Raw genomic sequence first — 72,089 nt, 5'->3', positions numbered from 1 at the left:
AGTTTACATTTTTTGTATTAGACACAGTAGATTCAGGTATTTTTACTGGAGATTGTAAAACTTTATTGTAATGTAAAGAGAGCAAATGGCAAATTGTATTATGTGCTGATCATTTTCCAGGGCTGAATGAAACTATAAACATTAAGTGCTTTTTACAAATACAAAAATTATAAAGATAGAGCTATATTGCACTTCTTTATATGAGTTTTTTTACATTATACATAAACAATATATATATATTTATTTTATGTATAAATGGTATTTATCACTGTTTTTTTTAGTTAACAGATTTGAATTTAATATCATGTTTTTAGTCTTTCTTTAATATGGTTTGTATAGTTAATTAATCACTTGATTTTTATTGGTTGATGTTGTCATGTGTTTTGTATATAAGGATGGTGGTGTATTAAGATATTTGTTCTGATGAAGTTCATAATTTATTAAAACGAACGATAGCGCTAAACATATCTTATAGACCAGCTCTTCTTTTTATGACTTTGCTGTTTCTTTTATATCGTTCTTTGGGAGAAGTGGTTACAGTGAATTTAATAATAAAACAAACCAAAATAATCAAGCAATTTCTGCTACTTGCACCCAGAAAAAAAATAATGAATCTATTTAAATAAATAAATAGCTCTTCTACTGCAGAACTGCAGACAGAGGGGGAAGAGATTTATATTGGAAGAAGAATGTATCTTTTGAAAGCACAGTACAGTCATGCAATTCTAATGAAATGGATACTTACGCCAATAATTTGTTTAAGATTCATTATTTACTTTTAAAATATAAGACTTTAAACCTAGACAATGCTTATTTAAAAGAATGCTTGAGGCTCCACATTGTACGTAAGGGCTTAAGGGTGTTCAGATACCCAAACAATGTGGAGGAGGGTTCGGATTTTCATAAAGAGCTTTTAGAGATTTTTGATAAATGTGGATTTGAAATAATGCATGCTGTTATTAAGCAAAATGAAAGAGTCATGTCTGTATTACATGAACAAATAGAGAATGTTAACCTGTGTCTGGTCAATGATATGATGTATATGGTAGATCAAGAAAGGAAGACATATATTGATTTAAGGGGACAAGTTCATGAGAAACTGAATATTATTTTTAATAGAAAAAAGAGAAAATTGGATAGGGACATTAAAGAATATGGTGTAGTTATCATGAACCAGGAGAGAAGAGAGGGAGAACATGTTAGGCACAACTATAATAATATTAATAAATTTAATAACAATTTTAATTATTTTAATGATTGTAATGGTTTTGATGAGGGCCACCCATATGAGAGGGAAGATTCACAAAGACCTGGTGCTCTAAATGACCCTTTAGAGTATCCCCCCTCCAGAGGTCAGAGAGGCTGAAGAACAAACAGCTTATACAGTACAATTATGACAACTGGAGGGGGTGGAATAGGATGAGGGTGAGAGAGGGATTTTGAACCACAGGGAGGGTGACCCTTTTGAGACCAACAACATAAATGTCCATGGTTGTAAGTTGAACTATAAGGGTCATACTGTATTTAATTATAGTAATCTGGACTTTAGAGAGACTTATTTTGGTTTGTTTTTAAAATGATTTAAATGTATACCAAGGAAAAATGTGATATAAGTAAGGTTATTATTGATCTAAAAAATGTTTACATGAAAGAAAAATTTAGAATTGATGTTTGAGGGGCATAACAAAGGAAGTGACAGTTTGAAAAGGAGAAGTACTTGGAACCCTCCCCCCCTTACACCCTCAGTTAAAAAACTTTGAACTAATTGTAGAAAGGGAACTTAGAGAAGGAATTTCAAAGAACAAAAGTTTTTTCTAATTTAACCCAGAATGAAAGGGGTTTATTGGACGGTGTTAGATCTAACTGGTTTATTAGAGTAATGAAACTGGGCAAAGGGTAAGGGACAGTGATTATGGATTCTATTACCTATGAAGGTAACATGATGGACAGTTTGCAGGACGAAAATAAGTATGCCAGGGTGTCAAAGAATGAGATAAATATAGCCTACAAAAAATTAATTTGGCATTAAATGACTTATTACTTGAAGGCTTTATTGATGTAGAGACATTTAATTATTTGAACAATAAAGAACCATGAGTGCCTTCAATTTTTGGGATCCCTAAGTTTCACAAAAACTTGAGGATCCACCTTTAAGGTTCATAGTGGCTGCTGAAGGTACTATTACAACTCCTTTGGCAAAACATTTGGATTTTAGTTTAAAAGCACATCCATGGACATGAGTGATGTTTTAAAAAGATTCATGGGATTTTTAAGGAGTATTAAAATGATTTTTGTGTGGATAAAATAATTTTTATTACTATTGATGTGATAGACTTATTCACTTCCATTCCACATGAGCAGGGTTTAACATTTTTTGAAGAAACTTTAAGAGCACAAAAAAAGTTTTCCCAAAAGGATTTACATGTTTTTTCTGGAGTTAATGGATATTGTGTTAAACAATAATTTTATATATTATGAAGGGGCGTCGTTTTTTCATCAAATGAAGGGAGTAGCAATATGTGGCTATGTGTGCACCCACCCTTATGTTGGCATTGGTGTGCACCCACCTATGCCAACATTGTCCTTTCATGTTGGGAAGAGAAATTTATTTTTAATTCTAGATTTCAAAGATGTTGGATGTTGTATAAGCACGTTTTGGATGATATTTGTTTATTTTGGATAGAAACTGAAGAGAAGTTTTTAGAATTTTTTGAATATATCTCGAATTCAACTCGTTTTTTGAAATGTACATATAGTATTGGGTAGGATAGTGTGGACTACTTGGATGTTACTATTTAAAAGAATGGAAGTGGTTTTACATCCAAAGAACATAGAAAAGATACTTATTCAAATTCTTATTTGCATTTTACTAGCATACAAGCAGACTCCCAGAAGAGAAGTATAGCAAAGGGACAATTTGTTAGAGGTAGTAGGATGACCTCAGATGACACCGGCTTTTCCAGTGAATGTAATCTTTTAAAAAGTATATTTTTTGGAAAGGGGATATGACAAAAATTTAATTGATGAGATACAAAATTTGGTGCTAGTAGGTAGAATAGACAGATTTGCATCCATTTTAGGGGTGAATGATCAATTATTAAATAGCACCCATGGGGGATTCATGAAGTGATCAATGCTGAAAGTGATGAGCATGAAAGTGCTTTTATTATAGATTACAATGGTGATGCCCCTGTTATTAAGGATATTTTTGTCAAAGAATGGACTAGATTTGTTAATTTTTCTGACTTGAGATTTATTTTCGACAAGCCAGTAAAGTATATATTTAGATGATGTCAGTGTTTTAATTGTGGCTGTTGGAGTGAAACTTTGTACATTTTATTAAACTTCAGTGTGATAAAGTGGAAACTGCTCATCTGAGTGTTCTTACAGGTTTATAAATCCCAATGGCATGGGAATTCACAGTTACTTCCTTATGTCTGGCATAAGTCATACAAAGCATTATGGGAAAGAGAAAGGGTTGAGGAAGAAGAAGATCATGTTGATACATCAAGCCCCATTGGTAGCCATGTTGTGAAAAATAGGCTAAAATTTCAAATGAATCACTCAGTGGGATTTTGAGGTGTTAAAATAGGTCAGGAAACAAAGATAGAGAGGAAAACAACAGCTTTGTTTAGTTCTAGGGTGGAGTTTTCCTTTAAACTGGGGCCAGATTTGAGGGGTTGGTGTTGCCAATATCCAAAGCCACTTGTGAGCACCTATAGTGCTCAGTACTGCAACAGGCCAAACGCCAATAAAATGATTTGAGAGGACATAAGAATATTTGTAGCGTAATTTAAAAACAATAACATAGAGGGTTATTAATGCAGGCTTAGAAACGTTCTAATCCTCAATGCAGGCATCCTTTGTTCTTTCAACTTGCTTAGAGAGAATGCTCTCACAGTCAGAGACAATGCACATTAGGAGGGAGAGGTGTGGAAGCTTGATAGCTGGGGACTGACACAGATCTTTATAGGGCTTAATGTAGGCTGAGAAACTTTCTAATCCTCAGCACAGGTATCCTTTGTCCTTTTAACTTGCTTAAAGAGACTGCTCTCACAATTGGAGAGATTGCACATTAGGATGTAGAGGTGTGATTGCTTGACAGCTGAAGGCTTACACAGACCTTTATAGGACTATTAATGCAGGCTGAGAAACTTTCTAATCCTCATTTTGTAGAGACTGCCCTCACAGCTGAAGGCAATGCACATTAGGAGAGAGTGGTGTGGTTGCTTGATAGCTGGAGGCTGACACTGACCTTAATTTTTGGTAAGCACACTGGTCTTGGGACATGTCTGGGGAATCACTAAGACTGCTAAGCTTTAAACTATACAAAACTACTTCATAATTTAACATGCAGTTTATATCGTGAAATGTTTTACACAAATACCTATAAAAACAAACATTGTTTTACTTACAGTTAACTAATTTTTCCCTTTAGTGTTCTTCTAAATATCATTAACATAAAGTGGAGTATATGCTTCATAGTCTACCCACAAGTTTAACAAAGTTAACAAAAATTCAGTCTTTCTCAATCACTTTTTCTTGCAAATTCATATTTAACAAAAGTGATTGATGCATTATAGTCTCCCATTTATTCACTAATTTAAGTGCTGTTGATCTTCTTCCTGATCATTATTCATATTATCCAATTGGATCTGCATATTCAGGACTGCCTATCCCAACTTTGTGTCATCTGCAAATTTACTACAATGATTTCTATCCTTTTTAGAGAAATTTGACATAAAAATAATAAACAAGTTTGGACCCAGTACCCTGATCACTGGGGAATACCTACCTCAAGTATTTTAATCTCTGACAGGACATTATGGATTTTGACCATGCAAGTTCTACCCTCTAGCCATTTGACAGTCCATATTATAATATAGTTATTAATCATCCTTTCTCTCATGTTACTTAAAATTTTATCATGAGACACAGTCAAGGGATTTTGCAAAGTCCAAATACACCACATCCACCATTAATCCTTGGTCCATAACTTCCCAGACCAATTCATAAAAACTAATGAGGCCAGTTAAGAATGGATTACCTTCCATAAATCTATTGTGTTGTAAGTTGTAGACTGTAATAACCGCAGTCTCCCAACCATTCACCATTCACCTTAATCTACATGGGTTCACTCAACTAATTCAATCCCCTACCCAAATCAATAAAAACCCTAACAAACATACCTTACTTGACTGGATCCTAGTCAACAAAGCCCCTCACTCTTGCCTAGCAGGCTGCTTACCTGACAGTCTTAGTGACCACTCCCCCACTTTCCTAATTCGGCACCACACAGTCTGAAGCCCATTATCCATAGGCAAATACGGAACAAGTCCAACTTCAACTCAACTCCTTCATCTCCTCCCTGCAAAAAATTAACTGGTCACCACTAAAATACCTCAACCTAGATGAGGCTGTCCACTTCTTCAACAGTACCTTCCTCTCCATCCTAAACACCCATGCTCCTGTAAGAAATGCCAAAGTCAGATTCAGGCATGCCCCATGGTTACAAAAGACCACCAGAACCCTAATGAAATCCAGAGATAAGGCCTGGGAGCACTGGCGACTAACAAAAAATAACTCAGATAGGCAATCATTCCTTGAGCTGTGCAATAAAGCCAAAAAGCATATACAATTAGACAAATCCCTCTACTATAAATCCACCCTAAACTCTGCTAACCACAACCCTAAGCAATTCTGGTCCACTATTAACAATATCCTCCACCCAGGGAAGGTTGATACCCCCAGCCCTCCACCCCCCCTCCAGCAATATTGCTGAATCCTTCAGCAAACACTTCACTAAAACTATAACATCTCTAAACAAACAACACTTCCCTACAACAGCCCCCCAACTCCTAACCCTAAACACCCCCACTCCTCTTTTCTTCTTCACCTCAGTACCTACCTCCAAATTAAAAAGGCTATTGTCAAAACTTAAACCCACCAAACTCGCAGCTGACAACCTCCTCTCTGAATACTTGAAAATTGCATCTGATACACTAGCCTACCCAATTTCAGTTCTAATCAACCATTCCATAACAGAAGGCTATGTTTCCTCGATATGGAAAATATCCCACATCATTCCCCTCCACAAAGGCACCCCCTCCACTGACCTCTCCAATTACTGCCCCATTGCTATCCTCTCCCCTCTCTCCAAAATACTTGAAAAATGTATCAACACCCAGGTCTCCAACTACCTCCTAGCTAATAATCTCCACTCCAAAACCCAACATGGTTTCAGGCCATACCACAACACTACCTCTGCTCTGCTCTCCTTCACCAACACTATACTTCATCACAAAAACAATGGCCTCTTCTCTATTGCCATATTTCTAGATCTCTCAAAGGCCTTTGACATGGAATCTCATGAGCTACTACTCTCTACTCTTCCCAACCTCTCCTTCTCACAACCAGCCTGCAATTGGTTCCACAGCTATCTACACGGACACCAGCAATCAGTAATCTGGGACAATAACACATCACCTCGCCTCTCAGTTACTCTCGGAGTTCCCCAAGGGTCTATCCTTGCCCCTCTGGTATTCTCACTTTTCACTAACAACCTACATACTGACACCACACAAGCATCTTTTATACAGTACGCAGATGACTCTACGCTCATCTGCTCTGCCCCCACTCTACCAGAACTACAACAAATCACACATGAATCATTCTCTTCTGTAGAAAGCTGGCTATACAATGCTCAGCTCCTACTCAACCCAAGTAAGACAAAACTTCTCCTGTTCCAACCTTCCAAAGCCACCCAAAACACCCCCACTTCAACATTCTTGCCAAAGACAATACCATCATCTCTCCATCAGAACACACAAAATTACTTGGTGTGGAAATAGACAACAAACTTAGATTTGACACCCACATATCTCTCACAATAAAAAAAGTTCACAAGAAACTTGGTGCATTACATCGAAGCCGCTAATTCCTAACCAAGGTGGCTAGAATCTCCATAGCCAATTCCCAGCTAATCTCCACCCTACTCAATGCATCCCCCATACTTACCAACCTTAGACAGACAGACATACACAGGCTGGATGCTTGTTACAACAAAATAAATAAATTTGCCACTGGAACCTCCTACCGCAGCCATCATTGTATCTTCCTTAAAGAACTAAACTGTCTAGAACTCCCACAGCCCCTTCACTTTAATCAACTCACCCTCGCTCATAAACTTATTAACCACCCCCTTAGCATCCCTTCCCTTCAAACCCTTCTCCAACCCTATCACCCCACTAGACTCCTAAGATCAAGCAACAAAAATCAACTCACTGTTATCAAACCCAAAAACTCAGCAGGAGAAGCCATATTTTTCATGTATCATATCTAAACTTTGGAACAATCTTCCACCCTCTATAACTACTCTACCTTCCATCAACCTTTTCAAGACTGCACTCAAATTCCACTTAAAATTGCAGTGGCTTTGTCCTTTTTCTAATCCAGACTAACATCCCCCCTTACCCCCCACCTAGACTCTTAACCCAACTATACTACCGTCACTACTAACCACAGTCAGCTAGTTGTCTTTACATACTTTAACATCTTGTCTGACAACTTTGTTACTAATATTATAAATGACAAGAAACTATCTTAACTTGCAATATATTCTGTATATACTGTTGATAATCAATATTTTGTTATTGTATTATAGCCAACAACCTGTAATGTTGTTTACTATTGCTGCAACTTTGTATCTCTATCATATATATGATGTGGAGCTTTTCTCCCCGGGCATTCGCTGAAAAAGGACCTGCGTCCAGTCGGAATTTCCCAGTAAACAAATGTAAATAAATAAATAAGTTAAGTCCTGCAAAGGTATGATCAGGGGGTTACTAATAATACTTTGAAAACATTTCCCTAATATACAGATTAAACCATAGTTTTCAATAAATGTTAAGTCCCCCCTTAAAAATATATCTTACATAATTACTGAGTCTACATTATTGCATTCATTAATGCTAAAGAATGGTAGCCAGTTAAAAAAGGTAGCACTAATGATTCAACTCCGTGCCCAAATGAAATCACTTCTGCACTGTCTGCAAAACATACAACTTAACAATGCTTGCTTTCTGCTCTGCTTAACAGTACAGTGACACATGAATATTGCTCCAGGGTTTGAAAAAAGGCTACAGTTATTTCTACTAATAAAAAAGGAGACCTGCAAGATGTAGAAAAATACAGACCATTTAGATTATCTTAGCTATCTTTAAAGACCACAAAACATGTTCTTGCTTTGTTGTTAATCCCCCTCCTCTTAAAAATATAATACCTTACACAGTTACTGATTCTATAATTGTGTATTCTTTAATGTTAAAGAATGCAAGTCAGTCAAAAATGTACTAAACATTCAGGTCTAGGCTCAAATGACATCCCTTCTATACTCCATCCAGGAAAATGCAGACCATTTAGATTAGATTTGCTTTCTTCAAAGACCATAAAACTTGTTATTCGTTTACTCACTGTGTGACTCGGATCAAGTTACTTAACCAGACAGTGCTCCTGGGTCACACCTGAAAAGGGACACCTCTGTCATGTAGACTTACAAATAAAATAAAAAAAATAAAATACAAGATAATTCATTTCCACACCTCTTTCCAATGGGCCTACCCAATTAACAAATACATTAAAAAAATAAAAATACAAGATCATCTATCTGAATTATTATCTCCTGATTCTACTGATAGATAAAGATATATAATGATTTTATTTTTGAGCAAACATGATCGAATCACAAGTTTGGCATTTTGAAATCAATGAATAGCTACTGGGTAATGGTATTTCAGTAGATGCATTATGTGTTGAGTTGTTTATTAGCACCTCCCTGAGCTCCCACTTTCTGGACATACTAGCCATACCTGAATCCTGGTTCAAAAATAGCCATCACCACATATACCATTTTCCCCCAATTACAATTTTACTTTTGATGCTCATAGAGGCACTAGGTCGTGGGTGGTGCAATACTGCACAGATCCTCTCTCTGCATCTGTGCCACATCCCAAGCCAATGCAATTAATGACTCTGATCCAAACTGGCTCCTCACTAAACTACCCATTAAAAACTCACTACAACTATATCTAACAATTGTTTACCTTTCACCTCCAGCTTCTCTCACTAAATTTAAATCCCTGCTTCTTACCATACTTTCCTATGTAAAGCCAAATAAAGAAATTATCATCCTAGGAGACTTTAATCTTAACCTTCTAGGTCCATTTAATAATGAAATTAATAAATTCCTTGCAGATCTGAAACTTCTTCAAATGGTTACCAGCCCTAATAGACCTAATCTTAAAACAATCCTCCATTCTCTACTTGTCCATATCATTATTTTTCATCCAAACCTCTCCTCTGTCTCCTTCCTAACTCCCACTTTCAGGGACCACTGCCTGTAACATTTACCTTATAAAACCTGAAATTTGGATACCCACCCAAACTAATCTAAACCTCCTGACAGACTCCTTAGTTTGCCCTCCTGCCTTGCCCATATAGGCTGATTCTCTATACTGTTGAAACAAAAAACAACATAGGAAGGCTCCAAACCTTTTGTATAGTCCAGGATATATGAAAAAAAAAAAACGTTAAAATGTCACAGCACAAACAATTCCACAAGAAGTTAAGCGCTTTCACTTAGGTCTATCCCAAGCTTCATCAGAACATGGAATAACATCAATTAGCCACTTTTAAACAAATTCAAAAATTGTCAGCCGATAGTATCATATCATGCATAATTAATTAAATAAATTCATTCCCCTGCATTATTTAAAGTCATAGTAAAATATATGCTGAAGTAAACCTTTGTATTAAAACACCAGCAACCAAAATGAATACACATATTCTAGCTGCCATAATAAAATACATACTGTCATGTATCCTTGCTTAAAACAATAACAAACAAAATAAATGCATATACTATTTCCTTTTCTAAAGTTTAGCTGCCCTTAATTTAAGGACACTGTTAATACTAACATGATTATTCAGTCCCATTTTTTTAGTTGAATCCAGCCTAAGCTGCCAGTAGAATTCTTTGTATTCTAAAAGGGCTTCCCACAGTCCACCCCTTATATCTGGTTTCACTTGTTCAGGTACAGAGAACTTGAAAATACCATTCTTACACTCTTTCTTGTGTCTAAATAAAGCATTTGTATTTTTTTTTCTGGGAGATCTCATGCAAGTGTTCATATATTCTTCTTTTCAATGGTCTCTCTGTCTTGCCTATATAAAAGCTAAGACATGTCTGACAGATGCTGATATACACAACCCCTTTGCTGCTTCAATTAAAATGCTCCTTAAATTTCATTTTAAACTTTCTGGATGGGATACTGATACTTTCCTGCTCTAAAATGTTACTACATTGTTGACAAAAAACACACTTGTATGTTCCCCCTTTCTTGTGGGGTCTAACTGTACTTTTATCACTACCATGGTTTTCCAGCATTTCCTTTAAATTCATATCTCTTTATTTAATGAATGTCGGTACTGATGGAATAATTTTGCTGATTTCGCTATTTATAACCAAAAGTTTCCAGTACTTCCTAATAATGTTCTCAATTTCACTGGAATACGATGTGTGTGTGTGTGTGTGTGTGTGTGTGTTTGTGTGTGTGTGTGCATAAATGCCATTTCATAATTCAGCCCTTTATTTTCCATATTATTACTTTGTGGTAAAGTTTTCCCCAAAATTGGGTCATATTTTCCTTTCCTCCCTTGGTTCACTTCTATCATCAGTTGATTAATCAAGTTCTCAGGGTACCCTCTCTCTGAGAAGAACCCCTTCATCACCTTCATTTCCTCCAAGATCACCCAATCCTCACTGCACATCCTTGATGCCCTAATTAATTGCCCATTAATAATAATACCCTTCTTTTGATTATAGGGGTGCTCACTCTCAAAATGTAAATAGGAGTTAGAGTGCATGGGTTTTCGGAAAATCTTGGAATGGAATTTCTTCTCTTCCCTAACCTTATATACGGTCACATCTAAATAATAGATGAAGTCTTGTGAAGTGTGCCAAGTAAATTTAAAAAAGGAAGTTGTAGTCCCAATATATTCCAAAAATTGATTTAACTGGGTTTACATCCCCTTCCAGAAAAGACAAATATCTTCTAAAAATCTGGTGTATAAGGAAATATAATTGTTCCAAGGGGTTTCAAAAATGAACTTCATCTCCCAATAATATGAAACCAGGTTTGCATATGGGAGGGGGGGTGCATGGGGCCCCCATAGCAACGCCTTTCTCTTGTTTATAATATTCCCCTGCAAAACACATGAAATTATTTTTCAATATTAATTCCATAAATTCAGTTAACACGTTTCTCTGTTCATTAGTCAAATAACTTATTTCAATCAAAAGATCCTGAAACCATTCCATCCCCTCAAAATAAGGGATGCCGGGGAATAGTTCTATCACATCAATAGTCACCATACATACTTCATCTTCATATTTATCATAGGTGACTTTAAAGAAAGAGTAATGCATTTATTTTGTTTATTGTTTTAAACAAAGGATATATGACAGTATGTATTTTATTATGGCAGCTAGAATATGTGTATTCATCATGGTTGCTGCTGTTTTAATACAAGGGTTTACTACAGCATATATTTTACTATGGCTTTAAATAATGCAGGGGGATGAATTTATTTAATTAATTATTCATGAGATGGTACTACTGGCGGACAATTTTTGAATTTGTTTAAAAGTGGCTGATTGATTTTATTCCATGTTCTGATGAAGCTTGGGATAGACCTAAGTGAAAGCGCTTAAATTCTTGTGGAATTGTTTGTGCTGTGGCATTTTAACAGTTTTTTCACATGTCCTGGACTATTAAAAAAGGTTTGGTGCCTGAACCTTTTGTGGAATCGTCTATGCTGTAAAATTTCAACAGCTATTTCATATATCCTGGACTATACAAAAGGTTTGGAGCCTACTACAGTGTTTTTTGTTTCAACAGTTTACCTTTTGGTGCTTTTTTCTGCTTCTTGATTCTTTATACTCACATTTGATTAAGCTAAGTTAGCAGCCAAAACTACTTCCAACCATCAAGACCACCTACTTCCATGTGATTGCCAGATTATTTAAGGGTCCGAAGCCTAACTGGCTCACAAAAGAACTCAAAACTCTTATGAAACTTCATGGTTATGCTTGAAATACTTGGAAACAATACCACCCCCGCAAAAAAAAAACATGAAACACTATACTACACTACACTGCCCTGAGAAACTCCACCAAACAGGCTATCTTTAGGCATAAAGTTAAACTCCTGCAATCAACAAAATTCTCTCACCATCACTCTCCAAAACAGTTTTGGAAGGAGGTCTAATATAACTAGAAGATACCCCCCAAAGAATACATTCAGTCTTGGTTACATTCCTTTCCCCTTCAGGCAAGCTGGCACCCCCTGACTTCCTCAGAGAAGTTTTTTAATCTCCCACCTCCAACACATAGTCACACTTAAAGAAGACTAACAAAATCAAACATACCTGAATTTATACTACCCTTCTACTTCTCCAGAATAACTTCTAAACAAATCCTAACCATTGTTTGAACAAATACTTCTTGACTCCTTAGCTAACATTTACCCCTGGTTCCTCTACTACTGCAAAAACTACATTATCACCACATAAAAACACATCTATAATCTGTGACTTGGCAGCAACATTATGTCTGACAATTGGAAATCTTCCTTTGTCAGACTCATTTCCAAAGAATCCAAGCCCACTTCCTGCAATCACTTCCACCCAATCTCCAGTCATCTGACCCAAGGCAAAATACTAGAGAAACTCATCTACAGTTGTCTTACTTCCTGCTAACAATATCATTTGCTTTCCTCTCAAAAACAGCATGGCTTGTGAGCTGGAAGAAGCACACAGACTGCACTGTGGACCATGACTGATGACATACTAACCAATATGGATAAAGACAATCTAAATGGAAATGTTTTCATTGATTTAACCTGTGTCTTAGATATAGCTGACCACTCAATACTGTTTCTCCCTATCCAAGAGACTGAAATCCGCTGGCACAAGATGTTTCAACAACTTCCTATCCAGTAGAAACTTCAGAATTAAAAAAGGCTTTATTCGCTCTGTCTCCACCTTAACACTGTCAGGTGTTCATTCCACAGGGCTCTATACTTGCTCTAAATCTTTTTTCCATCTTCATCAGTTAACTCCCCCTTGAGCTTCATCATCTTCCTCTGTTTCATTATGCAGATGATATAGTCATCTACAGCTCCAGTTCTTCTCAAAAACTAATTGAAACTCATCTCCAATGAACCAAATGAAACCCAAGTCCGTGTTATTTGTGAACCACCAAAGGCCAAACAAAACACACCAATCACCAATAAATGTAATTGACTGTGGCAATAACACAATGAAGTTACTAAATCCTTTAGATACCTAGGCTACCTTGGGTTCAAGGCACAGAAGCTAATACTGAATGGGTCATTAAGCTATAGCAGCATGCACAAAGACATTCACTGACATATGTTGCTGTGTCTTTCGGCTTTTCCCAGTTAGGGGTCGCCACAGCAGAACTTCGGTCCGCTAATGATTGGCAGTAGATTTTTACATGCCGAGTTGCCAGCTCTGACGCACAACCTTCAATGAAGGTACGCCCATTCACGCATGTCTCCACACAGAAGACGCTCTAGCTGAGAATCGAACAGGACAACGTCTTACTGTGAGGTGACAATGCTACCGCAGCACCACCACCGCAGTAAAGACATTCACTGACATATAGTATGCTTATTTTGGGCAATTTAGGGGATTGACAATTCACTTATGGCATGTCTTTGTGATGTGGGAAGAAACTGAATTACAGCATAAACATATACAGCCACAGTGTAGAATCCACACATAAAGCACTCCAGTTGACAAACTGAGGACCATGCTAACTTATGCATCCTATTGTAACAGATAGATTTTGTGCAATTTTCACAAAAGAAAAGAATAATCAGAGACCCTTATAGATAAATGAGGGAAGACCTTTATGAAACAATATGATCATAGTTGCCACAAATCACTCAGTTCTTCTATGCAAACTCACATTACTTTAATACCTTTATGACTTGCTCAAGCAGTGCAGCCCCATTACATAAGGGGGAAGGGAGACATCAGTCAAAACAAATTTAGCGCATTAGCCTTGCCTGTATTTTTATATAAATAGGGAAGTTCCATAACAAAATTAGTTGCATTGGTCAACTGACTTTTGTGGTCAGATCTGCGTCACTTGAATGTTATTTGTTGGAAGTTTGGATTAGAAGTCATCAGTTTAGTAAATTTAAGTTCATAGTCTGGTTTGCAATGCACCACGGAAACAAGGAGACTCCTGTTTTCTTCAATGTTTTATGGCCTTCATATCAGAATATTCAAGTTCAGAGAGCCTTTAAGGCAAGGCCTTTATATGGCAGATGTGCTGGGGCTTGCTTCCCAACAATAGCATAGGGGGATGACTATCCATGTGCTGTTTGAAGCTATCAAAAATAGTTTTGATTTTGGCACTTTGTCTAAGTCTTCAAAGTCACAAAAGTGACTGTGGATACTGTAAGTGCTTACAGTACTACTGACTTAATTGGAAATTATCCAAAACATTCAAGGTAATCCACTTCTCCTTGATAAAGAATAGTTCTGGCAGTACTGATTTGTCAAAGGGAGCCCATTCCTTTAGAATGTGGTGACATTTTGTAAAGAAATAATAGAAACAACTGAGGACAGACTTACTGTATATGCTGTTTATATTTAGTTACTTACATTTGTTGACTGGGAATGTCCATTTGTGCCTAGCAATCCTATCTAATGGTAAGCACCATGAGAGTTCAACAATGATATAAGACGTATATGGCATGAATGAAATACTTGATTAAGAGCAAGTCTAAAAATGTTATTATATTCCCTGTTCTAGTTTCTTGTAAACTTGAGTCTGCAGGAGCAGAATGTAAAAGTAAAGGAGCTGGTTGTACAGAAGCAGCACATAGCCTGACATTTCATAATAAATAAGCTCTGGCTTGGTACAAGCTTTGAAAACTACAGGATTTTTCAGACTTGATTGTCCATGGTTAGCCCAGAATGTTTACCAGAAGTGCCCACTTGATCTGTTGAGTAGTCAATATAGTTTAGTTTGTTATGAATGGGAGCAATAGAGATAGTATTAGCAGCTCCATTATTCCTAGTGAAGAAAAAACAGCCATTTTGTTTTGCAAGTGCTAATATGAAGGCCCTCATTGAATAAAGATACTTGAAAAGTATAACAAATGTGCTTTAAGAGTGCACTAAAGTGGCAGTATCCACATCAAGCAGGTTAATTGTATCACTGGCATATTGTGCCAATCTAGCATGATTACACTGAAACCATTCTTTAGACAAAAATGTAGAAGATGAAATAGCCAAGAACTAAATCATGTAGTACAACAAGAATCAATGGCAGTGGACAAGGTATCAGAGTTCCATTTGGTAGACTGAGATATGCTGTTCTTTGGCTGGCAAACCATCTACAAGCATTTTAGGAGACTCCATAAAAAGCAAGATGACTACACAGAAGATTATAGTTAAGAATATTAAAAGCTTTGGATAGACAAAAAAATATCCTGTTATGGTCCTAAATGAAAGACCAGCACTAGCAGAGTTTTTAATAGACTCTAGAACAGAAGCTGCCATTAAAAAGGAATAATTAGTAGAGCATATAAAATATTGCACAATAACTATAATAATCAACCAGAGGAGGTTAGAAAGGATTGGGAAGAAAGACTGGATAAGCAATTCACAAAGAAACAATGGGAGGATATATGTATGTCTCCCAAATATGCAACAAAATCTAGAAGATTTAGGATTTTTGCCTGGAAATATTTATGTCATTATTTTTATACATCAAGTAGACTCCAGAGAATTTTTCCACAGGCAGACAGCAAATGTTGGAGGTGTGACAGGGAAGAAAGAGGTAATTGGGAACATATTTTCTGAGAGTGTGGTGAATTGGCGGACTTTAAGGATTCCCTGCAGGATGCACTGTCGGAGGTGCTGGGTGGGTAGATTGGTCTGACAAGGGAAATTATTTTTCTGAGTTATGATACAGAATTGGAATTGGCTAGGCATGGTAAGGCCTGCTGTGTCTAATAATGGTGGCTGCCAAAAAGCAGTTACTAGAAAATGGAAATCAAAATCTAAACCAACTATACTAGAAGTATTGGATATACTAACAGAGATAAAACAACTGGAATTAAGATCTTTAGAAAAGAGTAGGAGCAAACTATATAGGAAAAATGGGAATTGTGGGAACAATACATATAGCAGAGCAATAAGATTTAAAAGAAGGCAGGACTTAAATGAGCTATGTAATGTTTGACTGAAAAAGATTGGGTAGATTATATGTGATCTATAATGTTTGCAATTGGGAGTGTCAGTATGGACTGTGATGTAAAATGTTTGTAACTAGGATTGTGTTGGTGTGGTTTGTTTTCATTTGTATAAATCTACGATTGCCTATATTGTAGTGATGGTTTAATAAAGATGTTTCTTGTTTAAAAAAGAAAAAGAAAAAAAGGCAGGAATCGAATAATTTATGTAATGTTGCTTAGGTTATATGACATATAGCAATATATGTGAAGTAAAATGTTTGTTATGTTAATTATAGTATGTAAAAAATGAACAATCACTCGACCAGTAACCACGTCTCTCCAAGACAATCAGGACAGCAGATCCAAGGAAAAAAATTGCCTTTAATGTTCACCAACACAGTAATAGCAGAAATTCACTAAAAAATCAGTTTAGCGCCCTTTCACCCAGTAAAATACTAGGCTTCTTCAGAACAAAGAAGCATCCCCATCCAGTACATTTAAATAATACAGCACAACCAATCACATCCATAAATCAATTAAGTGTGCATACCATCAATTAATTACCATGGAATAACCTAATTAAAAGCATAATGAAGATGAACTGCAGCTCTACTATTCAGAAAATGCATGCTCCACTCTAAAATAGAGGTGTAGTTGGTTTAAACCTTAAAATCCAGTTCAAAAAATCAATGTCAAAACCCTACTATAACAATAAATGTTGTTTTTCTTTCTGATTTTCCCTGTTAGGGGTCGCCACAACGGAACTCCAGTCCGCTAATGATTGGCAGTCGATTTTTATGGTGCTGAGGTGCCAGCCTGACGCCCATCCTTCAACGAAGGCACACCCATTCACGCATGTCTTTCGAACGCCACTCGACCACGGGGAGGACATGCAGACTCCCCACAGAAGGCGCTCCAGCTGAGAATCGAACGGGAGAACCTCTTGCTGTGAGGCGACAATGCTACCGCTGCACCACTGCGGCTATAAAAATAGGAAAAATACGTATATAAAATACATCAATCATTCAGAACAATAAATACAATACTAATAACAGCAAAATATTTAGTAAATAAATAAAAATATAAATTTTACAATTTAGCAGCCCTGAGTTTTAAAACACTGTTACTACTAATATGGTCATTGAGACCAGGGGGTCTACCCGTGTCTAACTTCAACTGCCAAAACAGGTCTCTGTATTCCACCCTGGACTCCCAGCTCCCTCCACGGGGATCGACTAACACTTGCTCTAGCACAAAAAATTTTATTCTCATGTCCTTACATGTTAAAGAGTGTCTATAAAAAGCATTTGATTCCTTTCCTCTAGAAACCTCATATAAATGCTCATAAATCCTTCTCCTAAGTGGTCTCTTGGTCTTACCAATACAAAAACTCTGGCAATTTTCACAAATCCCAATATACACCACCCCTTTTGTACTACAATTGTAGTATTTTAATGCTTTCAACCTAAAACCCCTAGATGGAATATATAACTCACCCTTGTCCAAAATGTATCCACATTGTTGGCAGGCTCCACATTTGTGAATCCCCCCCATCTTACTTCATCAGTAGTCTGTCTAACAACCTGTTTCCTTTCAAAGAGTTCTTTAAGGTTGGTGTCCCTCCTTCTAATGAAAGTAGGATGGTTCGGAAGAAATGTTCTAGTGTCATCATTGAACTTTAAAATATGCCAGTATTTTTTAATAATGTCTTCCACTCGGGTGGCTGTAGTAGAAAAGGTGTGAATGAAGGCCCCTCTGTGTTTAAGATCACCTTCCTCAGATACCTCCACTTCAGGCGGACCCTTACCTAACAAGGAAAAAAACTTCCTTTCCCTGTTCATAATAACCTCATTGGCCATGTTGTCCACCAGTTGTTTGGGATAACCTCTCTCTAAAAAAAGTGAGGTCAGGGTCCTAACCTCCTCTAAAAATTTGGCAGTCACACTGGTCATTCTAGAGGCAATAATCATCTGCCCCTTCACTATCCCTTTTTTTTTGATAATAAGGGCGTCCGCTCTCAAAATGTAAGTATGAGTTAGAAAACAAAACCTTCCATTATAATTTGGACTGAAAGCAGTGGTTAATCACATCCTTATAAAGTGTAATGTCTAAATAATTCATGGAAAAATCACTAACTGTGTATGTAAAGGCCAGGAAATCAGTAGTTTGGTTAAGATACACCATAAAATCATCAAATTTCTCTCTAGGCCCATCTCACAGTAAACAAATATCATCCAAGTAACGGGTGTAGAATGTGATGTAACCCCACCAATCTGTGTTACGAACAAATTTTTGTACCCAGTAGTACAAAACACAGTTAGCGTATAGGGGGGCACAAGTGGCCCCCATCGCAACACCTTTCCTTTGTTGGTAAAACTCACCAGTAAAGTGAATAAAGTTATTTCTAAGGATGGTGTCCATAAAATCTATAATCAAATTTAGTGTGTTCTCGTCCAACCCTGATTCTGTTAACAAAATTTCACCAAACCATTCTAAACCCTTTTCGTGCGGTATGCTTGGAAACAACTCAACCACATCAATAGTGACTAACCAAACTTCTGGACCGTATTTATCTTTAGACATTCTTCTCAAAAAGTCCCACCAGACCTTCGTTATTTGTATCACAGAGTTCAAGAACTTTTTTAACAGAGAATCTATAAAAAGAGGTTCAGTAATGCTCCCTGCACCAGCCACAATAGGTCTGAATTTCATATTGTTGATCCCTTTGTGGGTTTTAGGGATACCAAATATCCAGGGAATCTTAGGTTTCTCTACATGTAAAAAATTGTATAGCTTTTCATTAAAACTCCCCTGCAATAAATGGTCCAACAAGTAAAAATTACTTTTAGCATAAGCAATATTGATCTCATTACGAGAAACTGTCATGTAGTGTTCTGGGTCTTGCAGGATGTTAAATATATGTGTGTCATAATCATCGTTATACATTAACACCACTCCTCCACCCTTGTCAGCCTTCATTATTCTACATTTTTCTTCTCTCAGCTGTTCAAGTAAAGATGTTTCTTCTTCTGAAAGGTTCGAACTAACCCTGCCTTTAATGTCAAGATTCCTAACTTCACTTTCCACCAGCTCCTCAAAAATTTTTAATGTCTGATTAACTGGTGGGTTAAACATGCTTTTTCTACTCAGTTCTTCTCTATTCAGTTCCTGTCCCTTGAAGAAAATTTGTAAGTTTAATTGTCTAATATACATTTTCAGATCTATTAATGTATTCACCATAGACCAGGGTCTGAAGGGTACAAAATGAAACCCCTTAGTGAACAGTTTAAAATAGACATCATTAATAACCATATCTGTGAAATTATATATAGTAAAATTACCTTTTTTACATATTCTTTGGTCATCATCTGAGTTCACTTGTAACTTGTTCACAATATAATCATTTTCCTCTAGTGGTGTCAATGACCCCATTAAGTCAGTCAAAAATTCCGACTCTTCCCTGGGAACCTGCCCCACACACCCCCCCCCTGTAGTGTTGGGGGTTTTGGTATGAATGGTTCCCCTGTTTTTGGGCAAGTCTTTCGCTTCTTCTTACTGATGGTTCCCCTAAAGGGTAACCTGTATGCTCATCAATGTTGTTATTGTCGCCTTCCGTCTCACTACAAACCGAGTACCCGTGGTCCCCATTAGAAGTAGAAGGGCCAGTTTTGAAAAGGGGATAAGCTCTCCCTTCTCTGTACTCCAAAAGGTCCCTTTCCAACTTCCTAATTTTTCTATTAATAATTTTGTCACAATAATTGTCAACATCCTGAAACAACCCTTCATATTTACATTTATCAAAATTAGAAATACTCTCATTAACAACTTTGTTGTGCAGAGAATTCATCTCATTTAACAGAACCTCTTTCTGGTTCTCATAGTCTCGGACCATTAATTTTAACAGTTCAACCTCAGTCTTGTTAAATAGTTCTGTTAGCTGTTGGTAAAGCCAACTGTTGTGTTTTACATTGTTGGGGTATTTAAAAATTCTCAGTCCCTTAGGGACCCGGTTAGCTGCAATACATTCACTCAGGTAATCAATCTCTAACTGGTTAGTTTGAGGGAATAAAGCTTTTCTTTGAACAGTTTAAAATTTTCGTCAAAAGTCTCTATATTGTTATTGAAAGTTTTTCCACTGAAGTTAAACCTTCGATTAATCCAAGAATCAAAATTAAATTAGTTGTCAGTACCTTTGCCTCCGTTGCAGCTATGGCTGCTTGGTTTGCTGTATAAATCCCGTTTTTGTTGATTATGTGCTCCGAATGCTGTGAAGTGGCTGTTCGCCTCTCTTCCTCATTTAAAATACCTTGGTTCGTCATCACACACACGTTGCGTGTATTTTGCTGTTCAAACAGCTGATTCTGATTACCAGGCAACCCAGCCTGAGAAGAAACAGGGAAACTGTTAGTGTTCTCCACTACCTTATTAAACTCGCCTCTCATCACTGGCGAGTTCTCATCTCCTTCTTTCAAAATCTCCGATGTGTCAATAAATACACTTGAATCCACTCCTTCAGCCATGGGCTTTAGCAATATATGTGAAGTAAAATGTTTGTTATGTTAATTATAGTATGATTACTTTTATATGAATGTAAATTTGCCTATTCACGTATGATAATTCAATAAAGGTGGTTGGAAAAAAAAAGGATCCTGTTGATTTGCAAAAACCTTTTTTTTTTTTGTTTCTTTCTGCAGGATGTTACACAATGGTGTCCTTACCTGTATAAAATCAGCCCATTTGTTCTAGGAGGATGACTTCTGAGCTTGCCATGGTTAGGCAACAGCCCTATGGCTTATCTGTACATGGCTAGGAATTTTGATTGGCCCTCCATTCCCTAGGAGAATTGGGTGGTAGAGAATGTGCAAGTTTAATGGCTCTGCAGGGTGGTCTACCCTCTCTCCATTTGAGAACTTGCCTCAGCAACTCTTCTGAGCTCTATTATTGCTATCTTCTAAGAGGAGGCATGTCTGTGCATGACAAATTCTCCTTGGCTTACAGTGTTGGACTGCACTTAACAGCATGAGTTTGATAGGCTCAAACTTTACCAGGTGTAACTTCTGCCACTACCACTACCACTGTTACTCATTGAGGCGTGCCAGAACTGCTTCCCTCCCCCCAGGATAAGCGAGTTGGCAATGGTCCATCACTCCCATCCTCCCCACTAAGCTCCTTAAGACAGCTGAGTCAGTACTTGAACTCTGGCTGCCTGTGGCACAGTCAGGACTTTATCTGTCTATGCTACTGAACTGTGTTTATAGCTTTGCAAATCTTAATCTGTTATTAACTACATTCAGCAATATCAGAAAGAGCACTGTTAGTTTCATGATAAGGTTTGAAGATCTGATGAGTATTGCAAATTTCTTTAGTTTGCAAATGATAAAGAAACTTAGTATGAATATATTTTTGCAAGATCTTAAAGAAGGGAGACAAAAGAACAGCAACAGGATGGGTGACATAATGTAGTAGATTTAGTAGAAAACGAGAGTCTTCTTCAAGATTTTTGGGTATCATTCCTTCTTTAACAGTATGATTAATGAGAACTGAAACACAGAAGGTTATGGCTGGGATTCATTCAGCATGCCTGTGCAGCACTAATTCCAAGGTGCATCATTGTGAAAAGGGTCAGAAAGCTAATTATTGATGCTACTATAATGTGCATGTGTGACATCATGACAAAGACATCCGTCAGTACTTGAAACCATATGAGCAGCAAAATGCAGTGTTGTAGCAGACAGTTATGGTTGGTGACACGTAGAGCATAGCAAATCAGAGCTGTCAACAGGAATACCAAAACTGGGTGTGCGCACCACAGTAGCCACACTGTCCATCATATACGGAAAAGGGGTAAGCAGGAAAGGGGAGTACAGCAAGCAAATGAAAAAGCAAAAGGGTAACCAATTTGAGATGGATGGTGAAGGAAAGAGGACTATTTTTTCTTTCCCTCCATGCACTTGATCATCAGCTGCTATCAGCTATTCTCCTTGTTTACTGCGTCTACTGAATCCACCTTAGCCTCCCCTGGGCTCAACCCAACCCATAACCATGGTTGATGAGGAGATGGAGGACACTGATGTAGTGTCACATTGTTGATGGAGAGTGTATCCCAGCCCCCTCCCCTGTGAGCCACATATTGATGCTGCATTGGTAGGTGCATGCATGGTTCCATACATATGCAACCTCCAACCAGGCAGTATACGCACTCGCAACACAGTGTTCACCAGGCTCAAAATGCTGCTGTATTGCAATTAGCCTAGGTTGCCTACCACCCTCAGGATTGGTGAGCTGTCATCAACCACTCATACCTACTCTTTATCCCTCTGCACCACAGGGCTGCTTTGGAAGAGGAATATTTTTTGGTGAGATAAAGCCCCCTTTTCATTATTAAATCCAGAAGAGTAGATGAGGAATTTAACAACGGATTGTTTGTGGTGGGATTCAGGGAGAAGGTCAGGTAGCATGTGAAGACACTCAACACAGAACAAACAGATAGACAGGGATGGTAGGAATATAAATGTTGGAGTGGACAGTAGATGGACACATACAGATAGAGGCAGGCCAATTGGTGATAGAAATGGCTGGACAATGAGCTAGGTATAGGGAAAGACACAGAAGGAATATAAAAAAGGAAAGAGGACAAGGAGGGCTGCTCTCATGGTTGACTGCCAGACTGCTTCAGAATGCAGCATACCCAGGTATCACATACCTGGGTGGCTAATGTCATAAGCTAGCTATTTACCTGGAGACCCAATAGCCATGGACCAATAGTCAAATGACTCTCTAGATCACTCCAGAAGAAGTTCATCATTCCCAGTGCAAGTGCAAGCTACCTATGCACCTCATCAGCCACCAGCCTCTGCACCTGCTCTTGGTTTTCCACAGATGGTTACCTCTCTATATCTTCAGCAGAGGAGCTCTCACCTCCCCTGGCAGACAGATATAGTGGGCAGTGAGGGAACCCTCCCCTCCACCAGGTCACCTTCAGGGGAGAAGCTACCACCCTCACTTCTGAAAGGCAGACGTAGATGGCACCAGTAACGCAGCTTCAGCTGCAGCAGCTGTTGAAGACTGGGGTAAATATGGTTGAACTTCCCCCTCCTCCTTTGCCTCAATTGGACCTGCATATGAGAAACCGAGGAATAAAATAGTAAGCCGCACATGACATGAGCACCACTGCAGTGGTACACAACACACACACACACACACACACACACACACACACACACACACACACACACACACACACACACACACACACACACACACTCACACACTATGCACACTCACACACCGCCACACATGACATGAACACCACAGCAGTGCTACACAACACATACACACACACACACACACACACACACACACACACACACACTCACACACCATGCACACTCACACACCGCCACACATGACATGAACACCACTGCAGTACTACACAACACATATACACACACACACACACACATGCACACGCACACACACGCACACACACACACACACACACACCATGCACACTCACACACCGCACATACATATCCCTCCCTGTCTGGACACCAGCTCCTGCTTTCCTGAAGCAACCAACTACATTTAAGAGGTGTTGCTTATCAGCTAGAAATCAAATGAACAACTTTTCAGCATAGGTGAACATTACATAATACAGCAGGAAGTAAGTGTACAAAAACTTCTTACATTACATCTGGCTACATCTACTGAACTTCTGCCTCCCACTGGCAGTGAATTTCAAGGAGGTACCTCTTTATATCACTATATCAATGCCTAAATTATTCTCTGGTATGGGTGAAGCCCATAGCATCAGACAACACCCATGTGAGGTTGAACCAGTCACTGATCTTTTTGTTGGGGTCATTACAGTTCTCCAGTAAGAGCTTATTCAAATCCCTGTGCAAGAAAGGTAGGAATGTCCTGCTCTTTCTAGCACACCATGCTGAAACTCAATGGTTCGTGGGAGATAAAGCAGTAATGGCCACTAGATGTGCAATATGGTACAAATTTTTATTTGGACCCCAATTGTCCTGTAATAATGTGTAGGGTACATGAGCAAAGACATCACATGCCTTATGCTAAACAGTATGCCCATGGCTTACATCACTAGGCATCATTAGCAAAATGCACAGAGAAAATTATTCAAAAACAATGGTAATATCTATTCTCATTTGCACATCTGCTGCACTAAGAGCAGTGTGGTAGCACAATTTAAAGCTCCATTAGCACCTTGCACATGACCACTTTCAAAATATACAAATGAAATTTATTGGAATTGCTATAAAAGTACTGTGGACATGGAGCATTAGAAGGAGGAGGAAGAAGAACTGGGCTGGTAATGATACCTGCTTCACCCTGTAATTCCTGAAGTGGTTGTTGGTAAAAGAGAGGATCATTATAGTGTCATTTGTTTATCTGAGATTTATGCAAGGGTAGGCCATATGTGGGTATTCCACCTCTGATATGGCACACATAGTGGTGGTTCCAGAAGGCACAAACATAGCAAGGTGTGTAGATGCAAAGGCATCCATACATCCCAAAATGTCACATATAGTGTCACCACACAGTCACAAAGCACACATGTGTACTCCTGTGAGAGGATGTAGGACCTATAAAAACTGCATAGTCATAGCCCTATATATCTGCATGGTTACAGTACCATATAACAGGGTTTGGGAGGCCTTACAAATTGGTAACTGCAGGTGATATCCATGTAGATACAGTAAGTTTGTAAAACACACATGGTGTAACCTGTCAAAAACACCCACTGAATGGCATGTTTTGTCTACAGATATATAGATACTGGTATGGCCGGGGGGGGGGGGGGCAATTTCTAGGAAAATTTACAAGCCAGGAGAATGCTGTACCAGGGACTTTGTGTACATAGCAGGCACCTAATGACCAAATGTGGTGCAGGCCAGTAGGTCAGAGACCAGTTCTGGTAGGGCATGGTGTAGTATGTTAATATTGTGGGTGATAATAACAGGTCCCTACAACAGGTATGATGAAGAGTTACAGATATGCTCTCCTATGCAAGGCAGAAGCTGAACTGAAGACATAGTGACAGACAAGGCCACCAGTCAGGGAAGCCCATCAACAGTGAACATTCTGGCAGAGGTGGAGGAGTTTTTTGTGTTACTCCAGGTGGACCCTCATACCAGGTGGTGGATTGGATGTGGGGGATGGTCTGGCACCTACCACCCATGTTCCAGTGGAGGGAAGCACCACATTAGTATTAACCATAATCATATGGTATGACAATTACATGTGCATGAAGTGTTTGTTGGCTATTTACACAACTATCCTGTAGGCAACTCCAGTGTACAACTGTAACATTTTGCCCAACAATGTATGTGTTCCAAACTATGGTACAGCCCTGTTTTCCATGTGTCCCACTATGGATGTAGCAGAGGAATACTTGGAGCATATGTCAAATGGCTTACAGTGGAGTCATATTTTTAATGCATTCACAAATTCCATTGATGGAGGTTCAAACACAACAGGGCAACAGAAGACTGACATCATCACAGCTACCGTGGCTAATGATGATGACAAACTTGCAGGTGGCAAAGTCTGGTGACAAAGCTGTGCTGTCTCTAACACTGTGGGGGGGACTTGCTCATGCACAAGTGCAGAAGCATTTCTTAGAGGTAGCTCCTGATTGTGTGGCTTCAGCAAAGCCTAATGTATCACCTGTAGTTCAGAGTTCCACACATTCTCCTACTGTGCCCTCCAGGCACAAGACCTGATATATGTACCACCACTGATGTAGGCATATCAATGATAACACCACCATAAAATCTTGTACTGTCCTGATATGAACTCAAAATCAACCACTAAATGTGCAGGTAAGCAATCTGGGCACGTATAGGTACAATGCACACTAGTTTGGAGTTGATGAGTGTGCTGCATGGCATATTGAGGACATATGGTGAGTGCACAGTGACCTAGATAGTAGCACAATGAGGCAATAGTGCTACTGAGGTAACTGGTGGCAAATGTTGCATTCTTAAGTGCAGCCATGTACCAAATTAGAACTGCTATCCAGTCTGAATCTATTGGCATACAACCAAGTCTGGCATCCTAATACTGGCTGATAAACATCAGACTGTACCCATATTATGCCTTCAAAAGGTGCTCCAGCAAGGTGTCATAGTTCCATCTCATCCCTTCTGCAGGCTGGATCCACCCATGACATGGTTATCCAGCTGAATGTACATTTGATACAGGCATCTAATAGCACCTCAACCCCATCACTGGGGGGCATGATCCCTGACATCTGACACAGTGGAAGCCACCAATAATCACTCAGTGACAATGTAACATTGTCACTACAGATGTAATTCCTGACAGCTGGCATAGCAAAAGTCACAACAATCACTTATTGGCAACCTAAGACTGTCACTGCAAAGATGTGATCCTTAACATCCAACAACCACCTAGGTTACCAACCTCATGTCCAGTGACTCTATTCCACATTATATTGTTGAAGTCAGCTGTCACTGCGTCTCCCCAAACATGTGCAAGTGGTGATGATTGTCTCCTTCCACCATATGAGTATGTTTATGTTTTATGGACTGCCTTGCACAGTCTGAGTGTTACATCATATTATTCAGTGTTGTCTGTGTCTTGATCCATAATTGTGGACCAGATGCCACCACTCTGCAGGTGCTGCAATGTACTGCACCTATCACTTCCTCAGTTGTGGCTCTGCTACCGCATTCTTTTTCCTTGTATCTCCTTCTGACCTTGCTACTGATACCTTGTCACATAAACCATGTCCTATCATATTGTTAGGTGACTACAATACTTTTTCTCAGGGAATATGTTGAGTGGCATGATATTCACTACAAATATTTTGATGCATATATGAGAACTTTACTGTAGTGCCCAACTAGGGGGTGTCTAAATGCCAACTAGGGGGTGTCTAAATAGGGGAATGTACCTTTCAGAACTTTGAAAACATGCTCCATGATGTTTCTAGTTTCATCATGAGCCATGTTGTATGCAATTTTCTACATGATCTGTGGGTTGTGAATGGAGGTCATTATCCATGACTCAAGGGCATATCTATCATCACTTACAACACACATGACACAACATTATATGTGCCCTGCATTCAGCATACATGATAACTGTCTGTAAAGCCCATTTGTCTGCATTGAGTGTGCACCTTCCAATCTGGTGACCCCAAGGGAAGATGTCTTACAGGAACTATTTCTATATGTCAGACATTTGCCAAATCTGAATCATGTGAACTGCCCAAATAGCACACAGAGGCATTATCAATAATACCCTCCAATTTACAGACCATCTAGCAGTTCAGGGAATGGAAGCCCTTTCTACTTATGTAACTTTGTGTGCCTGAACTAGGTGGGCCTTAAAGCAACAGGAGTGCAATCTATAGTAACGGAAAATTAATGAACTGTGCAGTCTTACAGAATGCATGCATGCATGGTGTTAGCTGTCTCCTCTGGTGTCCTTGGGAATCAGTTATGCTCAAATGTAGCATAATGTTGAAGAACTGGTTAAGTATTTGTGAAACAGAAGCTTGCAATATACCTAATGTGTCCACTTCTGTAGGTTACAGGAAGGTTCCCTGTAGCTAAGATAGTCAATACTACACATATCTTTGTTTTCAGAGGAATGGACATGCCATACATACACTTCAACTGTGCTAATGGGCAACATAGTTTGAGTAGGCCCTGTAGTATATTCCTATCCAGTCTTAAGTAATCAGTTATTTACTGACCTGCTGATGCTAATATGCAAACCACTTATGTATCCTCCTTGTTGGCTTGGGTGGCTACAATGGGAAGCATTGTCAGCATTGGCTTCAGCAGTGGCTACCAACACGTTTTTGCGCTGCTGCTGCTGCCGCTGGTGGTATATCTAACATGACTCCTGACATGTACTCTGTAAATCATGGTGTTTAAAATAGGTTGGCATGGGTGCTGTGCAGCACTATACCTCTCTGAATCAGTCTACCATCTTAGTCTCCTGCATTTGCTTATTCCATGTTGCTCACTTGCATGTGATTTCTTTAATACATGTCATTATGCATTCATTTGTGTGCACTGCTTATCACTCAGTTTTGAGCATTGCATTATCAAAGCATCTTTGAGATTCCCACATCGTAAGCCTCACCATTTCCCATGCTATTTTGAGCTAACACTTCCCATATTTTGCGCTGAGTATTGTGATACCACTCTGTGAATTCTAGCTCTTATATAAAATCAGACATTCAAGAGGAAGCATATCAGCAGACGTTAATCCAGATTCCAGCCAACATAAAAGTCTGTATAGTAAGTGAAGAGACATTATGGGCAGTAAGAACTGGGCCGTAACAAGGAAAAGAGTGTTATTTAAGTGCTGAGATCTAACTGATAAACATCTAGAATATGATCTTGAAAATGACTGTCAAAGATCCTAACAATCTGAAGCTGTAAGCTGGGGAAATACACGGCAAAGTGATCTGGGTTTATAACAGAATTAATATATTTTCAGAATTTTTTTTATTGTTGGTTTGATCTCTTTTTTGAATCAGAATGTGGTCCTTACTGCTTAGTGCTTAGTATGGTCTACCCTGTTTCTAGTCTTCTGGTAAATCAAGAGATACATTTTTAATTTAAAATGCTGAAAGATTACCCATAAATGATCTCTGTGAATCATCACCGACATGAGTTTTAGGGAAATGCAGGGGTGATTGGCCCTATGACTGCAACAAGTATATGTCAGGGTCTATGTTGTTCAAAATACTCAAATATATATAGTTCACAGCTTCATCCAGTTATAGCTTATAAACAGGTGTCAGCTACTGGCTACATGAGTTAACTATCATGTCAACTTTGAAATATTCTTGAGACAAGGATATTCGATGAGGGGAAGGAAGAAAAAGTCTTAAGACAAACCTGACAGAGCTATGAGTATGGGGCAACAGATCGCAGCTGAGGTTCAGTGCTGAAAAATGTAACCTGGGGATGTGGCAGTAGCCTTGGAACAAATATAGAAGCTGGGCATGCAGTGTAATGCCACAAAAAAGGAAATGTTTTACAGTAGTTGTAAAAGCAGCAATAAACTACAAGGGACAAAATTAAAAGATAGTGTCTAAGGCCAGCAGGATTTGGTATGGCACCTCCAGGGGTATAAAAGCAAAGGTAAAAGAAGTAATTCCCTACTCTAAATTCATTGATAAGGCCTCAGCTAGAAAGCCATTTCCAGTTTTGGCAACTATATGGGGAAAGGAAGCAAAGATGCTGTACAGGGTATGGAGGATGGTCACAAGAATAATAAAAGTGATAGAAGATGAGTTATATATGAGGAGAGGCTTGAAATGGACTGACCTCCCAAAAGAAAATAAAAGAAAGACAAGGAGAGCTAGGATTTAGGTTGACAAAATCATAAAGAACATCTGTGAAGAAACTGAATTGAGGAGAAATGATGGGGAATAGGAAAGGTGATGAGTTCCAGTCAACTTGGACATGGGAATGTACTTTTTCACTGACAAGGTGGTATACAAACTACAGGAGCTTCCCAGATTAGGAAGTACAAAACAAAAGGATCTTTGAAAGGGTATAGAATTACTGGAAAATATGTGGAAATAGGGAGGGGAGGGGAGTGACAGCTCTATGGTGTGACCCCTTGGGCAGACTAGATCGGCCATCAGCTTCTTGTGCACACATAAATATATAGACACGTCTATATTAGTGATACAATACTGGCAATGGTAATTGAATAATTAATGTGATGTAATTGACCAAAAAATTGCTTTTCACAGATCTAGTCTAATGGGTATTTGAACTAGTTAGACATGGATTTGAAAAAGACCATGCAATCTTTATTATAGAGTTGTACAGCTAAGACTGTCATCTCTCAAAAACTTTCCAAGGAAGCTCATATCAGGATAGCAGTCTGATCTGGCCACAGACTCCACCCATACTGTACTGCAAACCAATGAATGTTCATGGAAAGGAGAGCTGAAAGCTTAGGAATGTGACATTCTGCATGAATGTTCTGGGAAATCCAGTAGTTTTCACTAACGCATGGATTTAGGGTTGCCACCTTTTCAAATGCCCAAAGTGGAACAATTGTGGTACAAACATCAGATTTTGCAGGCCAAAACATACCCACGGCCAGTACAAGGGACAGAACTTCACTTTTTTTGCCTAAATAAAAGCTTATTCTTATAGCATTTAGTTGCCTATTCTGTTTCTTATAACATTTAGGCGTGTCAAGTACAGAATAATTGTTTCATGCAACTATTACATAAAATATAGGAAATCATTTTGCCCTAATATCTCAGGACATTTGCTATTTTTACATTTTTTTTGCAGGACACAACTGCCCAAAGTGGGACTATCCTTCACAAAGTGGGACAGGTGGTAACCCTACATGGATTCTGGCAGTGGAATAAATTAAAAATAGTAAAACTAAATACCACAGAGGGTCCACAAATAGTTTAAAAACAATTGAATATTACACCATAAAATAATGAGCACTCTCTTCTTCCAAAAGAGACTTCATCAGAATAATTACAAATCAACATAAAGGCATTATATAGTATCTAAAAATGTCCATTGCCTGTAGGAAATGAATCAATTGAAACTGTTCTTTTCATATTTTTTCTCTCTTATAGAGCCCAGGTATATAAGACAGTGCATAGAAAATTTCAATCTTGTTACAAACAAGACACACACATAATTTCTGTATATGCATATGTACCAAACAACTTTATAATTGTAAATAATGGTTAAATAACCTATAATTTATTAGCTTTTGTACTTAACACAAGAGCAATAGACACATTGTTGTTTAAAAAAGGGGAGAATATTGCACCAAGTCTAAGTTGCCACTTCATTTCCCTCACTTTAAACATTTTTCCAATCCCCCCCTCTTGGGTCCAACCTAATTTTTTTCCAGGATACCAAAGCAAAACATTCTAAATCCTTGACATACAGTAGAATGCTTGAATAGAACACTGTTTTCATTTTTGCTGGCAATGTTGTATGTGTGTTCATATCTACGTGACTTTAAGGCATGCTCAGTCTTGCCAAAATAAAATGCTAAACATTCAACCTGATTTACCTAAGACATAAAAACTTCTACTTGACCACTTACATGCTGATAAAACCATACGCCTCATGCAACTAGATAAAAGGGGTGGGATGGTAATTTATGATACACAGGATTATTCTAACACCATGCTGGAACTTTTGTACAATGTAAATACTTATACTCCTGTTTCTAAAAATCAAATATATATAGCATATCGAAGGATTGATTTGTATCTAGAAGAGTATGTATTAAACCAGCAAATAGACGTTGATACCTAGCATTTTTTATCCAACCCTAAACTCATTATACCAGTCATTTTTGGGATCCCGAAAATTTATAAAGGGGGTACTCCAACCTCCTTTTAGACCCATTGTCTCCGCTACTGGATCCAAAACATACTGTTTAACTGTCCTGATTGATAGATGGGTTAAACATGTATATGATGCAGTACTACATTTAATTAAAGACTCCTGTGATTTTTTTAGGACATCTAAAAGAACATATGTAGAAGAAAAATCTTGTATTTGTAACAACTGATGTCAAAAACCTGTTCACTGTCATTCCCAAGAATGAAGGTCTAGAATATTTCCACCTAAGTTTAGCAAAATGGTCTACCCTCTCTAATGAAAGAATCAATTTGGTCATAGAATTAATAGCTCTTGTCTTAGAACATAACTACATTTATTTTGAGTGGGAGTTTTTCAGCAAATAAGAGGAGTGGCAATGGGAGCATTGTGTGCCCCTGTTTTTGCAAACTTGGTATTGCTAGTTTGGGAAGATCAGTTTGTATTTAAAAGTTCCTTTGCCAGAAACCTGCATTTATATGCAAGTTTTTTGGATGACATATTTATTTTATGGGATGGTAAGCTACACAAAATCCATAACTTTGTAGAATACTTGAACAATACTACAGAGTTTTTGAAATGTACATACTCTTGGAGCAGAGGAAAGATAAGTTATTTGGACACCCTCATTTACCACACATCTAATAGTTTCAAGTCAAACATTTTTAGGAAAGAAACATTTTGCAACTCCTATCCATACTTCATCAGCAGCCACCCTATTTGGCAAAAAAACGATCTTAGTGAAGGGGCAAGCCATTAGGGTGCCACGTGTGGCCTCCCTTAAGGATGACATGTGGCTTGAATTAGCAACGTTAAGGGTAATGATTTTAGCAAGGGGTACACTGGTCATATTCTACATACCTTGTTATTAGAAGTGTACAATGAGAGGGGGGAAGATATAAACCACTTCTAGGCACTGGACTCACTGCATCTACCAACAACATGGAACTTAAATATGAAAGGGCCTTGGTAGTAGAACATAACCAGTTCTCCAGGGAGATCAAAGACATCATTAAAAGAAATGTATTCATTTTTAAGACCAATTCTGAAATAGGTCAGTTGGTAGGGAAAGAACCTACTTTTATTACTAAAACAGCACCTAATTTCAAAAAATTAATGGAGAACAAATATGGTATAGCTCCAAAGGCAATTAAAGGAACTATGAGATGTGGGTGTTGTAAACTGTGTACTTACATCACTAGGAACCACACCTTAACATTAGGTAATACTATGAATAGCAGAATAACATTTCAGGATGGTGATTGTGCCATCTCAGGAGTGGTATAACTTGCTTACTGCATTGAGTGTTTAGCATTTTATGTTGGCAAGACTAAGCATGCCTTATAAAACGTATATAGGAACACATATAACATTGCCAGCAAAAATTAAAACAGATCTTTATTCAAACATCCTATTGTATTGTCAAGGATTTAAAAAGTTTTGCTTTGGTATCCTGGAAAAAATTAGGTTGGACCCAAGGGGAGGAGTGGAAAAACTTTTTAAAAGTGAGGGTAATTAAGTGGCAACTTAGACTTGGTGCAATATTCCCCACTGGTTTAAACAACAATGTGTCTATTGCTCCTGTGTTAAGTACAAAAGCTATTAAATTATAGGTTATTTAACCATTACTTACAATTATAATGTTGTTTGGTACATATCCATGTACACAAATTATGCATATGCCTTGTTTGTAACAAGATTGAAGTTTTCTGTGCACTAACTATCTTATATACCCAGGTTCTTTAAGAGAGAAAAATATTAAAAGAACAGGTTAAATTGATTCATTAACTACAGCCAACAGAAATTGTTTTTAGATACTATATAATGTCCTTGTGTTGGTTTGTAATTATTTTGATGAAGTCTCTTTTGGGAGATGAAAGTGCTAATTGTTTTGTGGTATAATATTAAATTGTTTTTAAACCATTTGTGAACCCTCCATGGCATTTATTTTTACTATTTTAAAGTGTTTTTGGTTGATGCTGCATCTATTTTGTATCTTCCAAGTGGAGTAAGTAAATTTTCATGATGCGGATTTAATATAATATAATTATACTGAAGGAGAAAAGAAACATGGGGCTGCAGTGGGCATCTTTGACATAAGGGAATCAGGAAAAAGACTAAAACAATAATTGACTCAGTTGACTAAATCAATGCTCTAAAACAAAACAAGTGAAATATTACATAGGTTCATAGGTAGGTACTAGGCTATTGGCCCAAGGGCCTAAGTAAGCCTAGCCAACAAGGTTCCCTGGCTTACGCCACCCAAGAAAGCTATTTTCCTGTGCCCCTGTCGAGCAGAGCCACAAAAGTGATCCCCGGGGTGTATTTCCTATTTCCCATCCACGCATCAAGATTTTTCTTGAAGAGTGCTAATGAGGAACTTTGCTTGACCCAGATGGGTAGCCTGTTCCAGAACATGGGAAGTCTCTGGGACAGGAATCTATCCCTCCAGCATGTCCTGTTTATTGTGGTGACAAGGTTTAGGTCCCTAGAGCATGTAGCTCAGAGGGATTGGGATTTCTTTAGGTGTAGCATGTCCAACAGCTCTGGGTTTGACATAGCTTTATATGTTAGGCAGAGATCACCTTGAAGTAGGTGATATGCTATGGAGTAAAGCTGGAGTTTTTTGAGATGGTTAGTGTAGGGCATCTGTTTGAGGCCAGTAATCTTCTTTGTGAGGTACATATGTGGCCTTTCCAGCTGCTGCAGATGTCTTGTGAGGTACATTACAAAAGGCGCGTTGTACTCTATAATGGGTCTAATGAGTGTCAAGTAGAGGGGAACAATGACCTCTTTTTTTCCTGGATGAGAACCCTTTTGTGATCAGGTGTGCCACGTAGAAGGATTTCCTGACTACTGTGGCAATGTGATTATCAAAGGAGAGACTACTGTCCACCTGGGTCCCAAGGTCTCTTATCACACATTTGGCATTAAGTAGACTGCCACCTATGTGGTAGTTCATGGGTGCAGAGTTTTTACCAAAGGGGATGACAATGCACTTTTTGGCATTGAGCTTGAGGCCATGGCTCTGATACCAGGCATCTGTCTCAATGAGGCCCTCCTGTAGGATGTCCACATCATTTGGGGACTCGTCTCTGGCTCCTAGCTTGCAGTCATCTGCGAACTTCATTAGCCAAAGGCCTTCTGTGTTAGCCTGTACTTCAGAGAAGTAGATACCAAACAGGAGAGGTCCCAGGACTGAACCCTGTGGTACTCCACTTGTCACTGTTTTGAAGTCAGATTTGGAGTCTGCAACTTTTACAGTGCGGGTTCTGTCAGTCAGCCAGTTGGCAACCCATCTTGTGAAGTAGGGATTTATACCTAGTTAGTGATTTTAGCTAAAATTCCAGAATGGGGGATGGTGTCGAAAGCCTTGGCGAGGTCAAGATAGGCTGTGTGAACCACCTTACCCTCGTCTATGGCTTTGGTGACTGCCTCAAAGAAGTCAATCAGGTTCAGGAGGCATGATCTGCCTTTCACAAACCCAAAATGAGTGGGGTCCAGAGTTTGGAGGTTACCAATGTCTTTGTTTATCAGTTCCATGATGATACGTTCCATGGCCTTACAGACTAGGCTCGTCAGGCTAATAGGGCGATAGTTCCCGGGATCAGTGGTGGCTCCCCTTTTGTGGAGTGGGATAACTGTTGCTGTGCGCCATTCAGTGGGCACAAAGACTGACATGAGGCTATGACTGAACATGATGCTTAGGTGGGGAGCCAGTCCGTTATGAATTTCATGTTAAACACAGCCTGGGATGTTTTCCAGTCCCAATAATGCTGTGTTTATGGCTTTAGAGAGTGCAGCTTTTACCTGCATAGTTGTGATTACAGGGACTCTGCATTCTTCCTGTATAGATATGGGCCCTTTAGAGGGTGAGAGGGGGGTAAAGTTAGCACTGAACCTATCTGCCAGGATGTTGGCAATATCACTTGGTTCTGTAATTTTCATGCCGTTGTGCTGTAACTCAGAGCAGATCTGGGTGTTGCCATTGAGATTCTTGACATAGCTATAGAATGCTTTGTGGTTGTCCCTAGAATCAGTGGTGATTTTGTTTTCGTAGTTAGCTTTGGAGGATCTTATAAGGGATCTTAGCTTCTTACTGAGGCTGACCAGGGAGCTCCTCCACTCAAGGGATTTTACTCTCTTTTGCAGCAGTTTCTTCCTTCTGTTGTAGAGTTTGTTTATGGCAGGGGACCACCAGATTGGCTTCCTTTTTTTTGGAGGATAGCGTCTTGGTTTTGTTTGGGATAGCACGATCCAGGCACTCTTGTAAGTGCTTATAGAGTGCATTTGTGTAGGATTCAGCAGTCATAACTGTATTGTCCATCTGCATGGGTGTCATGAAGTTCACCACTTCTGTCTTAAGAAGCATAAAGTTGACTTTGGAGAATTTCTTTACCATGCTCTCCTGAATGGGGGGTGGGAGAGGGATGTGGATATCTAGGGTGATTAGCTTATGGTCGGATCTCACCAACAAGGAGTTGACTTCAGGTGTGGAACACCGGGCACTCATGCTGGTAATGACTAGGTCTAGGATATTGTTGCCCCTGGTGGGGGTGTGGATAGGTTGATCTAGGGCATTTGAATTTATGAATTCCAGAAAGTCTAACCTTAAGTAAATAAACACAGATTACACCAAATCAGGAATATGTGGTGCTCACTTAGGTAAATAAACACAAAGTACACCAAATCTGTAATATGTTGTGCTCACCATGGACACATAGCCTGTTTTAGGGGTATTATTATGTGTCATAATTTAAAAGCATTTTGGTGGCATGGTAGACAATAAGTCTAGTGCTGAGTGCAATGTTTTGATGTTGAATTGCATCTCTGTTCTTTAACGATTTTAGTTACTGGAATTTGTTAATAAGGAGTGCATCATGATGCAAGCAAATGTATTAAGAACTGATAGGCAAGAAACAGCAGTTGCCTCTATTTGAAATAAATCTACATACTGATAGCATGGATGAACTTCAAGACTTCCTTTTTAAACTCTATGCAGTCAGGGTGAACTATGCTTTCCATTCGCATTCTATTTATAGAATTACTTCTGTACTAGATCCTAATTGAGAGTGAAATCATGTTTTTTCATGAACATCAGCAAACTGCTCATGCATGCAGGTGCTCCCCCCTCCTCCGTAAGATGTTACCTATCCACTGAACAGTCTTGAGGGAAATTAAATCAAATGAAAAGCAGACACTGCAACACAGCCCATGTGCACAGTGGTAAATACACAGCTCATAATTACAGCAATCTGTGTGTTAAACGCAGACTATTATAAAGCTAATTTTCTGACCATCTGTATCTCAAGAGGAGAGAAAACAATAAGCCAATAAAAAAATTCAGGCATCCTATTTCTAACCATTTTCTGATATTACTAGTCTCTGTTGTGACCAACTACAGGGAATATTTTAATATCAGTGTTAACATCAGATGTAGCAGCAGGTCACAGGGTAAAATTACACAGTGACAGTGAGTGTACTTTGTAGGCGCACAACAAAGTGCAGGATAAATAAAAATTATGGGACAGTGTATTGTTATTTCTGAAAGTACTGCACAGTAGAACTGAACAGACCTTACTAAACCATGCAAAACATCAGTAAGTGTTGCGTTCAATCTATACTACACTCTAAATAACTTCAAGAAAAATAAGCAGCTGAGGAATAGTAACTTCTGCTTTACTTGCTGCATGAATATTACAAAAGGCATATCAAGCTGGATATGCACACATAGAAATAGGCACATGTGAGGTAGTGTCAGTGATACACTTCCTCCAAATTATTTTATTTGCTTATTTGTTAATCTTGTATGGGTTCTTGGGTTCATAAGTCAATAGTAAGCTGTTGATCCAGAGGACCATTAGCAATCTAGCCGCAATACTCCAAATTATAGGTACCCATCGACATGGCTACTTTATATCAAGTTTTGACCCTTTTCAATGAGGGCTTGAAGGGCCAAACTATCGGTGTATTTAACACTGGGAAAAACAGCTAGGACCAGCTGTGAGGTTAACTGTCACTCCAGGCACAAAATATTCACAAAGAACAAAGTAAAGTCCAGTAAACTGTCCAATAGTTGCTGCATTTAACAAAGTTTGTGAAAAAGAAATTTGTGAACTTTATGCTAAGAAAGAGGTTAAACAGTGGTATAATTTAACATTTGCTGAATATGAATCTGTCCTGAGACTGCAGAATGATAACAGTATTGTTATAAAGGACGGGGACAAAGGAGGAGCCATCGTAATATTTGATAGTAAAGACTATGATGCACTGATGGCTGAATCTCTAAATGATGAATCTGTTTTTACCAAAATTACCAGTACTGAAACTAAGTATATTAGCAAAGTGAATATGCATTACAGCTTAACAATGATATAAGTATTGAGTTGTCTAACTTTTTAATACTCCATCTCCAGTTATACCAGTGCTATATGGCCTACCTAAGTTACATAAAATTAGGCACAAACCACCTATGAGACCTATAGTATCTGGAGGTGGATGGGTCACTAAACTCATATGTGCATACTTGCAATCTGTACTTGGTAAACTATTAGTGAATATTGGAAGTTATATTAGAGATACAGGTGATTTCCTTATGTGTTTATATGAATGGTATGAGTCTAATAAAGCAACAGATTTTATGTTTATCACTTTAGATATTAACAGCCTTTTTACTTGTTGCTCATCCTTCTCTAACACATAAGACAAGCAGGTGGGGGGTTCGTTTAGAAGCTTTAATACATAGAAGCACATCAGGATGGACAGCATCATCATAAAGTATAAACGAACTTGTGAACAGACAAACCTTACATACATACATGCTTACATCTCAACGGCTTACCACAAAATGGCAGTCTAGCTTGCAAGTGCTCAGTATTTATACACTTGTACAAGCCTTTGGATAGCTTCTAAAAGGTATATACACACATTGATCTGCAGCCTCCATCTTAAAAAGATTGCCCTTTGTAAAAACAATATCAAATTTAGACATGCATTACGATATACATTAGAAACAAAACACAATGTTCATGTCCAAGTTGCTTCGTATCTGCTTCAGGGTTTAGAGATGCAAGTATACCTCATAACATAACAATTTGGACCAAACCTAGCAACAGGGACAGTCTGCGGTGCACAACTCATATCAGGAACTTTTGGATTCATCACAGGAATGGGAATGTCCTCTGGAACTTCCTCAGGAATTGGAACACAGGACAACTCACTCTGAGATAAAGAATCTTTCTCACAGGCTATGTGCTGTGGTAGAGGCTCGGACACCAGTCTCAAATGCTTCCGATTCTGCCTAAAAACTGCTCCTTGTGATTCCACAATGTATGATCTCAGCTCTGGACCAATATTCTTCACTACACCAATCTGATCATAACCTTTGGACGTTTACATCCTTACCACTTCTCCTTCTCGTAATGGACTGAGTAGTTTGCTGGTTTAATCGTAGTAGGACTTCTGGGTTAGACGTTTCTGCAACAGATCGGCTTTCACTCATCTGTTGTTCTTGACACATGGAACAAACAATTGAATACTGATTGGTAATGTGGTTCTGGTTTGTCTCAGAAGTCTCTGAGCAGGTAAACCAAGATGCTTATCAAGAGATTCAGGAAAACATCACTATTATCTCATTTTGACTTCTCTAGTAACTGTTTTGCACTTTGAACTGCATGTTCTGCCAAACCATTTGACTGTGAGTACTCTGGACTACTTGTAACATTAGTAAAGTCCCATTCTTCATCAAATCTTTTGAACTGTTGGCTTGTAAACTGCATGCCATTGTCAGAAATAATTTTGTGTGGACTACCATACCAATGCTGGAGGGACAGATTCATAACCCAGAGGCTCCCTTCACTCTGGAATAAAATCCCAGTCCAGGTTAGGCAGAGTCCCTCATTGACTCTCTTCAAGAGGAATCTTGATGAGTGGATGGGAGATCGTAGGTTTACCCCGGGTATCACTTCTGTGTCACTGTTAGACAGAGGCACAGTATACTAACCTCGAAAAAGGGCAAAGCAAAATTAATTTAAAATGGGTGGCGAAAGCCAAACATACTCTGGCTAGGCTTATAAATGCCCTAGGGCAGATAGCCTAGTATGAACCTATGAACCTATGGACTGCAAAATTACGCTTCATTTTAGTAATGACAGTACTGGATTGGGAAGTAGGTCAATCTTGAACCAGTTGGAGTAAGAATCTACTAACACCACATAATGTTGACCATTCCACTCGAAGATATCAGTGGCTACTGTCGACCAAGGTGGTTCAGGAATCTGGTTAAGCTGAAGTGGTTCTTTCTGTTGATGTGGCTTTGTACTATTACACATTGAATCAAGATGAAAATGCTCTCTCAATGTCTTGTGACATAGAAGGCCAAAATACTAGTGCTCTCAGCATTCTTTTGGTAGATTCGGTTCCTGGGTGACCATGATGCAAGATAGGAATGTACTCTGGTTACAAAGACTTTAGAACAATTACTTTCGGACCTTTCATAATGATACCTTTGTCAGACAAAATCTCATCTCTGTATGGAAAATAGGGCTGCACTTCTTGAGGTAAACTAGATTGCTTTAACAGCCAACCTTGAGTTAGATGAGCCTCTGTAAAACTGGATCTGTGGCTATGTGATCTCTCAACTTATCAAGATGTCTGGAAGAAAAATGTCTCACTTCCATGACTTCAAAATCAAGATTCTCATTCTCATGCTGTTCTGTGATGTTACTGGGAGATCTGGATAATGTATCAGCAAGATAAAGAAGTTTGCCTTTCTTATAGACAAGATTGAAATTATACTTTTGCAATTTCAGCATCATACATTGCAGTCAGGCTGGAGATAAATTCATAGACTTTCTCAAAATAGTGACTAAAGTTTGATGGTCTGTTTTGATCTGGATAGATCTACCATAAACTTAATCATGGAACTTCGAACATACAAATACAATTGCCCAAAGCTCTTTCTCGATCTGGGCATACTGCATCTCAGTTTGGGAAAGAGTTCTCGATGCACAGGCAACAGGTTGATCCTCTTGTAGAATGACTGCACCTAAACCAAATTTTGAAGCATCACAGGAAAGTGTGACTGGTTTGTAAACATCATAATATCTGAGAGTTGGTGGACTAGCAATTCCCGGTTTCAGGGCTTCAAATGCTGTTTGGTGTTACTGTAACCAAGACCAGGATACATCTTTACGTGTCAGCTTTCTGACCAGTGCTGCTAGTTGACTCAAGTCTGGAATGAACTTGCCTAGGTAGTTGATCATGCCAAGAAAATGTTGCAGGGCTTGGACATTGTCTGGTGCTGGCATTTCAGGAATGGCTATTTGTTTTGAAGGGTCTGGTCATAGGCCTGAACTGGTAAATAAATGGCCAACATAAGTAACTTCTTGTAGCCTGAATTTGCATTTCTGTGGATTGAGCTTAAGATTCACTTAACATGCCCTTTCTAGCTTTTCTGAGGTTTCTGTCATGTTCTGCTTCATCATGACCTCATGTTGTCTACTATAATAGCACAAGGATACCCAGAAGAAATTTGCTCGACTGCTCGCTGAAAGACTACACTTGCAGAATTTATCGCAAATGGCATTCTCAAAAATCTGTACCTGCCAAATGGAATACTGAACGTTGTGAGCAATAATGATTTTTTTGTCAAGCTGAATTTGCTAAAATTAACTCTTTGCATCTAAGACAGAAAAATAGTGGCATTTGGCATCAAGGCCATGACTTCTTCGACTGTGTGCTTTGGATGATGAGGTATTTTTAATGCTTTGTTCAAATCTTATGGGTCAATACATGTTCTGATGTCATCTGAGCTTTTCTTGTGAGCGATCATCATGGAAGATACCAGTTCAGTTGGAACTTCAACTGGACAAATCACACCTTGTCTCACCATTTTATCTAGCTGTGTCCTATATGGAACTTTATGTGCTGGCCTGATAACTGGACTGACTTCTAGGTCTAACTTCATGGAGTACACAGCTGGAAGTTTGCCTAGTTTGTCTTCGGAAGGATCAGCATAGGTAAAAAAATGTACTGGGCAAAAGTAGAGTAATGGTCTTTTAAGCTAATATGGTGGATCTCCTTATTAAATGAAAGCAGTCCTATTTTCAAACTGTCTCTGAGGCCTAATAATGACTGGACATGACTCTTGACCACAGAAAATAACAAGTCGTAACTTCTTCCAGCAGAGTAACATGAAAGCACTACTGAGCCTTTGGTTTGAATTTCTTCACCTCCATAAACAACAAGCTTTGCACACCTTGCCAAATCAAGCCTTTCACCATGACACACTCTAGCAAATGTTTTTGCTGACATAACATTGCACTTGGATCCTGTATCAACTTTGAGCTCTGTGGGTTTGCCATTTATCTGAACAGTACAAAATACTTCATTCCTTGCCCTTAAGTCTACCACATTAACTGTTTCATGAAGCACTGACACACTATCCACATAAAGAGTAGGGTTGTAGCTTTCTAATTTATCAACTCATTTTTAAAATGTTCCCTTTTAATGAAAGAATGTGAGCCTTTTGATTTACAAAACCTTTTGAAATTATTCCATTTATTACATTTGTGGCATTGTTGACCAAACGCTAAACATTTTTCCCTTTTAGATTCATGACTTCCACCACAGTTATGACATTTGGCAATGAAACTAGGTTGGGGCCCATGCTTTGAGTTTGCTGACTCACTCTTATGCTTCACTGAGACTGTGCGAACTCTGGAATTTGCTAGAAAGCTCTGGGGTTTACCAGTGAGTGCTGCAAGGGTAACAGTTGCTGCCATGTGTTTGGGCCTGTTTCTTTTAATAACGTGCTGCATACTATCAACATGAGCTTTGCCACTGTGCCTTCTAGAGCTTCTCTTATTTGTAAACATATTTGTGTGCTTTTCTGTGAGCTCATATAGCTGACAAATATCAATGGCCTTATTCAAAGTTAAATCTTTGTCACGAAGCAAAATCTTTTCACAACATCATCTTTAACATCACACACAAGTCTTAGGGTTGCCACCTTTTAAGCGGGCCAAAGTGGGACATGGGGGTGTGGCCAATATGACACTGGCCACACCCTCTACCATGACATCATCACAGGAGTGGTGAAGGAGATACTGTTATGGGTACAATGGGTGGCTGCTGGAGTGGCTAGCTAGCTGGCTAGCTGGCTGCTGGAGTGGCTGGTTGGCTGGTTGCTGGAGTGGCTAGCTGGCTGGTTGCTGGAGTAGCTAGCTGACTGGCTGGCTGGCTGCTGGAGTGGCTAGCTGGTTGGTGGGAGTAGCAGCTGGATGGATGAATGACTGGATGGATGGCTTGATGGATGGATGGATGGCTGCATGAATGGATGGCTGGCTGCATGAATGGATGGATGGCTGAATGAATGGCTGGCTGGATGGCTGGCTGGCTGCATGAAAGGATGGATGGCTGGCTGGCTGGATGAATGAATGGATGGCTGGCTAGATGAATGGATGGCTGGCTGGTTGGATGACTGGATGGATGGCTGGATGAATGGATGGCTGGCTGGCTGGCTGGATGGTTGGATGAATGGATGGCTGGCTGGTTGGATGAATGGATGGCTGGCTGGCTGGTTGGATGAATAGATGGCTGACTGGCTGGATGAATGGATGGCTGACTGGCTGGATGAATGGATGGCTGGCTGGCTGGATGGATGGATGGCTGGCTGGCTGGACAAATGGATGGATTGCTGGCTCATTAGAAAAAAAAAACAAATATCTGTCATTTTTTTAGCGGTGGTAGAAGTGCTAAAAACAAAGTGCTTCTACAGCCGCGATCTTTGCAGGGCTCTTCCTGCCCCAATCCCCATCCCTTTCATAAATTGCAGCCAATTGCTGCACGAATTAAAGCACCCGGACCTAACAGGCAGAAGTTTGCCTGCGGGTCTGGGTTGGTGACGTCACTGAATTGCTGTGGAAAAGCTGGAAGTAATTGCGGCTTTTCCATGGCAATTCAGTGCAACTGAAAAGCAGGACTTTTCAAGTCCCACTACTTTGCACAGCAGACAATGGGATGAGGCAGCTCAACCCATGAGTGTTCCGCTGACAATGGGATGGGTGGCAACCTTAACAAGTCTGTCCTTTATCAACTCATCCCTTAAATCACCAAATCTGCATGTTTTAGCTTTGTTTCTCAGGTCAGTTATATATGCTGCAAAAGTTTCACCAGGATTTTGATCCCTTATACAAAAGTAGTGCCTTTCCATTGTAACATTTGTCTGGAGGTTACACACCTCTCTAAATTTACGTTTTAAGCACTCAGGATCCTCCCTTGACTCAACCTGTACAACAATATGACATTTTCCCCCCTTTCCTTTATGGATAGCAGATGCATACACAAATGAGCATTCCCTTTCTATGGCTTCTGACCCAGCTAAATTAATTAGAATAAATGCCTTTGTACCATTATTTTTTATCAGAAAATGCAGCCTGTATGAAAATGTCATACTCTTGCTTAAACACTCTCCATTTCTCAGCAATATTACTGTCAAACATAAGTGCACTGGGTTTTCGAAATCCATCTGCTATGCCCACAAAGTATACACAAACACATTGAAAATATGGCCCTTGTAATTATGTATGAATAAACTATTTTCTGAGCTTGTAATAACATTCAAATGCACATTAAACTCTTCAAAATACTGTACTTTGTGAAATATGTGCTATAAAAGCTGTATTCTGTGAAATAGCTTTACTGTAAGATTGCACAAACATGCAAACACTTTTATACACTTCTGATAACTCCGATATCTTTGCTTAATAAGAAAAATACATGCTTTACGAAAATGTGGTAGTTTACCCTTACTTTATTCAGTTTATGCAATTCAGACTTTATTTCAAACATTTTCCATAGTAATTTGAATATTTTTATCAATATCATATCATACATTTTATCAATAACAATATCATACATAACATTTTTTAGAATGCTCTGTATGCCTCGTTTCATATTATGGGAAAAGAAATAGTGCTGAGCAAGTTTTAATATCTGAAATTCATTTCTGACCTGTTTTGCAAAATATAGAATAGAGCATGTATATGTACCTTTAAGAAGCATTTCCAGATGTAGACACGTGTGTATAAATAGTGAGCACGTGCAGGCAGCAGTGCCATTTTGAGAGAACAGCCAGACTGTTTAACATGTATGAGTGTGGTAGTCAATCTGTTTATAAGTTTATTTAAGTTTAAATTACAAAGCCTCATTCCTGTTTGTGTGTAATAAAGCTGCTTGAATTGAACCCACAACCATTCATCTGTTTTTATCCTGACTGGACGAGCAATATGGTGTCAGAACTGGGATTAAGAGAGCAGCTTCTTCAAGCCATGAGGTTCTGTATTGAAGGTGAAGGCAGATTGAGCTGGTTTGAGTGAAACAAAGCTCAAACGATTAAAAAGGGCCAGAAATGAACTTAAGGTAACCAAAACTTGCACAAATGATTTATTTTGCAAAGAAAATTAAACAGAGCATTTGTAAGGCATAAAACCCATTATTAATTAAATGAGTAGCACAAAACACATTATTAATCAAATGAAACATACAAAACACATTATTAATTAAACAAAAAGCTTGAAACCACGATATTTGATAAAACTAGCAGAAATATTCATATGAGGCTCAGAATTACCTCCGGTTTGCATAACGAGCGTGTTTAAAGCAAAACGAGCCCAAGAAAAGTATAATGAGCATGATAAGAGATTAAAAGGCACAATGAGTACAATAAAATGGAAAAAATAAGCTGAAAGAGCAAGACAACTGCATGTTTTTAGTAAAAGACCGTGTTTGGGCACAAACTACTATTTTGCATTGACCGAAGCCATTCAAAGCATAACTAGAGTTATTCGAAGTTTCTCAGAGTGTGCAAAGTTTTTGCAGAGTATGTTCTTTATTACAGTGAAATTATTTCAAATAGTTTGCTGTGTGCAAAGTACAGGTATATTGCAAAGTGCAGTCAAAGTATAGCCATTTCGAAAAGTTCCTTGTGCTGTGTACATTTATTCCCAGAATGCCGCCATTTCAAAGTATTTCTTAAACTGATAAGGAGTGGTTTCACAAAGTACAGTGATTTTAAAGTGTGCTTGTGCTGTGAAGACTTATTTGGCAAAGTGCAGTTATTTCAAAGAGTCTGTTGTGATATTGGGCATAATTACAAATTCTGGCATAAAGTTTTAGCATATTTATATGGGTGTATGTTCGTACATAATTCCAGACACCTTCACTAGTGTGTGTTGTTATAGCAGAGGCATTCTGCAGACCCAGTCCACTTGTGTTTGATCATAATATAGCAGAAAATTGGAGAGTATGTGAGCAAGAATACAATATTTTCATGCAAGCAGCTTTTTCTGACAAAGACACATTTACAAGGGTATTTGTTTTGCTTAACTTAGCTGGGTTAAAGGCCATTGAAAGAGATTATTCATTTGTGTATGCACGAGAAGTATATGCAGGAGAGGGGGAACCTCCATATTGTTGTACCAGCTGAATCAAAAGAAGACCCTGAGTGCTTGAAACATAAATTTAGAGAAATGTGCAACCCCCAGACAAATGTTACATTACAGAGGCACTTATTTTATACAAGAGACCAAAAGCCAGGTGAACCTTTTGCAGCTTATATCACTGACTTGAGAAATAAGGCTAAAACATGCAGATTTGGTGATCTGAAAGATGAGTTAATTAAAGACAGGCTTGTGTGCAGTGTTAGTAATGCTGCAGTGAGAAAAATGTTGCTTCCTGACAGTTTTTTAATGTTGAGCAAAGCTATAGAGATTTGTCAAATCCATGAGCTCACAGAAAGGCACGCAAGTATGCTTGTAAGTAATAAGAGCATGGTTTCAACAGCCTCTAGAGCAAGCATAGACAGCATGCAGCACATAGCAAACAGAACCAGGCCTAAGCACATGGCAGCTGCAACCCCTGCAGGTTTTCTAGGAAGGGCCCATAACTTTCTAGCAAGTTCTAAGACTAACTCAGCAAAACAGACATACTCAGTGCAATATAAGTGTGAGTCAGTAAAACTCAAGTCAAGTCTTATTATTAACTGTTGTAATTGTAGAGCCAACCATGAGTCTAAAAGAGAGGAGTGCTTAGCATTTGGTTAGCAATGCCACAAATGTAAAAAATGGAACCACTTTCAAAAGTTTTATAAATCAAGCAAGGTTCCCTATTAAGTAAGTGAACACTTAATATAGTGAATGCTGTCTAATCGACAGTTAAATGTCAAAACAGCAAAATCCCAAAGACACGGAACAGCGATTTTTTTCCCAGGGGAAAAAAATCAATCACTGGTCCGTTTTCTGGACTTTGCCATTTCATCCACTGTGATGTGTTCTTGGAGTTAGTTTATTTAATTAGGGGGTGTGAGGGGGGCACAGCCCCCCACATTTATTTGGTGTTCAGGTTTTTTGGGGGTTTTTTGGTGGACCAGCGATTTTTTTTCTCAGTTTGTTCGGAATTTTGTTTTGTTTTTTTGGGTCGATTATACAGCGTTCGCTATTTTAAGCATTCGCTGTTATACTATAGACCCAAAACCAAGCCTCATTCAGTTATTAAGAAAGGTCACTCAAAAAAGCAAGCTGATCATATAGAAAGCTGCAACCTTACTTTCTATTTAGATGGTGTATCAGTGGTCGGTGAAACGGTTAATGCAGTAGATTTATTGGCAAAGAACAAAGTATTTTGTACTGTCCTGATCAATGGTAAACCCACAGAGCTCAAAGTGGACACTAGTTCAAAGTGTAATGCCATGTCAGCAGAAACATTTACTAAAGTGAGAGCTGGTGAGCAATTTAATTTGGTTAATTGTGTGAAGCATGTTGCTTATGGTGGTGAATAGATTCAAATCAAAGGCTCAGTAGTGCGTTCATACTATTCAGCTGTGAACAGTTACAACTTGCAATTTTTTGTAGTCAGAAGACCTGTGCAGCCATTATTAGGTCTCAGAGACAGTCTAAGAATGAAACTGCTTTCTTTTACCAAAGAAGTACGTCATGTAAGCATATCTCCCAGTTCCAGTTTCCAGCTATTTTCTCAGAGTATGCTGACATTTTTGACGTCAAGCTAGGCAAAGTTCCAGTTGTATACTCCATGAAGGTAGTCCCAGAGGCCAGTCCAGTCGTCAGACCAGCAAGGAGAGTTCCAATAGCTATGCAGGATAAAGTCAAGGTCCACTTAGACAAAATGGTGCAGCAAGGTGTGATTTGTTCAGTCACAGAACCAACTGAGTGGGTGTTTTCCATGGTAGCTGTCATAAGAAAAATTAAGATGAAATCAGAATATGCATTGACCCAAGATACCTGAACAAGGCATTAAAGAGACCTCATCATCCTATGCATACAGTTGAGGAGATTGCCACCCTCTTGCCAAATGCCACTGTTTTTTTCTGACTTGGATAGAAAGAGTTCATTTTGCCAAGTAATGCTTGATTGAAAATCTTCACTACTGACTACATTCAGTACTCCATTTGGTAGATACAGATTCCTCAGGATGCCTTTTGGAATAAATTCTGCCAATGAAATCTTTCAACATGCAACAGAGCATTTTCTTGGGCTACCTGTGTGCGATAATAGTTGATGATTTACTACTTGGAGGTAATGGTGAAGCAGAGCATGACAGAAACCTCAGGAAAGCTCTGGGCAGAGTGCGTGAAGTGAACTTAAAGCTTAATCCTCTGAAATGTAAATTCAGACTACCAGAAGTTACTTATGTAGGTCATTTATTTACCAGTACAGGCTTATGACCAGACCCTTCCAAGCAAGCAGCCATTCTTGAAATAGCAGCTCCAGACAATGTCCAAGCTTTACAGCGTTTTCTTGGTATGGTTAACTATTTGGGCAAATTTATCCCTGACTTTAGTGAGTCATTAGCATCTTTAAGATAGCCAACACACAAAATGTTGCCTGGTCATGGCTACATAAACACCAGAGAGCATTTGATAACCTCAAACAGCAAATTGCCAACCCTCCTACATTAAGGTACTATGATGTCCACAAACCAGTAGTTCTTTCCTGTGATGCTTTAAAGTTCAGTCTTGGTGCAAGTATTCTTCAAGAGGGCAGACCTGTTGCCTATGCATCTAGAACTCATACTCATATTGAGATGCAATATGCTCAAACTGAGAAGGAACTTTTGGCAATTGTGTTCGCATGTTTAAAGTTCCATGATTATATTTATGGCCAGGCTATCCAAATCGAAACTGATCATCAACCTCTAGTCACTATTTTAAAGAAGCCTATGCATTCAGCTCTAGCAAGACTACAAAGAATGATGCTCAGATTACAAAAGAATAATTTCAAAATGGTCTATATAAAAGGTAAACTTCTTTATCTGGCTGATACCTTAGCCAGATCACCCAGAAATACCACGGAACAGCTTGATGCAGAAAATTTTGACTTTGATGTCATGGAAGTGCATAATGTTTCTACCATAAGACTTGATGAGCCGAGAGATCATTCAAGGACTGATCCAAGTTTGCAAAAGCTCAATCTCTTCATCAGTGTAGGATGGCTGCCAAAGCAATCCTGTGTACTGCCAGAAGTGCAACGTTACTTTCCATACAGAGATGAGATGCTGATGGAAGATGGCATCGTTTTCAAAGGTCCCAAAGTTATTGTTCCTACTTCCTTACAACATGAATACATTGAGATTTTGCATCATGGCTACCCAGGTTCTGACTCTACCAAAAGAAGGGTGAGAGAGCTTGTATTTTTGCCTTCTCTATCAAAAGACATCAATAAAGTGCTTTCTTATTGTTCAGTATGCAACAGCACTAAAACATATTTGCAAAAAGAGCCACTTAATCTAAGCCAAATTCCTGAACTGTCTTGGTCAGCAGTAGCCACTGACATATTTGAGTGGAACAATCAGCATTACTTAGTGTTGGTAGACTCTTATTTGAATTGGTTTGAAATCAATTTGCTACCTAACCTAACATCCATTGCTGTTATTACTAAGATGAAACATAATTTTTCAGTCCATGGTAGTCCACACAAATTTATTTCTGACAATAGTACCCAGTTTACCAGTCAATTGTTTCATAGATTTGCAAAAGAGTAGAATTTTATCCATGTTACTAGTAGTCATGAATACCCAGAGTAAGATGGCTTTGCTGAAGGTGCAGTACAGAGTGCAAAGCAATTACCAGAGAGGTCAAAGCGTGACAATAACGGTATCTTCTTGAATTTACTTTATCTCAGAAATATACCCCATGACAACCTACTTGGCTCACCTGCTCAGAGACATCTATCTAGGCAAACGAGAACAACATTGCCTATCAGTTCTAATTTGTTGGTGCCTAATGCTAAAATTGACAGAGCGATCGAAGCCCAACTTTTTAAAAAGTGTGCTTCTCAGACATCCAGCTATGATAAAATGAGCAGACTTCTTCATCCATTAAAAGGAGAGACATTGAGGATGCAAATGGTGAAAGGCTTTGATTGACTTGGTCAAGTGAGAAGTATATGTGCCGAGCCGAGATCCTACTTAGTGGAATCTGAAGGTACAGAATACAGGAGAAACTGCAGGCATTTTCTTCCTGTATCAGAAATGATATCACAGCATCGTACCTGTAATCAGAGCAACCCTGACAAGGTTCATACTGAAGAATATGTCTCCATATCCATTTCCATTCCTGATGCTGTCCCAGTTGTCCCTAAAGTTCAACATTCCTTGAAGACAGGTCCCATTGCTAGATCCAATTCTGACTTTTATGTTACACAATCAGGTCGTATTTCTAGACCTAGTATAAAATACACAGCAACCTAGACATGATTGTTTTATATGTGTCTGATTTTGTATGATTGCCTGTCATAGAATTAGTTCTGTATAATTGCATGTCAAAATATCACTTCTGTATAACTGCATGTCATTGAATACTGTCATTTGAAGTATGAGCTATTTCTCAAAGAGGGAGGATGTAGAACAGAGTGTGTGTATGTACCTTTAAGGAGCATTTACAGACGTAGGCACGTGCATATAAATAGTGAGCACATGCAGGCAGCAGTACCATTTTGAGAGAACAGCCAGAGTGTTAACATGCATGAGTGTGGTAGTCAGTTTGTTTATACGTTTATTTAAGGTTAAGTTACAAAGCCTCATTCCTGATGTGTTTATGTATAATAGTGCTGCTTGAATTGATCCCACAACCATTCATCTGTTTTATCCTGACCGGACGAGAGACACAAAGTATGCACATTTTAGGGATGATTCACTCCTGTATATTCCTCTAGTTCCTAGCAAGTGCCTTAAGTCATTTTAGCCATGCCACCTCTAACTTCATGCCCCTTGGATATGCCATTTCTGATTCAGTGTCCATTAGGCATCCCACTTCTGGGATCATGTCAATCGGCCTTCTCTAATATATAAGACAAGCAGGCAGGGGGGTTTTGCTTAGATGCTTTAATACATAGAAACACATCAGGATGGACAGCATCATCATAAAGTATAAACAAACTAGTTAACAGACAGACCTTACATACATACATGCTTACATCTCAATAGCTTACTACAAAATGGCAGTCTAGCTTACACGTGCACATTATTTATACACTTGTGCAAGCCCTTGGATAGCTTCTTAAAGGTATATACTCACATATTGATCTACATTACTGTTATACCAAATGACTATGGACTAGAAGCAATGAGTATGTTTTTATGTCAACATAGCAATATGCCAACTAGAGAAATAGACACTATATGTGAGTTGATTGATATTGTTCTGAATAATAATGTGTTTATTTTTGGTGAAAATGTTTACCATCAGAAGGCAGATCATGGGTACCCCAATGGCCAACACCTACACTAATATTGTAGTAGGATTTTGGGAGGAACAATTTATGTCCAAAGATCCCCTGAAGCTTATCTACAACCTTGCATTTTACAAGCGTTTTGTGGATGATGCCTTTTTGGTTTGGAAGGGGAACTCTGATGAGCTAATAGCATTTGTAGAACTAATGAACACATCTACTGATTTCTTGAAATTTACATTGGAATATTCACAGACCACAATACATTTCTTAGATGTTAAGCTAGAGAAAACTAGTAATGGTATTGAAACTTCTATTTTTCGAAAGGATGTACATGCAAATAGGTAGACCCATAAAACAGGTATGCATGCACCACATATATTTAAGAGCACTATAAGGAGTCCCTTGTTTAGGGCAAGTCACCTGAACACAAACAAGATAAAATGTATAACTCAGATGGACCAAATGGTAAATTAATTTAAGGACAGAAGCTATGATACAGCTACACTTGAGAGACCACAAACTGAGGTGGTTAATGATAAGCAGGGTAGTACAAAACCATAGTTTGGAAAGAAAGAGGCCCCCCCCTTAGGAATCATGTAAGGGAAGAAGGTCCCTTATTCTACATAACTAGGTTTAATAGAAGGACTAATGATATTAACAATATTATATCTAAGCACTGGACATTATTAGGCTCTATGCCAGACCTGAAACAACTGTTGGGGAAGAGACCCTACTTTGCCTACAGGAACTGTGCAAACTTGAAAAAATGCTTTTGTTATAAGGATATACATAAAGCAGGTACTTTTCCTTGTTATACCTGCTCCTGTTTTAAGGATATCATAAATAGTGTTGGGCTTATACATCCATTAACAAATGTAAAATATACAATGTTAAGTTGTCAATCTCGCCTTCATTCTTGCTTGATGGGTTCGGAGCCGATCCCTCGGCTCCGACTCGGCACTTGCTAAGCTCGAGAGTCACTTTTACCAGCTCGAGGCAGCCCCATATCCCATGATGCAAGGCAGTAAGTACCCAGATCTCGTTTGCCGCTTCGCTTATGAGGTCCTCCTTTTACCAGCTCCTGGTAAGTGATTCACTTTATTGATATTAAAGCCCCTTTTTGTTAAAAAACCTTTTATTGTTAGTTATAAGTTAATTATTTAGATTTCCTGACAGAAAATCCCTGTCTCTTTTAATTTTTTTTTAGTCAAACTTTATCCATCCCATCCCCTCCCTGTTAGGGTGTGTGTGTGTTTGTCTTAGGAATACCTTTTTGGTATTTTCTTTAATTTAAATTTTTGACTGGTGTGTGTGTGTGTTTTGTAGCACCATGTCAAAGGAGAGGGTCTCAGGTTTTAAGAAGTGTGACTCGTGCTGTCAGAAGATGTCTCTGACAGACGGTCACACTTCTTGCCTGTATTGCCTGGGGCCTCTTCACCTGCAGGACTCCTGTGCTATTTGTCATTCCTTCAGCCAGAGAGTCCTGCAGGAAAGACACAAGCTGATACTAGGAGCCTTCTTAAGCCGGAGGGCTCTCCGGCTAAGTCGGCTCCATCAAAATCAGCTAAATCTTCCAAGGCCCAGGCTTCTGTGTCTAAGCCTGCGGCCTCGGCTCCGACTCGTTCCGAGTCGAGATCGGCTCCGGCTGGAGCCGATTCTGGCTTAACAAAGCCTTCGGCACCGATGGCTATCGGTGCCGAATCTGCATCGACCACTTCGGTGTCGGCTCCGATCGGTTCCGACCCCCATGTGGCACAGGCATCGGTGTCGGCTCCGACACCGTTACTTTGGTGGCTGTATCGGCTCCGGCTGGAGCCGATACATCGAGGCTTCCTGTCGGCTCCGATAAGTCTGCTCCGACAGGATCTATAGTATCGGTTCCGATGGCTCATTCCAGGAAGAGGTCGAGGTCTCCTTCCTTGGAGCCGATACTTTCGGCTCCGGCTTCACCTCTTCTTTCGGAACGGAGCCATCGGAGCCGATCTTCAAGGTCATCCAGACTGTCAGATCATGACCTAGAGAGTGGTCAGTAGATTACTTAAGTCACAGGTACTGGCCCAAATGTTACATAGTCCGTCTCAACAGACGACTGTTGGTCCACACCCGTTACAGTTCCTCCTTCAACTCTACCCCAGGGCTTGGAGTTGGAGTCTTCGAATGGTTACTGCTACGGCTGGAGGACGGATACCCCTTCTGTTCCTTCAGCCTCTACTCTTATCTCCTCTTGAGACCTTCCTTAGAGGGATTCGGTGGTCGGGCTTCCATGGTCTCCTCCGAGGGGTGAGTGGCATCGGACCCTTGTCCGAACCCGCTCTTCCCCTTGGAGCCTCGGCCTTGGTGAGCTCGGCTCCGACATCTGCCTCGGAGACTTCCCTTTCGGTGGTCCCTGGAGTTCCTAGCTCTTCGAACGGGTTCTCTCGGACCTGCCTGGGAGGGAGCATTCGAGGTGATGAAGAGTGTGCTGGCCACTGGTATCAGTCAGCAGTCTGTTCCCGTAGCTCCTCCCTCTATAGTACCTGTTGACATCTCTGCCATTTCTCTTGCTACAGGACCCAGAGATCCTCCGCCTCAGGTTTCCCCATTGGGAATTTCCCCTCTTCCGAGGATTCTCCTGATGTTTCGGGAGATCCTCCTAGGAAGAGGACTTGTAAGAGGAAACATGTAGACTCTCCCGAGTCTGTCAGTTCGGATACTGACTTTGATGAGTCAGAGGGATCCCCTAGATCCCCTCTGAGGATGTCTCCTTCTCAGACATCCTAGAACTCCTTAAACAGAGGGGAAACTGGCCCACCAACAATCCCTCTGAGGATGAGTCAGTGTACCTAGAGGCGTTTGGATCTCGGCCCTCCACCTCCTGGGTGTCTCCGCCTTCGACCCCTTATGCAGGTTATTGCACGAAGGCGTGGGCAGCTCCTGACTCTGTAGAGCCAGTCCCTAGGAGGCCTTCAAAATTTATCACTGACGCGTGTGACAAGCAATTCCTCACTAAGGGTGTCCCCGCTGATGCCATGGTGGTGGCTGCGGCCACCAAAAAGGAACTTGCAGATCCTTCCGTGCCGTCCATCCTCCTAATAAGGACTCTAGGACCATGGATAGGTGCAGTGGCGGATGTTTTCCTCAGCGACCTTTGCTATGCGTTCGCTGAATTACCTATGTCACTTCACCAGACTCCAGAGGGATATCCTTAAGGAGCTGAGTGAAGTAGTTCAGGATCCTACAGCTGCAGGGGCTCAAGAAAAAATTGCTTCGCAGCTAGGAACCCTCAATTCCATTGCAAACTCCTCCATGCGGCTAATATCTTATGCTGCGGATGGAGCGAGTAGAGCCGCAGGTACAGGTGTGGCTCTTAGACGCCAAGCCTGGATGCAGCTATGTGATTTTGCGGATCCCTTTAAGGCATCCTTCACAAATTCTCCCTTTGATGGGTCAGCTTTGTTTGGCCCTCAGGTGAAGGAAACCTTGACCAGGTGCGAACAGGACGGCAAGACTCTTTCTGCTGTTGGAGTCCGTTTTTCCACCCCTTCTAGACCTTATCCCAAAGGACAGAAAGGTGGGAAAATGTGGTTCCGTAAATCCCAAGGAGTCACGCCGGATTCACGTGGTCAGTTTACCCCTAGAGGCAGAGGGGGTAACAACAACAGACGCTCTAGAGGCAGAGGGGTCCAAAACCAGGGAAACAGAGAGCCTCTCTGACAAGCCCTTTCAGCATCCCTGAGATGTTGCCCGGCTGTCCCTCCTTGGAGGCAGTCGGGGAAGATTATCACTGTACCCAGAAGCCTGGCATTCCCTCACTCAAGACAGATGGGTACAGTCGATCATATCCAAGGGTTACATAATTCCTTTCGAGGAAAGTCCTTCCCTCAAATTCCCTTCCAGATGTACCACCCGGTCTAAGGGAAATTGCAGAGTTAGAAGTCTCAAAACTACTGCAAAAAGAGCCATTCAGCCAGTTACAATAGACCATTCAGAGCCGGAATCTACTCAAGGTTCTTTTTGGTCCCCAAAAAGACGGGAGACTGGAGACCAATATTGGATCTCAGCAGACTCAACAAGTCTGTCAGGAAGACAAGATTCCGAATGGTCACTCTTCAGTCAATTCTGCCCTTCTTACAGAAGGACAACTGGATGTGCTCAATAGATCTTCAGGATGCGTACTATCACATCAAAATTCACAGACGCTCCAGGAGATTTCTCCGCTTTCGGCTGGGGTCCAGTCATTTCCAGTTCAGAGCCCTGCCCTTTGGTCTCACTACAACCCCCAGAGTGTTCACCAAATGCATGGCAGTGGTCACGGCTCACCTGAGACGTCAAGGATTGCAGGTGTTTCCGTATCTCGACGACTGGCTCCTGTCAGCCACCACCAGGCATCAGCTTATACAAGCCAGGGATTACACAATAAACCTTTGTTCTCATTTGGGCATCTCAATCAACTTTGAAAAGTCATCCTTATCGCCCTGCCAGTCTATTACCTTCATAGGCGCAAACTTAAACACTGTTCGGATGTCAGCTACCCTTACAGATCAAAGAGTTTCAGACATTCAAAGTCATGTCAGGATCATTCTGGCCAACAAGAAAGTACAGGCCAGAATGGTTCTAAAGGTATTAGGTCTCATGGCTGCGGCCATTACTCTTCTTCCTCTGGCTCGATTCTACATGCGCCTTCTTCAGTGGATGCTGTTCACACAATGGTCATACCAGCAACTTCCAATGCGTCACCAGATTCTGGTGACACAGACATGCAAAGAGCATCTTGCTTGGTGTATCACATCTCCTCAGGTTCACCAAGGCAGGTACTTTGTACCCCCATCCCCGATAGCCACTGTCACCACGGATGCCTCCCTGATCGGGTGGGGGTCATTATCAGGGCAGGATGGTTCATGGGACGTGGCAGCCGCTCGAGTACCATCTGCACATAAATGTCCTGGAGATGAGAGCAGTGCTTTTAACGTTGCAAGCCCTCAACGACTTTCTTCCCGTAGGGACAATTGCAGTCCACACAGACAACATGTCTGTAGTTTGGTATATCAACAAACAGGGCGGAACCAAGTCCTACCCCTTGTGTCGAGAAGCGCTCAGACTATGGCAATGGGCGATCTCCTCTCATCGGTTTCTGGTAGCAACGCATATCCCTGGGAAAACCAACATTGTAGCGGACAGATTGAGCAGAGCTGTTCTCATGCCTCACGAGTGGTCTCTCAAGCAATCTATAGCGGAAGAGATTTTTCTGGAATGGGGTCGTCCATGTTGCGATCTTTTTGCTACTCCCCAAAACAGCAAATGTCCAGACTTCTTCAGCCTCTTCCCTCTATCAGGCCATCCCCCCAGAGACGCTCTGACCCAGGATTGGCCTCAGGGACTTCTTTATGCCTTCCCTCCATTTCCTCTGATCCCTCAGGTTATCCAGAAAGCTACCGTTTTGAGAGCCAAATTGATTCTCATTGCCCCTTACTGGCCTCGACAAGTTTGGTTCCCGTTCCTCCATCATCACCTTTTGGTGCAGCCGTGGCATCTGGACCCAGTGCCAGATCTTCTGATTCATCAATCCGGTCAGCTGCACCGGTCAATCCCTTCTCTCAACCTCACAGCATGGTTGCTCCACTTCCTTCCTTAGCCAGGCTTCCTTTGATCTCTAACCCAGTTAGAGACATCATAGTAGCTTCGCTAAAATCCTCTACCAGGAGGATTTATACAAGCAAATGGAAACGTTTCTCTTATTGGGCTAAGGCCAAGAATATTGATCCTTTTACTGCCCCTGTTCAGGCAGTCCTGGACTTCTTAGCAGAGATTTTTCATGCAGGCTCCTCTTCTTCCACAGTCAGAGTTCAATTGGCTGCTATTTCCAATTTTCATGTCGGGATAGCAGATCATAATATTATGTCCCATAGGCTCTGCAGGGCCTTCTTGAAAGGAATTTTCCTACTAAAACCTCCAATCAGGAATCCTCCTCCTCAGTGGGATCTAAATTTAGTGCTGACATCCTTGATTCTTCCCCTTTGAGCCAGCTGCTTCTTGTTCCCTGAAATATCTTTCTTGGAAAACTTTATTCCTAGTGGCTATTACATCGGCCAGGAGGGTGTCTGAACTTCATGCTCTTTCGGTTCGACCCCTATTTGTTTTTCACAAAGACAGAGTATCTTTGAGAACTAACCCAACCTTTTTGCCTAAGGTCGCTTCAAAGAACAATTTGAATCAATCCATTGATCTCCTGTATTTTTCCTAACTATTCAGATAGAGCTGAACAAAAGCTACATTATCTTGATGTCCACCGTCAACTTAGATATTATTTGGACAGAACAAAAAATTTAGAAAATCTGATCAACTTTTTGTTTCCTATGCGGATAATAAAAAGGCCTTCCTGTTTCTAAAGTGACTTTGTCTAGATGGCTTTCTTCGTCATCTCTGAAATTTATCTGCTCAGGGGAAAACAGCTGTGCTCAAAACCTAAAGCACATTCAACTAGGAGCTTAGCTACTTCTACAGCTTTTCAAGCTAGACTTCCTTTAGACACTATTTGTGCAGCGGCCACTTGGGCCACTCCTCACACTTTTGTTTCCCATTACAAATTGGACTTGGCCTCCAGGGACAGAGCCAGTTTTGGCTCTACAGTCCTCAAGAGTTTGTTCCATTGAGCCACCCAGGATAGAGGTGCTAGGACGCTGTCCCATCAAGCAAGAATGAAGGCGAGATTGACAACTTAACATTAAGAAGTTATGTACCTACCATAACGTTCCATGTTAGTTGTCTTCTCTCGCCTTCTTTCTTGCGACCCTCCCTCCTTCCCCCTGGCCTGGACAGACCTTGTTATAAGAAACTGTTATGCTGAAGACCATTCAGACCTGGTCCTTCTTCCATCTGTAAGTTTTTCTTTCTTCCTTTGGGAAGTATTTTATGCTTGGTGCTATTACCCTTTGTCATCAAACGAGATCTGGGTACTTACCGCCTTGCATCATGGGATATGGGGCTGCCTCGAGCTGGTAAAAGTGACTCTCGAGCTTAGCAAGTGCCGAGTCAGAGCCGAGGGATCAGCTCCGAACCCATCAAGCAAGAAAGAAGGCGAGAGAAGACAACTAACATGGAACGTTATGGTAGGTACATAACTTCTTATTTAAATGTCATGCTACCTGCTATACTTCTAATGTGGTGTACCTTGTTACCTGAAGTGTCCTTCCTTCTATGTAGGTAAGTGCATATGGAGATTTAAGGATCATATAACAGAACATAAATCTGAAATATGCAGAAATGTTAAAACTAATGCACTTGCAAAACACATGAATGAAAAGGGAGTAGACCATGAATTTAAAGTTTAGAGTTATAAGCATTGTGCATAAGAGCATGAGAGGAGGTGATCTGAATAACAGACTAGAGACTTTAGAGTACGAATGGATAGTGAGACTGCAAGTAAACTGTCCACCTGGTATTAATACAGAATTGAATTTAAAGCCTATACTAAAGAAAAGACAAATGCTGTTCAACTATTGTAAATGATCGATATATGCACTTTAATATAAAAATACATATATATATATTTATACTTTTTATAATTTTAGAGTGCAAGACTTAACTTAGGAAATATTTTGTGCTTTAAAATGTGTTTTATGTCTTTAAATATGAATTTGCAGTTAACTGTTGTTCTCTTCTGACTGGGCGGTGTCATGAAGATTTTAGTTTAAGTGTATGTGAATAGTAGTTTAGTATGTAACACACTGAGGGAAGGGCATTGGCCTGAAAGCTTTCTGTGTTCTAAGCATTTCCAATCACTGAACTTTACTTTATTCTTTGTATTTATGATTGCCCATCCATTAATCCAGGTCATGCTTAAACAGGGTCAGGAAGCAAATTTGCATTATATCCAAAGGAAGTCTATTCCCTAAAAGAGGAATTTTCTGGCCTATATATCTATCTGTCCAGTAGGTCCTATTTAGTTTTCAGTAGAATTTAAGATCTCATGAGTAGATGATGAGGTTGTTGTCAGTTTGCAGATGTGTAGAAGATCACATAAGAATGGATCCTTCAGGGTTCTGTAAGTCAGACAAAGGTCACTTCTAAAGAGTCTGTAGAAAACAGAAAAAAGATGGAGAGTGCTTTAAGGTGGTCTTGGTAGCTCAAGGAAGACATCCCTTTGATTATCTTAGTGAAGAAACATTGTGGTCTCACACTGGGTCATATACTTAGACAGGTACACACTAAAGGAGCCATTATACTCCATTATGGGCCTGGTGGGGGAGGAGTGAAGAGAGATAATGACTTCCTTAGATATGGAAGAAATACCCTTGGTGATCTGTCTGGCAAGGTAAAAGGATTTTCTAAAAATAGTGGCTACATGGTGATCAAAGGAGAGCTTATTCTCAACAAAAGTGCCCAGGTCTCTAATGGCTGTGTCATTTCAGTGGGTTGTCATCTATGTGGTAGGTCCATGGGTGCCCAGTTTTGCCTAAGGACACAATGCTGCATTTCTTAGCATTTAAGAAGCAGTTCCAACTTAGCCAAAGAGCATCATTACAAAACATTCTGCATCCTATCTCACTTGAACCAAAAGACCCTTCTTGGCTTACTAAAATCTACAAACTGGTCTCCACAAAAACTTTATCACTTCATAACACAGTAAATTACTTTAATAGGTCATTTTTCAATATCCTCAATAGTGTCTCTCCTCTTTGTATAACAAGAACCAAACACAACCATGCTTCATGAATATCCAAGCTAAGTAAACAAAACATGTCAGAAAGGAACAAAACATGGAAGAAATTGCTAAAGTACAACATAAATACTAATCTGCGTATGTTTAGGGAACTCCATAATCAGGTTTAAAAACAACTCATTCAAGACCAAAAACATCTGTGTACTGACCTATAAACAGCATACAAAGACAAACACGAACATTTCTAGTCATCTATTAATTAACTTTTTCCTGGAACTGAAAATTAACTCAATCCATACCCAGATAAAACTCTTTCTGAAATTGCTAGTTTATTTAAAATGTATTTCATTGGTAGTACTGTTAACCTAACTAAAACTCCTCTGAACTAAATGCCCTCCCCCCATATGCTCATAACTGTATTTCTACTATACCATCCCATGATGTCTCTACTAATAATTCTTTTTTAACACATTTATTAAATTATCACCTAAGACATAGGCAAACAAGCTTTAATATAAAAGAAAACAAACCATATTAACATGCTTCCAGTTACATACATTATACATCTCATATCTTCTTTTGTACAACTATCATCAATCCAACATTACATAAATTGCTCAATTCTTCCCTTCCCTTAAACTTCACTCATCCTCCAGAACATTATTCTGCATGTATTGTTCTCACAAATTCCATTTATTTCTATGTAATTTGCTCCATCCTTTTTCTAAAGATCCCACTTCCAGTTATTTTATCTCTGTTACAATATTAAATACTTCAAATATAGTTGGTTTAGACTTTGATTTCCATTTTCTAGTAATTGCTTTTTGGTAGCCACCAGAATTAAACTTAACAAGAGCTTACTATGTCACGGCAATTCAAGTCCTGTATCCCAGCTCAAAATGATCATTTCCTTAGTTACACCCATTTGCTCACCCAATATTTTTGACAGAGTACTGCTTAGAGAATTTTTTAAAATCTGCCAACTCTTTACACTCATATAACATATAATGTTAAGTTGTCAATCTCGCCTTCATTCTTGCTGGATGGGTTCGGAGCCGAACCTCGGCTCGACTCGGCCGAACGCTAAAGCTCGAGAGCTATTTTTACCGACTCGAGGCTATCCTATGTCCCATAATGCTAGGCAAAATATACCCAGATCTTGTTTGCTGCTTCAGCTATGAGGCTGTGTTTTCACCGGCTCCAGGTCGTATATTTTTATTAATAACTTTTGAGATAGTTTTTTAGTCAGTCTTTTTTCCTCTTTTGTCCCTTTAGTATTAGTGAAGTTAGCAACTAATCTTTCCCCCCTTTTTTAGTTGCTAATCTCCCTTTTTCTCCATCCTTAAGGTGGTTGGGCCTCTGACCCTCCCCTGAGTAGTACAGATTTCCCTTGATTGTTCTGTGTGTGTGTGGAATTCTGTCCCTCTGTTTAGCGGTAGTCCCCCTTTTTTTCTGCTTATAATAATTGTAAATTAGTGTATTATGTATTTTTTTTTTACATTAGTATGCCTAAGGATACTAAGTTATCAGGTTTCAAGAAGTGTGACTCGTGCTGTCAGAAGATGTCTCTGACAGACGGTCACACTTCTTGTGTGTATTGTTTGGGCCCTCTGCACCTGCAGGACTCTTGTTCTATCTGCCATGCTTTTAGCCCTAGAGTCCTGCAGGAGCGCAGAAACAAACTCATTCTTAGAGGCTTGTTAAAGCCTGAAGGTTCCCCAGCTAAGACCATGACTGGAAAACCTTCAAAGCCCGCCAAATTGTCGGCTCCATGTTCGGAGCCGGCGCCGAGCGGTGCTCTTGCTGCCTCGTCGGTTCCGGCCGGAACCGAGGCATCTAGACCTCAGTCGGCTCCGACTTTAGTGTCGGAGCCATCCCCGAGCAGAAAGCGCTCCAGGTCTCCATCTCTTGAGTCGGTCAGATCGGCTCCGAAGTCTCCACGATTGTCGGAGCGGAACCATAGATCTCATTCCTCTAGGTCTTCCAGGCTTTCGGACCATGACCTCGAGAGGGTAGTCAGCCGGCTTTTAAAGTCGCAGGCACTGGCCCAGTTGCTACATAGCCCATCTCAACAGACAGGGGCTACCCCTACACCCGCTCAAGTTCCTCCTCCGACTACTCTGCTGAGTTCGGAGCCGGAGGTTGTCGAGGTGAGGCGTCGGAACCGATCCCCCTGTTGTCGGTTCCTTCGTCGGCTCCGATCCCATCCTTGGCTCTGTCCTTGGAGGAATCCGGGTGCCGAGACTCCCTCATCGGCTCCGAGGGGGCGAGTGGCATCGAACCCTTGTCCAACCCCGCTCTCCCTCTTGGAGCTTCGGCGCAGGTGAGTTTGGCCCCGACATCGGCCTTGGAGCCGTCCCTCTCAGTGCCGGGGGGAGCTCTCATCTCCTCGGAGTTGGGTCCTTCTTCCCTGCCTGACAGGGGTGCCTTTGAGGTGATGAGGAGCGTGCTGGCTCCAATACTGGCACCACGGTCGGCCTCCTCGGCCCCTCCCTCTACGGTGCCTGCTTTGGCCCCTGCCTACCCTCTTGACCCCAAGCGAGGAGAACCGACGCTCCAGGCTGCCCCATTGGGCCTTTTTTCCTCTTCTGAGGCCTTCCCTGACCCTGCGGGGGAGCCCCCTCGGAAGAGGACATGTAAGAGGAAACATGTTGACTCTCCTGTGTTAGTGACATCTGACACCGACCTGGATGATTCGGAAGGGTCCCCAAGGTCCCCCTCTGAGGATGTCTCCTTTTCTGACATCTTAGAGATCCTCAAACAGAGGGGGAACTGGTCTGCCCTTAACCCATCCGAGGACAAATCGGTGTACCTGGATGCCTTCGGTTCTCACCCTTCCACCTCCTGGGTGTCCCCGCCTTTCGACCCACTTATGGAGGTGGTGGCTCGGAAGGCATGGACGGCTCTGGATACTATGGAACCAACTCCCCGGAGGCCCACTAAATTTATTACTGCTCCCACAGATAAGCAGTTTCTCTCCAAGGGTGTCCATGTGGATGCCATGGTGGTGGCAGCAGCCACTAAGAAGGAGTTGGCTGACCCTTCAGTACCTGTCCATCCTCCTAATAAGGAATCTAGGACTATGGATAGGTACGGCAAGTGGATGTTTTCCTCAGCGACCTTTGCTATGTGGTCGCTGAATTATTTATGCCATTTCACTCGACTTCAGAGGGACTTTCTCAAGGAACTGGGTGAAACATTGCAGGACCCAGCAGCTGTGGGGTCTCAGGAAAAGATCAACTCCCAGCTAGGGACCCTGAACTCTATCGTTAACTCTTCCATGTGGCTCATCTCTTATGCAGCTGATGGAGCGAGTAGAGCCGCAGGTACAGGTGTTGCTCTAAGTTGACATGCCTGGATGTGGCTCTGCAATTTTGCTGACCCCTTCAAGGCGTCATTCACTAACACCCCCTTTGATGGTTCTGCTCTTTTTGGACCTCAAGTGAAGGATACCTTAACCAGGTGTGAACAAGAAGGCAAGACTCTCTCTGCCATGGGAGTCCGTTTTTCTGCCCCTTCTAGACCATATCCTAAGGGTCAAAAGGGCGGGAAAATGTGGTTCCGCAAACCTCAGGGAATTCTGCCGGACGCACATGGTGTGCTTCCCTCCAGAGACAGAGGAGGGAACAACAACAGATGCCGCCCTAGGGGCAGGGGGGGTCCGCAGAATCAGGGTAGCAGAGAATCCTTCTCTGACAAACCCTTTCAGCACCCCTGAGGAGCTGCCCGACTGTCCACCTTTGGAGGCAGTCGGGGGAAGACTTTCGCTGTACCCAGAAGCCTGGTGCTCTCTTACGCAGGACAGATGGGTACGGTCGATCATATCTGAGGGCTACAAAATTCCCTTTATCCACACCCCACATAAACCAAAAGGGCCTCTTCCAGACATTCCACCCGGTCTGAGAGACCAAGCAGCACTAGAAATTTCAAAGCTGCTTTTAAAAAGGGCCATCTAACCAGTTCCGGCAGACCAACAAGGATCCGGAATCTACTCCAAATTCTTTTTGGTACCAAAAAAGACAGGGGACTGGAGACCTATTTTGGATCTCAGCAGACTGAACAAATCGGTTCAAAGAACAAAATTCCGGATAGTCACGCTACAGTCCATTCTTCCCTTTTTGGGTCAGGACAATTGGATGTGCTCTATAGACCTTCAGGATGCGTACTACCATATCAAAATGAACAGGCGCTACAGGAGTTTTCTCCGCTTCCAGCTGGGAGCCAGTCACTACCAATTCAGAGCCCTGCCCTTTGGCCTCACCACAGCCCCCAGGGTGTTTACCAAATGCATGGCAGTGGTTGCGGCTCACTTGAGACGTTGAGGATTCCAGGTGTTTCCATATTTGGATGACTGGCTCCTTACTGCCACCACCAGGCACCAGCTACTTCAAGCAAGGGATTACACTGCACAAACCTGCAAAGCGCTAGGCATCTTTATAAATTTTGAAAAATCTGCCTTGTCGCCTTGTCAGCATATTACCTTCATAGGCGCCGTTTTAAACACGGTAGAGTTGTCAGCAAAACTACCTACGCAAAGAGTATACGACATTCACAGTCATGTTCAAGTCCTGCTACAGGAGGACAGGGTCCAAGCCAGGCTTGTACTGAAAATGCTTGGTCTGATGGCTGCAACAATCACCTTGCTCCCCCTAGCTCGTTTTCATATGCGGATACTACAGTGGATGCTTTTTTCCCAATGGTCCTTTCAGCAGCTTCCCATGTCACACAATATTCTCATCACTCAGTCTTGCAAATGACACCTATCTTGGTGGATGGGCTCACCTCAGGTGCTTCAAGGCAGACCGGTTGTTCTCCCCCTCCGGTTGCCACTGTGACAACGGATGCCTCTCTGATCGGGTGGGGGGGGCATTTTCAGGGCAGGACAGTCCAGGGCACATGGCAACCCTTCAAGTACCACTTGCACATCAATGTCCTGGAGATGAGAGCGGTGCTGTTGGCATTGCAGGCTCTCCAGAACTCTCTTCTCACTGGGATGATTGCAATACAGACAGACAATATGTCTGTAGTATGGTACATCAACAAACAGGGCGGAACCAGGTCCTACCCTCTTTGTCGGGAAGCGCTCAGACTCTGGCAATGGGTGATCTCTTCTCAGCGGTTTCTGGTAGCAAAACTCATTCCCGGGAAGTCCAATGTCATAGCAGACAGGCTGAGCAGGGACATTCTCATGCCCTACGAGTGGTCTCTCAACCAACTAGTAGTGGACCAAATCTTCAGAAGATGGGGTCAGCCTTGCTGCGACCTTTTCACAACCCCTCAAAACAACCCCTCAAAAAAGTGTCAAGACTTCTTCACCCTCTTCCCTCTTCTGGGCCTCTCTCCCAGAGACGCTCTAGTCCACAATTGGCCCAGGGGTCTCCTTTATGCTTTCCCCCCCTTTCCCTTAATCACTCAGTTAGTCCAGAAAGCAACTGCCTTGAGATCCAGGATGATCCTCATTGCCCCTTACTGGCCCCGACAAGTCTGGTTTCCGTTCCTACAATGTCATCTACTGGAGCAGCCCTGGCATCTGGACCCTGTGCCAGACCTTCTGACCCATCAGTCGGGCAGGCTGCACCAATCCCTTTCATCTCTCAACCTCACAGCTTGGTTGCTCCACTTCCAACCTAAGCCAGACTTCCCTTAATTTCTCCGTCAGTATGTCAGATTATCCTTGCCTCTCACAAGTCTAACACCAGAAGGACGTACGCAAGTAAATGGAAATGTTTCTCTATTTGGGCAGAAAAGAACCAAGTTGATCCCTTTACTGCCCCTGTCCAAACAGTTCTAGATTTCTTGGCGGAACTCTTTCAAAAAGGTTCTTCTTCAGCCACTATCAAAGTCCAGTTGGCGGCTATTGCAAATTTCCATGTTGGCTTGTCAGAGTCTAGTATTATGTCCCACAAGCTCTGCAAAGCCTTTCTGAAGGGTACCCTATTACTTAGGCCCCCAGTCAAAGACCCTCCTCCACCATGGGATCTAAATTTGGTACTGTCGTCATTAATTCTGCCTCCTTTTGAGCCTGCTGCCTCCTGCTCTTTAAAACTGCTCTCGTGGAAAACACTTTTCTTGGTAGCTATTACCTCAGCAAGAAGGGTTTCAGAACTACAAGCACTATCTGTGCACCCTCCTTATCTTGTTTTTCACAAAGATAGAGTGGCTCTTAGGACAAATCCATTCTTCTTACCTAAGGTACTCTCGGAAAAAAATCTCAATCAGACCATTGATCTCCCAGTTTTCTTTCCAAATTACTCTGATACAGCTGAGAGAAGATTACATTGTTTGGATGTCCATAGGCAACTACGTTTCTATCTGGATAGAACCAAGCTAATGAGAAAATCAGAACAACTCTTCTTATCTTACGCTGAAGGGAAGCAGGGCCTTCCAGTTTCTAAAGTGACCTTGTCCAGATGGTCGACCTCTCTTATCTCTTTAACCTATCAATTGAGGCATAAGGAGTTCCCTACCAAGCCTAGAGCTCATTCAACTAGAGCATTAGCTTCCTCAGTTGCCTTTCAAGCGAGATTACCTATGGATTCTATTTGTGCAGCGGCCACACGGGCCTCTCCTTATGCCTTCATCTCTCATTACAAACTGGATATTGCCTCCAGAAATAGGGCTGATTTTGGTTCCACTGTACTCAAGAGTCTGTTCCATTGAGCCACCCAGGACTAAGGTGCTAGGGACGCGGTCCCATCCAGCAAGAATGAAGGTGAGATTGACAACTTAACATGATGGGGGTGAAAGAGGTAACTGGAAATAAGAAGTTATGTACTTACCATAACGTTCCATGTTAGTTGTCTTCTTCTCGCCTTCTTTCTTGCGTCCCACCCTCCATCCCCCTAGCCTGGAAAGACCTAGAGTATTGGGTGAGACTTTCCTTGTCACCAGGATTATCCCTTCAACTAGAGCTCTTGTTCCCCTTTGTTAGCCCTGGTGAAATACAGGCTGTAGGGTTTATAGTTCTACATAGCTCATAGTTTTATCTTTTCTAGTAGTGGGACATGTCTGTCCATAGTGTTAGCTATCAAACGAGATCTGGGTATATTTCGCCTAGCATTATGGGACATAGGATAGCCTCAAGCCGGTAAAAATAGCTCTCGAGCTTTAGTATTCGGCCGAGTCGGAGTCGAGGTTCGGCTCTGAACCCATCCAGCAAGAAAGAAGGCGAGAAAAAGACAACTAACATGGAACGTTATGGTAAGTACATAACTTCTTATTTCCAGTTACCTCTTTCACCCCCATCAGACTTCCAACATTTGCCATCTACCTAAGGAAAATTCTTTGGAGTCTGCTTGGGGGATAAAAACACCTATGCAAATGCTTCCAAGAAAAATCCTAAACCTTCTAGACTTTGTTGGATACTTATTAGCCATATGTATGTCCTCCCACTGTTCCCTTGTAAATTACTTACCCATTTTCTCTTCCCAGTCTTTTCTAACCTCCTCAGATTGATTCTTATAGTTGTCATGCGATATTTTATATGCTTTACTATTTACCCTTTTTAATAGCAGCTTATGTTCTATATTCAACTAAAAATTCTACCAGAGAAGGTCTTTAAATTAAGATTCTTTTAACCCCTTTCTCTTTGTCTATATTCAATCCCTGGAATGAAGGCAGTCTCTAGCTTGCAGTCCGGATGTCTTCTTGGCCTCATCATATTCTGTTACCTTTCCATCATTAGCTATTTGCTCCCAATACCTTGGCTCCTTTACCAGTTTTCTCCAGTAAATTCCAGCCCCCCTCTTGCCTATTCTCTGTACTCCTTTTTACAGTCATTCCTATCAGTAAAAATCTCCATTCTTGTGTTGCCTTAGTTCTTATAATACTTTCTGCTGCTTTATGAATATAATATTGTGTATGGCTGTTGTTCTCTACAAATAATTGTGATCCATCCTTTCTCCTACAAATGTCTTCTCTACAATCCCCACCAAATGTCATACCTCATAAAAAAACAAACTTTGATGTAGGATTAAATCTTGCTCAACCTCAGCAGAAAACTTTCCAGCAGAATACCTAAGACTAGCTGCTGAATCAATAGCCTATCTTGTCAGCATTCTTATTAATAGGTCTATTACAGAAAATTATGTCCCAGTACTTTGGAAAAAGCCATTCATCATTCCTCTTCATAAAGGAGGTAACTCCAATGAAGTATCCAACTATCATCCTATTTCTATCCTGTCACCCCCATCCAAACTATTAAAAAAGTGTACCACGACGCAAATCAGGAATCAGGACACCTCCTAACCAAAGCTTTTATTTGTACACCAGATAAATTCTCTTCTCTTAACGCCTCAGCTAAACAATAGCCTTTGTTTAGCTGAGGCACTAAGAGAAGATAATTTATCTGGTGTACGAATAAAAGCTTTGGTTCGAAGGTGTCTTGATTTCTGGTTTGTGTCGTGATGCATCATTTTCCTGTTTGTGTTTTTTATTAGAAAAGTGTGTTCATTTACAACTTTTTAATCATCTTCTCTGTAACAATCTACTAATCTCTGTGATGATAGTAGGTACTTACAACCATGCCAGGAGAAATAGGGCAGTGGATTTGTAACATATGCCAGCACAGCTAGCTGGAAGTTTGCAAATAATTATATGTCATTTGTGTATCAAACTGATTTGTACAGATGCTTGTGCTGAAAATGTATTTTTGAGGTTTGCTTGTGTTAAAAGGTATTAACAGTGTGCCCTGCTGGAAGGAAAAGAGATGTGCATGTATTATTGTAACTGTTTAAATGTATACATTGCAACAGCATATACTGGAAGTGAAGAGGTTAATCCTAATCCACCTGACTTTAAAAAATATTCTTGAAATTAAATTACTTTATGAGTTAAGCCATAAAGATGTTATTCCACAGTTTTAAAGTGAGACAGAAATGTAATGTCTGTGTTAGAGAATAGGTTGAAGCTCATGTAAGAAGAGTACAAGGGTGAGACAGAAATGTAATGTCTGTGTTAGAGAATAGGTTGTAGCTCATGTAAGAAGAGTACAAGGGTTTTATGACTTCTAGGAGATCTGAGCAAAGCTCTATCTGTATGTCTGGTAACACATAGGTGCTAAAATCCTGTCATCTTCTAGTGATGGATGTAGAGGTAAAAAAAAGTAATAATGAAATGAAATGCAAGTGTATGTTAACAGGTTAGTGCAAGTGATTACAAGAATATCCTGAAGTCATGGAAAAGTACTGGAAAGAAGCTTCTCATAGTTTCTAGTACCTTAGCCTGAGGTCCTGCTTTTTCTTGCAGGCATGTAGTAGAACTGAAGAGTATTCCTTATTAGGTTAAAATATAGATAACAATTATGAAGCGTAATTTCTTCCAGCTTGGCATTTTTTTATTGGATATAGTGTAGTGGTCTGATGTATGAAATGTACCTTTCTGTTATATTTCTATTGGATGTTAGCAATAGTTTCATAGATAAAATTTATTATCCTGAAAAGATTTTCTATATAATATGCTTGTTTCTTTTCTTTGGAGAGACATGACTTTCTGAATACTGTCTCCCGCACATGTGTGTTTTTCTATTGTAATAAAGGAGTTTGAACTTTGAACTGCCACCTTAACAGCTGGTGCAATTCACTCAGATTTTTTCTGGACTTTTAGAGCTGCTTCTGCAGAAAAAATTACTCTTTTTTGGGCTCTCTGACAGATTTCTGTCAAGTGCACTTTTCTAAAGAAGAAGATCACAACCACACCCATTTCTTTGTTTGCTTTCTCTCCTGGCAGATTTGCAGATGACCAAAAGGTAAGTTTGTTTTTTCAGTATGAATTACGTGTGAGTGTGGGATATTATTAGAATTTGTATAAGCATTGTAAACTTTTTTCCTTTACAATGAGTGCAAGTGTGGGATCTTTAAAAGAACGTGAAAAGGGCATGCCCGCAGGTTACATGTAATCTAAATGTTCCAGAGATACTTGTTTGTGTTTAGATTTATGGATTACTTTGACAAAAAATTATGGAAAATTAGCCTTCCCTCTTGCAGGAACTTTTGACAGGGATATTTTGTCAAATTTACAAAAACGCCTAAAAGAGAAAGGCAAAAAAATCCCTGCTGACTGCTGTTCAGCCTTTAACTCCTGGCAGATGGAGTCTAAAGACCAAGAAAAACAGTCCATTGTTCGTAGTTTAAAATATAATACTGCAAGATTAAAATCTCAGCTGCAGGCTGCAAATAAGATGGCTGGCCATCTTCAACATGCTGATAGTAAAACTCAAGAGGATTCTGGATTTTATCCTCTTAGAGAGCTTCAAAAAATGCAACTTACTCAGGATGAGTCGTCAGAAGACGACTATGTATTTAGTTTAGTAGTCCCTACCACTCCTCCTCCACCGTACCAGCAGCTAGATTCCACTGCCTTACCTCCATCAAAGTCTTTACATTCCCCACCATCCTCACCACCTTCTCAAAGTGCAAGTTCCTCTACAGATGCTTCCTCTTCAACTCAGACACTTACTCTTCCTCCAGTCATCAAACAGTTATCTGATTATTTTCCCTCTTCAGAGACACCCACTGATGCTCCTGTATCAAACATACTCGGCATCAGCAATTAAAAAGGTCTACAGTCAAGTCTAATAATCAGCAAGCAGCAGATGCAGATTCCTCTCAAATGTATTTAGGATTTCCTACACTGCATAAACAAAAAGTTTTATTTTCTTTTTCTAGACATGCTAAGCTAAGCCCATGTCATTATGTTACTCAGTTTCCTATAATTATTGATGAGGATGGTTATTTTGGCCCTGACAAGTTTAATCCAGATGAAAATGGCAGGGACAATTCCTCTTCAGGGGAAGATGAGAGTCCAAAAATAAAGCCCCCAGCTGCTCAACTGCACCCCCTGCACCAGGTACCCAACCCTGCACACAGCAGAGACCAAGGTGCCCCTCCACTATACATGCTGTACGTGTCTGGTCTGCAGTAGATTTTCAAACTATAATGAAATCCCTACCACCTATACATACTAACCCAGCTAAGTTTGCAAAGGTCCTTGCTGGACATGTCAGTCTGCAAAATCCCACATTAGAGCAAATAAGAGCTATACTAGAATATGCCCCTCCACCAGATCTACTTAAAGGGATTTGGGATCATGCAAATATACCAAATCCTATTCCTCAGCACACTGAAGAGCAGGTATTTAAGGAGGCTAGAGAGCGATTGATTAAGCTATAATGGTTGTATGCCCCCAGTCCCTAACTGGTCCCATACAAAGGCAGTTGTACAGTGGGAAGACAAACCAGTAGATGCATACTTGCAACGTATGACCAAAGCATTTGAAGCTTATTTCGGTTATCCCGAGCCCACAGAAGGGCCAGCAGTGAGTGGTCTCTCAGCTGCCTTTGTAGACAGATCACTTCCCCCTATTCGTGATCAACTGAAAAAAGTTTGTTTAAATTGGCCAAGCCTGGGACTCCACGAGCTTGTGACTCAAGTCCAGTACTTAACAGACATTCTTACTTATGAGAAACGAGAACAACAGGACAATTAGTTAGCACTCAACTACAAATGTTAAGTGCTTTCCCCTGACCAAGAGGTAGAAATAGAGAAGGAAGGGGGGACATAGCAGACCAAGGTTTCCACAAACACAAGCCACATTTTCACCACAACCTTTTCTGCAAGTGCAACCTCATTATAATCAAGGCCAGACCCCACAAGGTCCTAATTGCAATCTTTGTTTCAATTGTGGACAAAGCGGACACTGGAGAGATGATTGCCCTTTCCTACAATAGGTAGTACTACCCTCACAGGCTACTAATCCTTTCAAACGTTCCCTCTATGGCTCTAAAGAATACTAGACCACAGCAACAACCACCTACTTGGACTACTTCGTGGCAGCCACCAGCCTGGCAGCAAGCATCCTAGGACAGCCATAAACAGGAATCACAGCTACTGTATTTCCATTGGCACCAGTAAACCAAAGAGGTCCTTTTGTTAATATTAAGGTGCAAAATGCTGATGTCCCTTTTCTAATA

The sequence above is a fragment of the Protopterus annectens genome, chromosome 8.part0 (genome assembly GCF_019279795.1).
Source record: "Protopterus annectens isolate FY-2018-M chromosome 8.part0, PAN1.0, whole genome shotgun sequence".
Classification (NCBI taxonomy): Eukaryota; Metazoa; Chordata; order Ceratodontiformes; family Protopteridae; genus Protopterus; species Protopterus annectens.
The sequence above is the reverse complement of the archived record's forward strand: the minus strand, read 5'-3'. Positions refer to the sequence as shown.